At 41.5% G+C, this 71,896-nt stretch overlaps 2 protein-coding genes, 1 long non-coding RNA gene and 1 pseudogene across 3 annotated transcripts in view; 2 read left to right on the top strand and 2 right to left on the bottom strand.

The window, feature by feature from the left end:
• LOC141417467 (uncharacterized) overlaps positions 1–4,416 on the top strand; it is a 4,737-nt gene extending 321 nt beyond the window's left edge. The window contains exons 2-3 of the long non-coding RNA XR_012442031.1: positions 777–917; positions 4,050–4,416. This is a non-coding gene — a long non-coding RNA (uncharacterized lncRNA). The remainder of the gene's footprint in view (positions 1–776; positions 918–4,049) is intronic.
• A 17,909-nt stretch (positions 4,417–22,325) lies between these two features.
• On the top strand, positions 22,326–44,498 carry LOC109681309 (mediator of RNA polymerase II transcription subunit 17-like). The gene is given in 13 exon segments (XM_020156002.2): positions 22,326–22,704; positions 24,689–24,854; positions 26,564–26,783; positions 29,176–29,312; positions 30,511–30,595; positions 31,351–31,503; positions 32,461–32,591; positions 33,895–34,073; positions 35,902–36,039; positions 40,681–40,798; positions 42,716–42,875; positions 44,288–44,362; positions 44,365–44,498. Coding segments are annotated over 13 exon segments (1,971 nt in total). The 5' UTR covers positions 22,326–22,429.
• A 4,278-nt stretch (positions 44,499–48,776) lies between these two features.
• On the bottom strand, positions 48,777–53,580 carry LOC141417256 (V-set and transmembrane domain-containing protein 5-like). Its single transcript, XM_074055408.1, has 4 exons — positions 53,575–53,580; positions 52,727–52,862; positions 52,489–52,629; positions 48,777–52,169 (listed from the first exon to the last, which is right to left on the bottom strand). Exons 1-4 carry the CDS (start codon positions 53,578–53,580, stop codon positions 52,126–52,128), a joined length of 327 nt encoding a protein of 108 aa, XP_073911509.1. The 3' UTR covers positions 48,777–52,125.
• Positions 52,907–64,592, bottom strand: LOC141417471 (ubiquitin-conjugating enzyme E2 B pseudogene; annotated as a pseudogene).
• Between the last annotated feature and the right edge of the window lie 7,304 nt (positions 64,593–71,896).

Raw genomic sequence — 71,896 nt, 5'->3', positions numbered from 1 at the left:
AATTGGTCACCTTAACAGAGGTTTCTTTTTTATCTAAGCATCCCCAGATGAGGAGAAACTCTAGTGGGAGGGGTGTCACACTCTCCCTTGCTCCTTCCACTGCCACTCATGGGTAGAGTCATGGAGGATTTACAGATAGATATCTCAGTTGCACCCACCCCCCTGAGATGATCTTTATTTTTTATTTATTTTATTTTTTTATTATTCATATGTGCATACAATGCTTGGTTCATTTCTCCCCCCTGCCCCACCCCCTCCCTTACCACCCACTCTGCCCCCTCCCTCTCCCCCCCACCCCCTCAATACCCAGCAGAAACTATTTTGCCCTTATCTCTAATTTTTTTGTTGTTTTTTTGGTTTTTTCTCCCCCCTGCCCCCACCTTATCTCTAATTTTTTGAAGACAGAGTATAAGCAATAATAGGAAGGAACAAGGGCTGTGACCAATCTCTCATCTATTTTGACTTGCCTGTTTGCCCTGCAATCCAGGTAGGCATAGTTCTCCTATACCAGCTGAACACTTGTAATTAAAAATAACTCTATCAAAGTAACCAAGAGGGCTTGCATGGCCAGAAGGAGGACCCCTTTAGAAGCATGGATGGGGACTCCTGATGAAGTAGAGTTGTGTTCCCCTATATATCCTGTGCAGCATATATGCTTTCCATGAAAGGATAGAGAGAGAGAGCATCTGGAGGCTTCTGCTCCAGTAAGGGGCAAAAACGGAGACCTGAGGTTCTTGCCTTTTAACTGTTTTTTTTTTTTCTTTCCCTGAGGGCAGGCTGTGGAACCTGTTTAACCAGTTAATCTGATGCTTGACAAAGATAGTTAAGGATAAATTTGAGACTATCACTTTCTGGTGCCTGTAGAGATTTTTCCCAAACTCCCTGAAGAAAGAAGCTCAGTGCTATTTACAGCAAAGGTGAGGAGGGGGACACTCATCCCAAACTGCCTGGGAAAGGGGAAGGAGAGGCTGAGGGTTGGGGGAAAAGAGAGTTACCAGTCTCAACACATGAGGGATCATTGATCATCCCTGCTGTCCAGGTCAATCCTGCCCAAAGGCAGTACTGGAGCACTGGAAGCAAGAGGTGACCTCCACTCTCGGGCCACGGAAACCCATGAAGGAAGCATAGGAGATCTGATTGTCTGTTTGCCATGGACATGGCTGGAGGGGTCTGAGACTTAGCCACCTTTGGGGCCTCATGGTTGGTCAGGAAGTTGTGTCTCCAGCCTTTGGGTGACACCAGGGAGTACCCCGTCCAGAACACCTTTTGTGGCTGTAAGACAAACTTTTCTTTCCACTGGCTGTTTTTGGACCTTCTCTTAAGCTGGTCAGATCTTGAAAGAGAGTGTTAGTGTTTAAGGAAAGGAAAAAAGAATAAGCTTTGGTGCATTGAAGTCGAGTTCTGCCCACGTAACATTGGCAGTGCAGTATAAACCCCTGCCTGGCCTCTGAGTTTCCTCAGATTGCCTGCCGTACAGCTGTAGTGGGCTCGGACCTTTTCCTCAGCTTCCCAAGGAAGAAACCCTCCTTAACAAGACAGAGAGAGAGGGAGAAAAGGTCAATCTGAGAGTTCCACCATAGCTAGGCTGTGGTGGTGGGGTCTCTCCTGGAAAACAGAATCCATTGGAGTGCTGGATGCTCACAGTCACATTCCTAGGCAGTCTTTTCCAATTTGGCACAACCTATACTGACCTCAGGTGATGGCTGGTCCCTTTGTGTGTCACCAAATATGATGCACGGATGACATGCACAGGAATTTCAGGTGCTCAGGGTTCTTGAGCCTGCTCTGAGGATGAAAGCACAGGTGGACTCCAACAGCAGAGGTTGGAAGGATTTTATTTGTAGAGAAGAGAAGAGAAAGACTGCATATTGGAGAATGCTGGGGGACCCAGAAACAGGTGATCCCATGGGTCAGGGTGGGGAGTGGGTTTTATAGCCTATTTTTGCATTGCCTGAGGGTGGAGATGCCTTTCAGATGCAAACAGGCATTTCCTAGGGAGGAGAAATGTCTCCTTGACCACTTTTCCTGCAGTCTGTCCTTCAGTCATTCATAGTAGTCTTGCATTTATAATTGTTCTGGAATTCCAGGTCATCTATGCACACTTAAATTGACATTTATGGCATGCCTAATTTAAAACTGTTTTTGTATATGTGTGTGTTTAAAGAACTTTAAAATGATTCTTATTATAAAGTTAATATAAAGGAATTACTGATTCTATTCTCTTCTCTCCCTCACTTCTCATGCTACTACTTTTTAGAAAAACCAGGTTTTCAAGGTTTAATTTCAACCAGATCTAACTAAAATCCAAGCATTATTTTATGGGCAGTAATCTTGACCTCTTTCATCCCGTCTTACATTCAACTCTTTCATAATTGTATGTGTCTTTAAGTTACTTGTATAGACAAACAGTTTAAAATTGCCTTTGTTCATGGGTCTATAAAGTAAAAATAAAACTAATTGAAAACACAAATTAAAAATTCTTGTAAAAGTTATCTTATAAGTTACAAAATCAACAAGTAGAAAGAATATAAAAAGGTATTGAGTGTGTGTTTGGAAAAAAGTTAAAGGGAGAAAGAGTGCTTTTGGATGAGAAGAAATTTTGTATAGAAAGGTTTGACCTAAAGATCATTCCAAATAAAGAGGGATAAGGTCAAACCATCGGAAGGTTTAGAATGTCATATAAAGGTCCTGAGTAAGTCTTAAAAGTATATGATAGATATAAAAGTGTATGATAGAGTTTATAAAAGTTTATGTGTGTAATTAAGTTGACTGTAATTTAATCATTATCTAATGGATTTCCTAAAGTAAAAGTATTGCTTATAGAACTCATCATGGTTTTCACTCTTTAGGAAACCAGGTCCTAATAGTCTTTTCAGTGATTTTAATACATTTATCATGTTAAAAATGTGTGAGCTGTATGTCTAAATTTCATTTAAATGCCATGCAAAGTTTATGGGGTTAAAGTTATAAAGTTTAAAGTGACCAACAATTGGTCAATAAAAAAAAAAAAAAACCAAAACACTAATTCTATCTGGGGGCACTAACACTGTCTCCTTTAGCTTAAAAGAGGTCTACACTCTTTGCTAAATCTTACTCTAAAGTTAAAAATTTAAATTAACAACCCTAGCAAGGAAAAAGCAATGCAGCCTATTGCTTCCTATGGGGAAGCAAATGTAACTTATTTTAGGGTAAAAGGCATTCAAGGCTGTGAGGCATCCTCATCCCCCAAGGCCTATAAGTTTATGCTAGCTGTAAGAAAAAGTATTTTTAAAAGCCATAGTTCAAAAACCATCATTTGCTCACAATAAAGTTTCTTTATATTTAATCAGGAGGCTAGTACTGTAACTTTTTGGAATATAACCTTTGCATATGGATCAGTTTCTCTGAAATTATGAGCTCAGTGTTTTTCAACTCTATCATCCCCATCAGGGTCTGCTGGCCCAGACTCCACCACTTGAATTTCCAGTGCATTCACACTAGGGGATTGCATCCTGATCTAGACTTGGAGTGGAAAGAAACTTGAGCCATCCTGGGAGGGACCTTTTCAGGTGGTTCTCACTACCAAGACTGTAGTATGTACTGTTGAGAAGAGATGGACTCACTACACCTGAATTAAATGAGTTCCTCTGGAGGAAAAATGGACTGTGTCTTCAGAGTCTGGCAATACCAAAGTAATTTTTTAAAAGACTATAGTGCTACCATTTTCCCTATTTCACTTGGGAAACTATGTATTTACCATTGATGTCACCCAAACTTCTTCTCTGTTAAGTTTGATGCATGCCTTGTACTCCCCTGTGGTAATTCCCAGGGACCACATCAACTCCAGGCTAAGACTATATATATGTGCTTATACCCTGGCCCTTGAGAGGACTTTCATGATGATTTTCATGATGATGGATGGTCAGATGTGGGGTGGACTACAGAGTATAAGCCTCATCAGCCTATGGGAAGGAAAAGTGGAAACAATTACAAAGTAAGATCCAAATTAGTAGAGCTCCCTCTCCCTAATTGCCAACTCTACCAATGCAATCCCCTTTTTTTGGTCATAGATGACTCACATACCATGACCATAGAGCCTTCCATCTTGAGGCAGTATGGATTGGGAGCCAATGTCTCTGGAAGAGATCCTGTAAGTACATTCATTTTCAGATTAATTAAAAATATTACAATTACATCATCTCCTGACAATAGGCCCCTATCTCCAATGTCACCCTTCAAACCCAACAGTGACCAAGCCAAGGTAACTGTAGTGGAAGTTAAAGATTTAAAAACAGACCATTGCTACTAAAACTGGTTATGGGGAAACTAACACCAGGTTAAAATGGATTAAATATTCTATATGCACTTTAAATACAAGCAAAGTTACATGTGTGTGACAGGAAGTCCAGAGCCTCAAGTTTCCCTTTGGAATGGACATCAGACTCTGCTAAAATGAAATATATAATAACACTATTCCAAAAAGGGAAGAGATTCATTGCCTGGGGCAATAAATCTTGTATAATCTTGTCACTACTGTTTCCTGTTGTCAAAGATTGTGGGGAGGGGGTGGGAGCAAAAGTCATCCCAGTTGATTAGACCCCCATCCTAAAACTCTAACTATGCCTCATGACTCTGAAGGTTGGGGAAGGAATTAGAGTGCCTGAGAAATGCATCTAGGTGAAATGAAAGTTGATTCTGAAGAGATAAGCAATAAGTCTGCTCTAACCATTGTCAGGACAGATGTCTGGTAGTATTGTGGTGGCCCTTTACTTGAGACTGTTCTGGTCAAATGGAGTGGGACTTACATTCTAGTCCACTTGGATATCCCTTTCACCCTGGCATTTGGAAATCCAAACCCTCCTTAACTTAGGAAAGACAGAAACAAGATCTTGTTTCCCCTGGAGGGTCGTTTGTCTCCCATGTCTACATAGATGCCATTGGGGTCCTACAAGGAGTCCTTGATGAATTCAAAGGAAGGAGCCAGATAGTAGCAAGATTCAAATCAGCACTATTCTGGTGGTCCACTATTCATAAAAATGTGGACTGGATTAACTATATTTATTATAACCAGCAGAGATTTGTCAACTATACTAGGGATGTAGTGAGAGGACTTGCAAAACAACTGGGCCCCACCAGTAAGATGGCATGGGAAAACTGAATGTCTCTAAACATGATTTTGGCAGACAAAAGGTGGGAGGGGGAGGGTAATGTGTCCTGATTGGGGGCAAATGCTGTACATTCATCTCCAAAAACACAGCTCCAGATAGAACTATAACCAAGGCTCTCCAAGGCCTGACAGCCCTGTCAAACAAACTGGCCAGAACTCAGGGTAAATGAGCCCCTTACTAACTGACTAGACCAATGGTTTGGAAAATGGAAGGGGGTAATAACCTCAATCTTCATATCCCTCCTTATTGTATTTGGGGCAATGGCTCTAATTGTGTGTTGTCTTATACGCCATATATGGGGAGTAATTCTTAGACTCATAGAAACTGCCCTAACTAAACAAACTCCCATATCATACCAATTATTGTTGCGTACGGATAAAATACAGAGTCAGATAATTTTAAATGAGTGAAGAAAAGAACAAAAAACAAAAAGAGGGAGGAACTGTGAGGAAAACAGTGTTTTCTATCAAAGTGTGTCACCATCTTAGCTGCTAGCAGTTCTGGGTTCTTGTTTACTGAGCTCTGTTTTCATGCTGAAATTACTACCTACCCTACCCCCAAATTCCAAATGCAGCATTGGCCAATCATGAGCAGATTGTGCACCTGAACCCTATTAATCTGAGTAAAGGGGGCAGGGCCCCACCACATCAGGGATAAAATGCAGACCTATAGTCTACTCTGTGTGCTTGCTTATACCTTCCAGATGCTGGGATTACAGGTGCCCACTTTTTTCATGATTAAAATTTGTGTTAGCATATATGGTACAAAAATAATGGGTCTCATTATAACATTTTCCATATATAATGTACTTTGATTAAGTTCAACCCAAATTTCCCTCTATTAAGGCTTTTTTTTTTTTTTTTGCTGTACTAAGATATGAACTTGGCCTCATGCTTACTAGGAAGGTGCTCTACCACTTAGATACATCACCAGGATACCTTTTCTGGTTTAGTTTTTTTTTTTTTTTTTTCCAGGTTCTGTCTTTTAGTCTTGCCCAGGGCTGGCCTCAGATCTCAGCCCTCCTCTCCATGGGCCTTCTGCATAGCTGGGACCACAGGCATATGGTATCAAACCCAATTTATTTGTTGAGATGGAGCCTTGCTAAATTTTTTCCCTGGCTGGCCCCAATCCATGATCCTCCTGTCTCTGCCTCTAAGTAGCTGGGATTACAGGCATCAACTACTAGGCCTGGCTTGTGTCTTGCCCTGAAATTCAATTATATATTCCTCAGAGAAAATTTCTTTTGTGGGACTAGGGTTTGACCTCACAGCTTTGTGCTTGCAAAGTAGGCACTCTACTGCTAGAGCCACACCTTCAGTCTATTTTTGCTCTGGTTATTTTGGAGATGGGGTCTTAAGAACTCTTTGCCTGATTGGCTTGGTCCTTCTGATCTCTTATTCCTGAGTAGCTAGGATTACAGGTGTGAGCCACTTGTTCCCAGCTCCCATTTTTTTTCACTTCTTAATGTTATTTATTTATTTATTTATTTTTTAATGCAGTTCAAGGTTTTTCTTTATTTACTATACTAGATCCAAAGGCAGTAGATCAATGTCCCAGCTCAAGCAATCAGGAAGAAGGAATAAATTTTCCCCTCTGATTTTTGTGTTATTCATGCCCAATTTTGTTCTTTCTCAGGGTGATTTTGACTACTCTGGGTATCTTGCATTTCTGTAAGAATTTTAGGATCAGCTTATCCATTTATACAAGATAAAGGCAGATGACATTTTGATAGAGACTGCATTGAATCTGTAGATCACTGGGGAATATTGCCATCTTAATCTTAAATTTTCCAAACCATGTACATGGGACGATGGCATTCATTTGTTTTGTGTTACTAGAACAAAATACCTGCAGTTGGGTACTTTTTGTGTACATGGTGCTAAGGAATCCAAGCTTCATGGATGCTTGCAAGTGCTCCACCTCTGAGCTACACACTTAACCTCCTGAAGCTGTGTACTTTAGGAGGAAAAGAAGTTTATTGACTCATGATTCTGCTGTCAAAAGGGTCCAAAAAGCATGGTGGCAGCATCCTGGCAAGGGCCCCTTGGCTGCATCACAGCATGGTGGAGAAGCAGAAATGGAAGCAGTCACATGTACAAGGGGCTAAGCACATGAGATGGCCTGATTTTATAATAACCCACTCTTGCACATTCTAGTGAACTGACCTCTTGAGACCAATGTTCATCTCAAGAGTCTCCATGACCTAATCACCTGCCACTAGGTCCCACCTCTTAAAGCCTCTAGAACTGCAATCTGGCCACACTGGGGACCAAGCTCCTAGCACATGCAAACTATAGCAATGACTTTCTAGTTACGTCTTCTTTAACTTCTTTAAGCAGGTTCTGTGGTTTCCAGTGTAAAAGTTGGAAACTTTTAAATTAGATTCCAAAGTATTTTATTCTTTTTGATGCTATTGTACATGGAATTGCTTTCTCAATTTTATTTTCAAATTATTGCCACAACTAATTTTTGTATTGTGATCTTGTGTCCTGCAATCTTGTTGAGTGTATTAGTTCTCAGTTTTTTTCATGTAAATTCTTTAGAGCTTTCTCTATATGATTGTGTCATCTGTGAATATAGTTTATTTTTCTTTTTCTTGCCAAATGCATTTCCATTATCTTCTGTAGTTATGATTTCTAGCAATTCCAAGTTTCCTAGATCACTGTTTCCTCTTCTATTTATTTATTTAAAAAAAAAACTTTTCAGGTCTAAATCCTACCACTAGCAGTTTAAAGCCATGGTCTGCTTTTATATCAATTGTTTCCAGCCATAATGTTCTTCATGAATTATATAACAGACTGCCAAGTCAAAGAAATATTAAAGAAAAAAAAAAGGACTGTTAAGATGTACTTGGTTAACCAAGGCCATGTATTCCTGAGTTGCTCTATTACCCAGAGTTGGTCCATGGTCTTACTCCCCTAATTCTTCATTAGTCTTCTGGGTACTGAATACTTTTTCTCTACATGCTTTGTGGAAAAAATAACCAACCATGAGGATTCAATTGTTCTATGAGTCCAAATAGTGAGATTAGTCACATATATCAAACCAACACATGGTGCCCCAGAAACATATACAGTTTTTATGTCAACAAATAAAATTTATTGTACAGCCTCATAAATAACACTCAGCAACTTAGATAAACAAGGACAAGCCAAATCTAAGGTTAGTAGGTAGAAATAAATAATAATCTGATGAAATGGAGACTAAAAAAATAACACAGAATCAGTGAAATGAAAGGTGGTTTTTTGAAAAGATAAACAAGAGTGACAAACCCTTAACCAAAGTAACTAAAGAAAGATGAAAAAGATCCAAATTAATAAAATTAGAGATGAAGAGGGAGAAACTGAGCAGAGAGAGCTGGAGGAAGAGATGGGTAAAGACCTTTGAGCAGATGGCATCTCCAGGACACAATGACACTTCCTTGAAGAGTGGAGACCAGGAGGAAGAGAAGGGGAGGGAACAGGTCTGCTGGGGAAAAACCTTAAAGAGTTGAAGTGCATGGGTTGTTCTTGGGTTAGAGAGATAAGTATTGGGAGGGACACTGATGTACTCACGGAGGATCAGAAGGCCCCATTGTAACTTTGGTATAGTCCTCGTTTGGTCCTGGAAAAGAACCCAAGGAGAATGGCTGATTGGACCAAGACCCACTCTGAGTGGAGAGGAGTACCTTGGAGGTGTGGGAACCACAGTACCTAGGAAGCAGGAGACCAGGACTGGATCCAGCTGGGTGGTGGTCATACACTGTACTGAAATCAGGGACCCTCAGGAAGGTAGGTGGTAGTGGAAAAGGGACTGTGTGGAGGACTGGATGGGGGATACCCTGGATGTGATTTCTAAAACATGGAATTATGGGACAGCTGTGAGGAGTCAGGAAAGGGACTGTAAAGTGATGCACTGTCACCTGCTGACCATTGTTTCCCACCTCCTGAGGCTTGAGGTCTGAGGCCCCCAGGTCAGGGGTTTGCAGTGTAGGAGGTCCAAGGAGTGGCAAGAGAGATGCCTCTTAGGTGCTCCAGGAAACAGAACTCTGTGAAGGATTCCAGGAGCCATTGCCTTTAAAGCTGTGCATAGGCACCCAGGGAGACCTGGCGCCACCCTCATCTTTAGTGAGTAGGTGGGGTTGGGGGAGGGGCTGCACCTGCTCTCATTGTGACCCTACCCATCCCTCACAAATCTTTTCTCCATCTTACTCACCCACCAATGGGGTGGGATGACTTAGGATATGCCCACTTTACACATTGCATGCTGCCTAGCATCCCCCTGTGTCTGCTTCTTCCAGCTTACACTGCTGCAAGATGTTTGAGTAGGAGGACACAGTGCTGGCTAGAGATTGAGGAACGTGGCGTGCTGAGTGTTTCATAATGATTGTGGTGTGGGGGGGAGGAAGATTGTTTCTGTGTGTTGGATTAAGATTGTGGTGTGTGTTGGAGGAAGACCATTGTGTTGGAGAAAGATCATGGTAAGTGTCAGAGGAAGATCATTGTGATGTTGGAGAAAGATTGTGGTGTCAGAGGAGGATCATCATGAGTGCTGGGGAAAGTTTGTAATTAGTGTTGGAGGAAGATGGTCAGGAGTGTTGGTGAAAGATCATCATGAGAGTTGAAGTTTTGGAGAAAGATTGTAGTGTGTGTTGGGCTACACACTACAAGATCTTGGTGAGTGTTTGAGAAGGAGCTCAGTTGATTATGGGGTCATGTGGACTCCCCACCTTCCTCTGAGCCCTGCTATGTCTAAGGGAATCAGCCATAAGAAATTGGTTGTAGTCAAGAAAATGCTAAATGCATTTCAGCATAGGAACAGCCCTGGTGTTCCTGTAGGAGTGGGCCAGCTGCAAGAAAACCTAGATGACCTGAAGGCTTTTGTGGAGGTGAATAGCCAGGAGGCTCCTGGCTTGCAGGAGGAGCCAGACCAGTGCCTGTCCCACCAGCAGGAGGACATAGTGGCCCATCAAGAGCACATGGATACCAATCAGGAGCCAACCTGCAAGACAGAGGCACCAAAAGGTCACCAGATTATGAAGACCCAGCCCCTGGAAGCAGAGAGCCAAGAATCCATGGTGACTGGGGAATAGCAGCCACAGCCACAGGGGCAGCCATCCCTGACCCACACTAAGGTAGAAAAGGAGGCCCTGTGCTTCAAGAGTGGGAACAGCAGTGTGTCTGGGGAGGGCTGCTTCCTGGATGTCATGGCAGAAGATCTGGAGCCTGAAGAAGGTGTACAACAGCTCTCCAGGAAGACGGGTGCTATTGAAGGATGCGTTGCTCTCAATGAAACCCAGAGGGCAGGGTTGAAGGAGGTTGAAGATGAGAAGGTGGAGACCATCTGCAGGCTGGTCAGAGACAAGATGGAAATAACGTGGGATATTCAGAATCTGAAGTTCCAGCTTGAGGACCAGTACAAAATGTGGCAAGGCAAGTTCTGGCAGTCACCCACAGCTATGCTGCTGAGCCCATCACAGGGCCCCAGGGTCCCCAAAGGGCAATGATTTTTTCTTTTTAAAATTGTACCATTCTTTTTTTAACCATATTATTGGTGTACTGGGTGTTGTGACATTTACAAAAGTTCTTACAGTATATCATAGTTAAATCAATCCTTTCCATAATTATCCTTTATCTCTCCTCCTGGAACAGTTTCAACAGGTCTCATTTTTTCACTTTCATACATGAGTATATAGTTCTACTATATTCACTCTCTTACACCCTTTCCTTATATCCTCCCCCCTTCCACTGGTACCAGTCCCCTTCCTGTTCTGTTTTTGAAAAAAAGACATTTTTGTTTGTTTAATAGCACCTCTATTTTTCTCTTTCTACCTTAATCATCTTCTTATGGTGGTTTCAAAAGGTTTAAAAATTCTATATTCATTTTTGTATAGAAAATACATCAACCATATTTACCTCCTTAACTTCCATTACTCTCCCTCTCCCATTAGTGACTTCTCCTTAACATGACCTGTTTTTCATAATATTGCTTGTATTTGTATTGGGTCTGTATTCCCATATGAGAGAAAACATTTGGACTTTGGCTTTCTGAACCTGGCTAATTTCACTTAAGATGATGTTCTCCATTCCTTGGGGTGAACATAAAGTTGCATGCGATGAAGGGGAGTTTGAAGATGTCAGCCTCATGATGATATGCATTGTGAGGAACCAGTGGAACAGCTTCACCCCTCCAAATGCAGCAGAACCTGCACCTGTGGGGGGACATCCCAAACCAGCAAGAGTGTGTAGAATTGGAGAATGAACTCTACCTCCCTTTTTTTTACAGGGGTGACAAAAATGGTCAAGTGACCCTTACATGTATTTAATGTGGGGCCAGGGCTCTGTCCTACCCGTTTCCCTGCCATCCTGTTCCTGCCACTCTTTCCCAATCACCCTTTCATCTTTAGTCAGATTAAACACATCTTAAAAAGGGACCACAAAAATGTGCAAAGACTTTGGTGTCTTTGTAAGTTGAGAAAATAGAACAAAATGTAATAAATAGCAATATTTTATTAAAGCTGAAAACATGATAAAAATTGATATACTCTTTTCTTTCCACCAATCATCCAAAATGCTAGAGTCCACCACCATGGTGATGAAGGGAGGTATGAGATGTATATATGATATGAATCTATCACCAAGAAAGAATATGTCTGTCAGCAAGACACAAATTAAACTACTACATGCAGGATGCCTACACTATTCATCACTCACCAAGCTTCTTTTTTACATAAACTGCAAGTATTATTGACTAATACAAATTGAAAATTTCTTCCTAACAATATTTGAGAGGAAAGCCAAAGGTGTAGAAGAGATATTAATAGATTAGAGTTTTAGATATATCTGACTTTCTATGCCTGAAAGGTAGCTTTGATGTGCAATACCCTGGGTTCAGTACCACAAAACCAAAACCAAAGGAAGAAAGGCCAGGACTGAACCCTGCAGCTAGATATGGTCTAGTGTCTCAGGCTGTCTTTGAAAATCCCAGTAGGTGTATCTGTCAGTGAATTCTTTTCAGTGCTCCCACACTCAACTGTGTCATTCAACTTCCTTGAAGGCTGAGGGGGCTGCTTCTGAGCTGAAATTCCTTAGCCTTTTAGCTTTTTAATTTAAAAGCTGAGAAATGGCTTTTAGGCTGATTGGGAATCAAGTCAGGCTTTTTCAATCTTTCTTTTTTCTAGTCTACTGAATGAAAATAAATGATCTGGTTCCTCCACCCCAGCCTTAGGAACCCTAAGTATTCTCAATGATACTCATTTGTAGCGGATATTTTTGGTGGAGGTGGGCTAAAGTATCCTATAATAATTTTAAACAGTATCCACCAGTTTGAGTTTGGGTGAGTTCTGATTTAGGCAAAATAAAAACGTGCATTTGTGTCAGCCCTTCTGCTACCCCCAAATAGGTTAGAACAGATATACACAGTAATTTTTCAGTAAGTTGTACTTTGCTCTCTCTAGAATATGTAACCAGGGTCTCACACTTAGAAGACATCTTCTAATGATGCTTTTAAGTTGGGAAGAATATAGGGCACAGGCATATAAAATGTCACAAAATTTTATTTAAATTTTAAAGATATCTTTCTTTTGATTTATATGGTTACTGTAAGCATTTATATATGTTCTAGTTTCTGAAAAAATTAGTTCCAAAAGTTGTTTCTGGATTTTTAGAGGAGCTTGGAGATGCCTATTACACCACTTTGTTAGTGTCACTTTAGAAAATATTTGCCAAACATAATAAAGGAGGCAGCAATGGAGGAAAATAATAAGCGAAATGACACAAGACCTATAGAAATCAAATAGCAAATAGGCATAATTCTAACATCATTAATGCATTATATATAAAGCTTTTACATTCCAATTAAAAGAAAGATTAGCAAAGAGATCTAAAGCCTTGTCCTATTACATGATTACTAAAAGAGAGATGTTATATTCAATGACACAAGCAGACTGCAAATATTAAAGCTAAGACATAACATCAAAAAGATAAATAAAAGAGAGTTGAAAGGGCTAAGTTAATTTTGGAAAAAATGTACTTACAACACAAGGAGACAGAGAAACAAAAGTCATTTTATCATGGTTATGGTGCTAGCCCATCAAGAATACATAACAAGGGCTGGCAGAGTGGCTCAAGTGGTAGAGTGCCTGCTTAGCAAATATGAGGCCTTAAGTTCAAACTCCAGTATTGCCTTAAAAAAAAAAAGAATACATAACAAATATAAACATATATGCACCCCAAACCCAGCCCCAGATATATTTAAGAAAACTAACAGATCTGAAGGGAGAAAGACATATTTAGCAATAAAATGTTGTGACAAAATATTTCTCTTCCAATAACAGATAGAAAATGATACAGAAGACTTAGGAAATAGAATAAAGACGGATGGAAAAATGAGTAGATTCATTCATCTATAATACAATCTACTAAACATTCATCAACAGAACTGGCATTCTTCTCAAGTGTTCATGGAATATGTTTCAGGAGAAACTTTCAGTTTAGCCATAAAATGAGTACCAATAAATTTAATAAGAATTAAGACTACATAAAATATCTTCTCTGCCCACAATGAGGTGTAATTGGAAATAAAGAACTTAAAAATATGAAAATATGTGGTAATAAATCATGATACTTCTAAATACTCAAAGAGTCAAAGAAGAAATCCCCAGTAAAATTAGAAAGCAATATAAAATAAATTGAACTAAAAAATGTCACTGTAGCTAAAGTGATGGTTAGGGAGAGATTTCTGTAGTAAAATGTGTACTTAAAAGTATAAAGTTTAGATCAATAACCTAAAATCTACCTTAAAACTTGACAAATAACAACAAAGCTAGATTGAACACAATCAGAAAGCAAGATATGATAAATATTAAATTTAAATAAGAGAAATTGAAAAGTGAACAGTATGTCATTTAAACCAAAATACTTTGAGAGAAAACAAATCTCTAGCTAGTTCAACTAATAAAAAGAGAAGACTCAAATTACTATAATGATGAAAGAAAGAAGGTCTTCACTGCTAATGTTACAAAAAATGAAAGGGATTATAAAGGAACTCAATTAACAATTGTATACCAACATATAAAATGGCCTAAATGAGACAACAAATACAACCTACAAAAATACAAACTAATTAGAGGAAATATAAATGCAAATGAACCTATAACAAATAAAAAGAACTAGTCAGGTGATGGTGGCTCATGCCTGTAATTCTAATTACTCAGGAGGCAGAGATCAGGAAGACTGTGGTTCAAAGCCAGGCTGGGGAAATAGTTTGCAAGATGTTATCTTGAAAATACCCATCACAAAAAAGGACTGGCAAAGTGGCTCAAGGTGAAGGCCCTAAGTTCAAGCCCCAGTACTGCAAAAAAAAAAAAAAAAAAAAAAAGAAAAAGCAAACTAATAAAAATATCAGATAGAGAAAACATATAAACAGATATCTTCTTTCAAATGTTTAAAGAATTAATGACAATCTTTCACAAAATCTTCCAAAAAAAAGAAAGAAAAAAACACTTCACAGCTCATTCTATGAGGTTAGTATTATCTGAATTTCAAAACCAAAGAAAACACATTAAAATAAAACTACAAATCAGTATTCTTTGTGAATATAGATGCAAATATATTCAACACAACACTGGAACAGCAACATACAAAAGTTATACACCATGACAAGTAGGATTTATCCTAATAATGCAAGTTAGGCTCAACATATGAAAATCCATCAGTAAAACATGTTATTAGTAAAATAAGATGATAAAGCATGATAACCACACACACAAATATTTATCAAAATGCAATTATTATTAATCATAAACACACTCAGAGAAGGGAACTGCCGCACGTGATAAAGGGCACTTGTGAAAACCTCACAGGTGGCATCACACTTCATGGTTAAAAATTAATGCTTTCCTCCTGAGATCCAGAAGAAAAATAGGGTACCTAGTCTCACCTTTTTAAAGTCTCATTGCACTTAAAAAAAAAAGCCATTTAGATTGCAAAGCAAGGGCTAACTCTGCTTCTATTTGCAGGCAATTGTGTGAGGATTCATACATTCCAGTTTAAAAGTTTAAAATTAAGATTATAATGGCACAAAGATAGACATGTAATTCAATGGAATGGAATTTCAATGCTAGGTATAAATATACACAGCTCTGGACAAATGATTTCCAAAAATCTCTCAAGATCATTCAATAGGGAAATCAGAGTCTTTCCAACAATGGTTTGGGGACAAAAGATTATCCATATACAACAAAGTTAATTTGTTCTTCTACCTCACAACATATGCAAAAATTAAGTCAAAACAGATTAAAGATTTAAGGAAGCCTATAAAACTTGTAGAGGAAAATGTAGGTATCAATCCTCATGAATATGGATTAGACAATGGCTTCTTAGACAAGACACCAAAATCACAAAACAAAACAAAAGTTTGGATTTCTACAAGATGTAAAACAAAGCAGACATCCCAGCTAGTGACAAGGTTGGCCCACAGAATGGGAGAAAACATGTGCTCCTGCCTAACAAAGTTTAAAAGTAAGACCTGAAAGAAACAACGTGTTTCTAGGAAATTTAACTGTGTTCCATAAAAACCCAAGGAATATTTATAGGAATGCAAAAGATGTCTAGCACACAATAATCACATTGTCTGATGTACAATAAAATAAGATGGCACGCAAAGAGGAAAGAAAATAAGATCCACATTGAAGACAAAAATCAAACAAAACCCAATCTCTTGAAACTGACCCAGAAATAATATAGGTGAATGTATTAGCAAACATTAGTACAGTTTTTATAATTGTATTTGATATGTTCAAGAACCTAGAAGAAAGATGGAATATGCTACGTAAAGGCATAGGTGATATTAAAGAGACCCCATTAACTTTTACAAATAGAAACTATCATGTATGAGATGAAAAGTAACATTGATAGGATTAGGAATTAATAGGAACTTATCCTAACTGAATAAGATTGGATAGCAGAATGGATACCACATAGTGAACTTGAAGACACAGCAATAGAAACATCCAAAATGAAACACAGAAAAAAAGAGCAATAAACTAGTGTGTGGGGGGGGCGGGGGAGGGCAGGTGGAGTCTCTTCAAGTTAGAAAGGATTCCTCCTGCTTGATTCCCTGTGTGCTGGGATATTGACTTTTCCCTGTCATCAGTCTGAAACTGAAACACCATTTCTTTCTGGGTCTTAAGCCTGTGGCCTTCAGACTGGGATCACATCACCTCCTCTCTTGGATCACTTGCTTGCTTTCACACCCTGCAGATCTTGGGGACTTGCTGTCCCGCCATAGCCATGTAAGCCAATTCCTTATTGCAAATGTATTTATATTTATATTTCTACCCCTACCTCTCTGGATCTCCTGCATGGTTCTGTTTCTCTGAAACAGAAATATTTATGGTATCTATTTATGTCCATTTATGTTTCAATAATATTTAGTAGTTTCAATGTACCTTTTCTATTTTAACTTTTTGTCCAATTATAAATAGCATTTTATGCCAAAGTTTGATTTCTAATAGAAACATAAGTATACAAATATACAATATAAAATAATATAAGGAAATTTAAAATACATATAAAAACACAATTTTTATACTGATCTTAGGTTCTGAAACATTGGTAAGCACATGTATCAAATTTCTTATCTTTTTAAATTCTCCCCAGGAATACACCTTGTCAAAGTTTTGATATTTTTTATTCCATGAGACCCATTTCAGACTTCTGACCTCAAGAGATGTAAGATAATAAATTTGTTAGACCTTAGTCCAGGATATATGTGGAACTGTCAATAATTAGTAAAAATGCAGGCACTCCAATAAAAAAATGGGCAAAATATTTGTACAGATACTTCAGCAACAAAGGGAAAACGTGGAGGAATAACCACATAAGATGGTCCCCACTGTTATTAGGGAAATGCAAATAAAAATCATAGTAAGACACCACAACATGCCCGTTAGAATGTCTAAAATTAAAAAGAAACAACTGTGTCAAAGCTGGTGAGAATGCAGATCAACTGCAATTCTCATTTGCTGCTGGTGGGATTACAAAATGGTACTAGTTCTGAAAATGGTTGGGCAGTTTTGTAAAAAGGTGAATATACACCTATCGCACAACCCAGCTTTTCCATTCCTACACATGTATTCAAGAGAATTAAAAGTATATGCTCATACAAGGTCTGAAAATTAATAGAAACTTTAGAAACAGTCCTATTGTCCCTCATCAAGCCACTGGACAAACCAACCATGGAAATCCGTATGCTATGGTTCAGGTGTGGTTTGAGTGGCCCCCAAGCATCCACTGTTATCACAGGTTTGACACATAGGGTGGTGGTATTTGGGGGGTGATGGAAATTTTGAGACTTGGGGCATGGTGGGATTTGGGTTATTGAGTGTGCCCTCAGAAGGGATTGTGGGACTCGTCTCTCTCTGAATTCCTGTTTGGTGATGTGACTCTTCCACACACATAAACTCTGCCATGCGCTCTGCCTGCTGATGCAGGCACCATCAGTCCTGAACCTCCATCTTATGAAATTGTAGAAAATGCAAATGTAGCTACAATGGCAACAGGTTAGTGACTGCCTGGTGATAGGAGGATATGGCGAGATACATTACAAATGGTCATGAGAAACTTGAGGATAAGGGATAGATTGTCTTGATTGAACATGTGTGTACTTGAAAATTATCAAATTGTTCAATTTAAATATATGCAGTTTATTTTGCAACAATTCTATCTTAATAGTTAAAATATAAAGATACAGAAAGGTTTCAAAAATGATGGAATAAGCTGTGCAGTGCACCAGTATTCAAGGACAAAGGTGACTTTAGAAAGCAAGTAGGAAACTGTTGAAGATAAAGGAGTATATTCATCAGGAAGATAAAAGCATTCTATACTTGTTCACTTACAGTCTTGAAGTATAGAAAAATTTAAAGAACTGTAAGGAAGAAAGGCAGTCATAACATTATGTGATACCTTGATACAGGTTCTTGCTATTGTAGCCCAACCTGGCATGGAACTTATGATGTGGGCCAGGTTGACCTCAAACTCTGATCCTTCTGACTCCACTTTTCAAGTGCTGGTATCATAGACATGAGCCACCATGCCCCACTTACATGTGGTGCTTTTGACAGAGTCCAGATGGTAATTGATAACACAGGTCATTAAGTTTATGGAAGATTCTTTTGAAGTCCTGGGGATTGAGTCCAGATCTTGTACACATGAGGCAAGTGCTCTACACTAAGTTATATCCCCAGCCATTTCTTTATTTTGAGACAGGGTCTTGCTAAGTTGCCCAGGCTGGCCAGGAACTTGAAATCTTCCTGCTTCAGCCTCCTGAGTAGCTGAGATTACAACTGTGTGCTGTCATACCTGGCTAAATTTTTGGAAGATCTGAACATAATTTGCAAACTTGACATAAAGGTCATATCTGTATCTATCATATGTATCAACAAGGGCAGAATGAAAATTTATTGGAAGTTCTCACAGATCATTTACCATTGAGTATGTTTTCTGACCACTTACAGTGGAATTAAGCTAGGAATCAATAAAAAAAATTAGAAAGGTATTAGATTAGTTCTGGGGGTAAATGTTGCTCAGTGGTGGAGTGCTTATCTATCGTGTTCCTGGCCCTGGGTTCCATCCCCAGAATTGCAAAACAATAACCACCAAAACCTCAAAAAGCCAAAAGAAAGAAAGAAAATGGTTAGATTAGAAATTAGATAATATGTGTGTACATAGCTTAGAGCTAATGAAAATGTCACAATGGAAACCGAAAATATTTTGATTGAATGATAATGAAAATGCTACATAGTAAAATATTTGGGATGCAGCAGAAACAATACTTATGAGTTAAATGTACAGACTCAAATACATTCATAAGAAATTTAGAGAAACTGAAAGTTAGTCATCTTAAAATCCATCTCAAGTACTTAACAATGAAAAGTAAAATCTATCGCAAGGAAAGTAGAAAGGAAAAAATAAGAACGATGAAAGAAGAAATAATGAATAGAAAACATATTTACTAGAGAACCAGGAACTCCAAAGTTTCACTCTTTGATAAAATTTCTAAAGTTGGCAAATCCCTATCATTTTTATCAAGGAAAAAAAAAGAGAAGGACAAACAATATCAGGGACAAAAAAAAGTGAAATTCTAACACTAAAAACATAGAATCTTTGAGTATGTGAACTTTAAAGGATTTTAGACTAGTTTACTCTTTCCTTCAAGAGTCGTGCATTTATTCATTCATTCACTAAATATGAATGCTTGGGAAACAGAAATGAATTTGCCATAGCGCCTGCCCTTAAGAAGCTTATGGCAAAAAAGGGAGATACACATGAACACAAATATGTAAGTGAGTAAGTGTAATGATGTGCCAAAATTACTAGGATAGAAAATATTCAAGGTTCAGTGGGCAACAAACTTGTGAGTGTTAAGCTCGGAAGGAGGGATAGGGATGAGAGAACTCTTCATGGACGAGGTGGCTCAAGCTGAATATTAAGAAGTAAGTATCAATAGAATTTTTAAACCTGTTGAAGCCAACATAAGAAGGGAACTAAGGTAGAAAGAAGAAACAGAGATGAACCAATTTGGGTTGTAATACATATATACATGAAAATGTCCCAAGTTGTGTAGTTGTCTTAAACAAACAAAAATGTCATTTTCTTGCTTTTACAAAATCAGAGAACAGGAGGGCAGAATAGGTCCTGCCTGCGGGGGTTGGCACCAGTGGGAGGGGGGGTAGTAGATGCGGAAATGGTGGAGGAGGGTGAGTATGGAGCAAATACTGTGTACACATGAATGTAAATGGAAAAACGATACCTGATGAAACTGTTCCATGAATGGGGGGGAGATAAAGGAGAATGGTGGAGGGGTGAATTCAAGTATGATATATTTGATTTATTGTAAAGGCCACAATGTACTCCCACCTAGCACAACAAAGAAATTTAAATATAAAAAATAAAAAATTTGTAAGAAACGAGTATCAAAAGGTGGGAATACAAAGAGGTGGCTGACTGAAGCATACGAGAGCAGAGCCCACTAGCTGTTTATCAAAACTTCTCATCCTCTTCAGGCACCCTTGGGATTACTTTTCTCAGTCTCCCTTGCAGTCAAGCATGGCTGTGTGAACAAGGTCTCTGTATTGAATGTCGTGTATACCACCCCGAGGTCTGGCCACACATCCTCCCACACATCTTACTTCACTCTCACGCCCCTCTCCCACCAGCTGCATGCACAACGAGACTCTTGAGGAGGGCACAGCCACAGGCAGGAAAAAGCCTGGGTCCCCAAGAACTACAAGGAGGAAAGTTGCCCACCACACTCAACTCCTGCTGAGAAATCCAAAGAAAGATCATTGTTATTAGAGAGCAGTAGTTTATAAACACGGAGAAGTTATAGGTTGTTTGGGGGATTGTGTTTGTTTGTTTGAGATAGGGTGCCGATATGTAGCCCAGGCTGGCTTTGAATTCCTGGTTCTCCTACTTCAGCCTCCTCAGTGCTGGAATTACAGCTGTGCACTACCACATCTGGCACACACTGTTCCTTTTTGTGGTACTGGGGTTTGAACTCAAGGCCTTCACCATGAGCCACTCCACTAACCCTATTTTTCTGAAGGGTTTTCAAGATAAGGTCTTGCAAACTGTTTTCCCAGGCTGGCTTCAAACCACGATCCTCCTGATCTTGGCCTCCTGAGTAGCTAGGATTACAGGTGTGAGCCATTAGCGCTTGGCACTCTTCCTCTTTTAAAGGCAGTCAGAGGGTGAATATATACATGTTCCACTTTCTACTTAACTCCTAGATATAAAGTTAAGAACATCCTTTTTGGAAATATGTTCTTTTGGACTTAATTTCTCATGCATTTTCTTAAAAAAATCTCTTATTTTTTTCTTCCTTTTGGGGAGCTGTAACTGGATTAAAATCCGTATGTAATGGATTGTTGGCCCTGCTTTTCTCTACATACACACCCCTTTGACTACAACTTACTGAATGCTGGGATAACAGGTGTGCATCACTACTGGTTCAATATGAAGTTGGGTTTTTTGTTTTATTTTTTGTGGTGCCAGGGACTGAACTGAGGACCTTGCATATGCTAGGCAGGTGCTCAACTATTGAGCTACATTCCCCAGTTCTGTGACTACAGGTTCTACAAGTAAAAAGGTTCATTGTATCCCCTTTCCCACCCTTTAGAGCATGATCATGCTTGTGGATAGTACAGGCTTAATACAGGCAAGGTTATCCTCTTGTACCAGAGACTGTCATCTTGGGAACACACCTTCATCAGCTGGATGGTATAAGAATGTATGAGGTAGAGTCATCTGAATGACCTGTAGACATACCTTAGAACCAACCAGCCTAATCTCATAGACCTGACCCGCAATCTACCCAGTGTGAGTCAGCACAGTTGAGATGAATTAGTGTATTTCGTTTTTCTCCTGAAAATCTGCCCTCTCTTTCTGTCAGTAGGGAATGACTCCAAGTCAACCTCATATTCTGAAACATCTGAAAGCTGTTGATCAGAACAAGACTTGGCAAAGGTTCATAACTGATATGCATAATTCCTTAAATTAAGCAGTTTTGCAATTAAAAAAACCCATGTTTCCCTGTAGAATCATTACTAATGAAATATTTTCTTGTGGACTCAGGGACTGAAGTTACATCATTGCTTCTTAATACTGTAAATATAACTTAATCTCACTAGGAAATGAAATAAATATTATTAATTACACGTTACATGCCAGAATCTTTGGTTTGTTGGAGACATTCGCTGTCGCGGAGTTTACAACTAACGGCAAACTAGATAATGAACTGAAGTACGTAGTGTAATTTTAAGCGCTGTAAATTTAAGCACTTAAAACTGCGCCTTAACTTGTAACTCTTTGTAACTCAGACACGTTTCCACTGTAGGTGTGAGCCCGCAAACCTCAGTCCTCTCCGCGGCATTCTCATTGCCCAGAACCGGCGCCCCACTCATTTCCTCTTCCCGGACCCTCAAACAAGTAACAGGTACATCGCAGACCGACACCAGCACGCGTGTCTCCACAACCCACAACCGGATCGGGCCCACCCTTCGGCAGTCTGCCAGCCCCTCACAGGCCAGATGCTTTCCGGACCAGCAGTCGGATGCACCGGAAGCGCTCCCAGCCGGAGCTCCCGCGCCTGCCCAGTTTTGTTCCGAGAGAGATTTGCGGGGCGGGAACCTCGCAGTGCCTTCTGGGAACGCGCTGCGCCTTGGGCTTTGTTTCCGCGCGGAGAGCGGGGTTTGGTTTCCCAGCGTTGAGGGCTTCCGCTGGGGGGCCTCCGCCGCAGGCAGCATGTCGGGGGTCCGCGCTGTGCGGATCAGCATCGAGTCGGCCTGCGAGAAGCACGTGCAGGAAGTGGGCCTGGATGGCACTGAGACCTACCTGCAGCCGCTGTCCATGTCCCAGAACCTGGCGCGCCTGGCCCAGCGGATCGACTTCAGCCAGGGTTCGGGCTCCGAGGAGGAGAAGGAGGCGGCGGGGGCCGAGGGCGACGCGCAGGACTGGGCGGGCGCCGGGTCCAGCGCGGACCAGGACGACGAGGAAGGTAGGAAGGTAGCTGCTTGGCCGTGCAGCAAAGATGTGCGCTTGGAAGCCGCCCCGTCGCGTCTCCATTGCAGCGGGACTTTCAGGACACGGCCTAACTCCTGATGCTCCTGTCCTGCGGGTCTCTGAGTGGCAGCGTTTGAGTCACTGTCACCGGTAACGTCTGACACTGTTTTAAACGGAGCGCCTGTAGTGTGGCACACTTAGTGGTTGAGAGCTCAGCGGCTGTGTGACCTCGGCATTTACTTTGCTTCTCTGCAGCGTGCAGGATGGATAGGAGCACCTGCCATTAAGAGGTTCTGTGTCAGGCTGGGTGGAGTGGCTCAAGTGGTCGAGCGCCTGCCAGCAAGCGTGAAGCCCTGAATTCAAATCCCAGTGCCGGCCCCCGCCCCGCAAAAAAGAGGTCTGTGGCGACTGGAATGTGAGATCAAGTTTAAGGTAGGCTGGGGGCGTGACTCAAGTGGTGGAGCACCTGCCTCGCATGCCTGAGGCCCAGAGTTTAAGCCCCAGTGCCACCAAAAAAAAAAAAAAAAAAAAAAAGTCTAAGATAGGGAGAGGTCGGATCTTGTAGACCCTAGTAGATCAGGATAAGCATTTGGCTTCTATCAGAAGAACAGCCTAAAACTTTTAGAGGATTTTAAGTAGACACGGTGATTTGCTTGTTTATAAGATCACACTGGATGCTTTGCAGTAAATGAGTTACAGGAAAAAACAAAACTGGAAGGGAGGAGGCTACATAGTAGGAAATTGCAGAAGCAGCATGAGTGGGTTTTGTATTCTTATTGTCATTGTCAAACTGTTTTTTTTTTAAATCACAATTCTTGATTTAGTTATACAACAGACCCAGTGTAAGTGGGAATTTAAAGATGCCCGTTTCAATATTGAGTGTGGTGGTACATGCTTGTAATCCCGGCCTGTAACTCCAGCGCTTGGGAAGCTGAGGCAGAAGGATCACAGGTCTATGCCAATCTAGGCTAAATAGTGAGAAGCTGTCTCAAAAAGAAGAGGGAAAAGATTGTCATGTATAAAATTGACAGAAATTAAAAAACTAAAAATATTGTTAATATCCTGTGTTGGGAATGTGACTTGGTAGAGCTTTTCTTGGAAGGCAGTTTAGAAGTTTAATATGTGCCGGAATTTTAAATGTGCATCTCTTTTGGTCCACTAATATCACACCTAAATATTTAGCCTACAAAAAAACTTGTACATTTACACAAGTATGTGTTTGAGATGCTTACACTATCAGCATTGTTGGAAGCACTCCATGTCTGTTGAATAGGAATGGTTAAAGTTATTGTACATCCATGTTCCAGAATATTATACAAGGAAGTGGACCCATGAATATGTGCTGATGTGGAAGTGTCTTTAGATCTTATTAAGTGTGTGTGTGTCGGGGGGGGGAAGCAAGTAACAGAAAAATGGGAATATATGTATGTAAATGTATAGGAAAGCCTTTGAAAGGATGCACTCCAGCTATTGCTAGTGGTTATCTCAGAAGAGAATCAAGGATGAGAACAAAGGAAAACTTTCACTTTTTACTCAAATAGTTTGTCATCTGAACACTAAACAGTGAGCATGTATCAAATAAAAGACACTTGCAAGGAAGTGTAAGTATGCTAGTGTAGCTAATACCAGGGCTGGCAGTACAGGCCAGCTTTGGCTTCAAACTTTTCTGTTTCAATTCTCTGTCATTACTTGAATTCAAGTTCTAAAAGCTGGAAGTAAGCAGGACATTAAAAGGCTTGCATAAATTTAAAAGTGTCTAGCTGTAATATTGTATTGAGAGAGTTAACTTCTGGAATTGAGACATTTGTCATATCAAGAATGCTGTATTAAGTCTTAACAAAGATTCAAGAAAGGTTGGAGGGAATAGGATAAAAGGCAGACTGTCTGAAAGAACTTTATTTCTCCTTTTAGTACTGTAAGCCTTCCAAATGAGCTTTTCTGTCTTCTGTTCAATGTAACTTATACTTCTGTATTTCTTGTTCTTTTTTTTCTCTTTTCAAGATTGGTGAAGTTTCAACCTTCCTTATGGCCTTGGGACTCAGTGAAGAACAATATGAGAAGTGCCCTGACAGAAATGTGTGTTCTTTATGATGTTCTCAGTAATTTTAGGGATAAAAAGTTTATGACTCTCGATCCTGTCTCTCAGGATGCACTTCCTCCAAAACAGGTATTTGTAGGCTTTAATTGAAACTTTTTATTAAGTCCCTGAACCATTTTTTGGTTGTATGCCTATTGTCCAGATGAAGATTTGGACTTTCTGGTCCAAAGCAAAAGCATAAAACTGCTTTGTATCTGTATCTGTATTTTTTTTTTTTATGTTTGTGTGACTCTTGGAGGTGTTGAGATTTGTTAATGTAATGCTTTAAAGTTTCCCAAATCTTAGGAAATTCTTACCGCCTGGGTCTTTAGTCCGTGGTATATTTCACACAAAATGTGATAATAGAATGGCTTTAGACTTAAACAGACTCAGTTCTGCCTCTACCCTCACTAGTTGTGTAGCCTTAAATGTCAGTTCTTTCCCCTTCCTTTTGTTTAAGAGATTGGTTAGAAAACTAAGGCCAAATTATGGAGCATATGAATTGTTGGTATTAGATAAAGACTATATTCGGTATTTGAACATTTGAAGATGAAAGAGAGGTAGCAGAATGATGGATTAGTGAATGAAGCGACAGAAACCAAGGAGACTGCTAGGAAAGTCCTTAGGAAAACAGGCATCAGGAGTGTGGTAAGAGTGTGTCATGGAGAGGAGGTAAGGATTGTTAGAACCCATGTGCAAATAAAATTAATTAAATATAATTGCTCATTTAGTATATACTTCCTTCATTTTAAAGAGAGAAAAGTAAGGTCTAGAGGATTTGTAGTATGTCAGGTTTCAGTCAAGCTTGTAGTTTGGGAACCAAAACTAGAACTCGCACATCTTACTCGTGGCACATTGCTTTTTTCACTCCATGTAAACAGTCTCTAGGAGCGTAACGTCTTCAAGAAATTTGAGTTAGATTGTCTAATGTGAATTTTGACTATTATACAACCAGAAAACTTTCTTTTATTAAACTTGTACTTTTGGAAGTATATCTAGGTAATAAAATACACAAATTGGTTATGATTGTGGATATATATATATAGATAGATAGATTTACTGAGCTCAGTTTTCAGAAGTGAAGTACATTTAATATTAATTCTGTGTAATAATTCCAAAAGCCCTTTGCCTCAAGAGGTAGAACATCTCCTAGCAGGCACATGGAGGCCCTGGGTTCAAACTCAAGTACCACCAAAAGTACTTTGATAGGTTGTAGTAATATAATTTTATATTCATTCTCACTGAACTCATTCATTAAATCAGGTATTTCAAGCATTGTTGTAGTGTCAGTGTCTGTATAATGGTTTCTGCTGTCACCTAAGTTACATTCCAGCAGGGATTATAGACTTTAGTGTATGAGTACCACAGAAGGGTATATATGTGGGTAGCAGTTGAGATAGCAGTATACAAGAAGGAGTATTTCTAGTCCATTGTGGTACTTTTGGTTTAACAGAGGTCTTTATGTTAGTTGACTAAAAAAATACGTTCAGGTTATTTTTTATTATTATTTTAAAAAACATTGTAAGGTGGCAGAGTGGCTCAAGTGGTAGAGTACCTGCCTAGCAAGTGTGAAGCCCTAAGTTCAAACCCCAGTACCACAAAAAAAAAAAAAAAAAAAATTTTTTTGGAGTGCCAGGAGATATAAAGCAGTTCATTGTCCCTCTTTGCTTTTCCTTAATTTCTAAATTTTCTCTTGAAAAGGTATCTTGTTATTGAGAAAATGTGTAATTTTAAAGTCATCTGAAAATAATACAGAACTGCAGTTTTGGATAGAAAACTTGATAGATTATTTTTGATAGAATCCTCAGACGTTGCAGCTGATATCTAAAAAGAAGTCACTTGCTGGAGCAGCACAAATCCTATTGAAGGGAGCAGAAAGACTGACTAAGTCAGTTACGGAAAACCAAGAAAACAAGCTACAAAGAGACTTCAACTCTGAGCTCTTGAGATTAAGGCAACACTGGAAGCCTAGAAAAATTGGAGATAAAATTCTTGGTGATCTGAGCTACAGAAGTGCAGGTATGGATAATTGTTAAAAACTGTTCTTTTTGTGTACATATATAGGGTTGACTGTAATGTTACACATCCTTCAATAATACATTGCTTGTCAGCTACATGTTAAAATTTTGAAAATTTAATTTCTTTACACTTCAGCCAAAACCGTTTTTCTCATAGCCCTATAATAAATAACCTAGCTTCAATTTGAAAACCTGTTAGGCTCATTAAACAGAGATTTGAAGATGTTGTATATAAGGTTCACAGGTCAATGGGGTAAAAACTTTGAATGCTGAGAGATGAGGCAAGGAGTCCTGGTTGGGGTACTTGAGAAAACAATATTAGAATGAGGTCTTAAATGGAATCACATGGCTCACACCTGTAATCCTAGCTACTTGGGAGGCAGAGATCAGCAAGATCGGGGTTAGAAGCCAGCCCAGGCAAATAGTTCAAGAGATCCTATCTTGAAAATAACCCAGCACTATAACAGGGCTGGTGGGGTGGCTCAGGTTGTAGAGTGCCTACCTAACAAGCATGAGGCCCTGAGTTCAAACCTCAATACCACCAAAGGAAAAATAAAACCCAATGGATTCATGTGCTAGTGCAAGCCATCGTTATCCTAAAATTAAAATTAAAGGAAGGGCTGATAAAAGGAAATGCACATTAAAACCATGCTAAGATTCCACCTCACTCCTGTTAGAATAGCCATCATCAAAAACACCACTGACAACAGGTGTTGGTGAGGATGCAGGGAAAAAGGAACCCTCATACACTGTTGGTGGGAATGCAAGCTAGTGCAACCACTCTGGGAAAAAATTTGGAGACTTCTTAAAAAACTGAACATAGATCTGCCATATGATCCAGCAATCCCACTCCTAGGGATACACCCAAAGGAATGCACCATAGATTACTCCAGAGGCACCTGCATACCATGTTTACTACAGCACTATTGACAATAGCCAAGTTATGGAAACAACCAAGATGCCCCACTACTGACAAACGGATTAAGAAAATGTGGTACTTCTACACAATGAAATTTTACTCAGCCATGAAGAAGATTGAAATCTTATCATTCGCAAATAAATGGATGGAACTGGAGACCATCATTCTGAGTGAGCTACTCAGGAGGCAGAGATCAGGAGGATCGTGGTTCAAAGCCATCCTGGGCAAATAGTTCAAGAGACCCTATCTCGAAAAAACCCATCACAAAAAAGGGCTGGTGGAGTGGCTCAAGAAGATACAGACCCTGAGTTTAAACTCCAGTACTGCAAAAAAATAAAGGAAGGTAAGTCACGGTGATTAAGTTAAATACTAGAAGACCTAAATACTTCACTGATGCAAATTTGAGAATTTTGACCTCTGAAGGTAAAAAAATCCCACTAAAAAGCTGATAAATCCATTTTTTACATGGTCTGTAGAAGTAGTACTTTATGGTTTTAGACATTGTAAGTTCTTTCTCACAAATAATTATGTGCAGATACTTAATTTCTCTTTGGGATGATCATTTATGATTATGAAAAGATTGAATTACATTGTTTTTAATGGCAAGAAGATCTAGAATATCTTCCCTTGTTATAAGACAGGAGTTGCACTTAATCATCCACTCATATAATTTAACTGCACAAAAATACATCCCATAAGAATATGGGAATTGGCTGGAAAAGGATCCTGTGTGCAGTGTTCTTTTGTCTTTCTGTTGCTGGATTCAGAATACTTCAACTGCAACCAGATTACAGAGGTTGAGCTCCGGAAATATATTATCCCTGAGGCTTAAATTTGAGAAATTTAGAAGCACACTTATTTTTAAAGTAAAACCCCACTGGAATACACAATTTGTGTGGCCTATGGAGTTCACATTATAATGATACCCTTACTACCCTTAAGACCTGTTTGTTTTGCTTTGCTTTTGTGGTTTTGGGGATCAAATCCAGGGCCTCTAGCATGCTAGTGCTCTTCCACACAGCCGTACCCTAGCCCAGGAGTGTTGTCCAATTTTTATTTTTTGATGGGAGTGAAGTTTGAACTCTGGGCTTTGCGCTTGTAAAGCAGGTGCTCTACTGCTTGAGCCACACCTCCAGTTCATTTTGTTCTGGGGATTTTGGAGATGAGATCTAGCCAACTACTTGTCCTGATTGGCCTCAAACCATAATCTTCCTGATCTTAGCCTCCCAAGTAATTAGGATTACAGAAGTGAGCTACCTAGCTGCTTTTTTTTTTTTTAAGATAAATAATATCTTTTCCCTGCTTCCTTTCTTCCCTTTGCTCACCATTCCTTCTCTTTTCCCACCAAAAAGACCCACATTTTTAGGGGGAGCTTGGTTTACGGTTCAGTGATGTGGATATGAAGTATTACATGTTTAGTATGTATGTTGACTTAATGTGCTTTCTGTTCATTTTCCTATCTTAACTCTGTTAGGATCTCTTTTTCCCCATCATGCTACATTTGAAGTAATAAAGAACACAGATATTGATCTGGATAAGAAGATACCTGAAGGTTACTGTCCCCTTGATGTCCAAATTCCTAGTGATTGAGAGGGTTCTGCATATATCAAGGTATTGATCAAAGTATTTTGTCAAAGCTGGGCTCTGGAGGCTCACACCTGGAATCCTAGCAGAGATCAGGAGGCTCTCTGTTCAAAGCCAGCCCAGGCAAATAGTTTGTGAGACCCTATCTTGAAAATACCCAAAACAAAATGGCTGGTGAAGTGGCTCAAGCATAAAGCACCTGCCTAGCAAGCGTGAGGCCTTAAGTTCAAGCCCCAGTACTGCTCCTCCCACCTCCCCACCCCGCAAAAAAAGAGTATTTTTAAAGTAATTTCTTTTTTTTTGCAGTACTGGGGCTGGAACTCAGGGCCTACACTTTGAGCCATTCTGCCAGCCATTTTTTGTGATGGTTTTTTCAAGATAGGTTCCCACAAACTATTTGCCTGTGCTGGCTTCTACCTGTGATCCTCCTGATCTCTGCCTCCTGAGTAAATGGGATTACAGACGTGAGCCACCTGTGCGGGCTCTTTTGTTTTGTTTTGTTTTTCTTTTTCTTTTTTGTTAAAACTTTATTTGTGCTTCCAAGTGTAGGCCCAAGGCAGCGACTTTCAAGAAGTCTACTCTGAGAAACGCTTTAGGTTCTAGTCTATGCATGTTTCCCGTAGTCTCCCCGAACATGTTGCACACATGTTGCTTAATTTCAGTTCACAATCACTGCAGTCCAACCTGCACATAATGTTAGGCTCACTCCACCTACACTAGAGTTGTGAGTATTCTCCCTCACTCTAGTTTTGCTTATTATCAGGTTTTTTGGGATGATCTTAGTCACTTAGTTTCTTGGCTACTTTTGAATATGAAACCTAAAGAATTCTTAAGTGACTGTGTTTGGGGGAGGTTGTTTTATAGGCATTAGCAGTAGAAGCAGGACTGTAACTAATCCTGTCTGGCATTGCTAACCATTTCGGCTAACTCACAGGGCCTGTGCCCCAGAGCCATCAACAAGGGCCGGAACTTCAGCAGGGCAGCTTTGTTTTGAGGTTTGGAGGGATGATGCACTAGGCTGGGTCTCAGCAGGGCACACAGCATCCTGTCAGGTCCTCTCAGCTTGATCCCTTATAGAGCCTGAAAAGTTTTGGGAGTATGGGTCACACTCCTCAGCCTCAGAATAGGTTATTTTCCCTCAGTCGAGATTTTCAGACTCAAGTAATGTCTTATTACCCTGAAGCTAATTTGCTAACATTTTTTCTCTGTTCTTATTGTTCTACAGGTGTCCATTCAAAAACAGGCTCCAGACATTGGTGATCTTGGCACAGTTAATCCCTTCAAGCGATCTTTGCCCAAATCCAAACCAGGTGTGGTTATGTTCAACTCTCTAACTTCTTGACTTAACTTACATAAACCAAACATAGATATAGCAAGGGGAAATAGATGCTTTGGAGTATGACAGTATAGAACTGTTTTTTTTTGGGGGGGTGGGAGGGGCTGGCCTTGAACCATGATCCTTCTGATCTCAGCCTCCCCTAAGTAGCTAGGATTACAGGTGTGCATTACTGGTGCCTGGCTTTTTTTTAGACAGGGTCTTACTATGTAGCCCAGGTTAGCCTTGAACTTGCAGTCCTCCAACCTAAGCCTTCCAAATGCTGGGATTACAAGCGTGTGCCACCATGCCCAGCTCTGGAAATATACTTTTTATAATTTGTAAATCAATGAATAGCTATACTTTTTTTTTGGTCCTGGGGCTTGAACTCAGGACCTACACCTTCAGCCACTCTACCAGCCCTTTGTATAATGGGTGTTTTTGAGATAGGGTCTCTCAGACTTTTTCCTTGGGCTGCTTCAAACCACAATCCTTCTGATCTCAGCCTCCTGAGTAGGTAGGATTACAGGCGTGAGTCACCAGCACTCAGTCTTTTTTATTTTTTAGATTGAATTTATTTACTAGTATTCTCTGGTTAAAGGAAGTGGGATTTTTATTTTTGGCGAAAAATACGTTGTACTAGGGGTTAGCATTTTCTGAACTTATATATTCAGGTCATCATTGAGGCTAGTTAATACATAGGTAGTATGGTCAGAGAGTTGAAATATGCCCATATCTCTTGTCTTTCAGGTTCCCCACATTGGCAGGCAAAATTAGAGGCAGCACAGAATGTTCTCTTGTGTAAAGAAATTTTTGCGCAGCTCTCTCGGGAAGCTGTTCAAATTAAATCACAGATTCCTCACATTGTAATGAAAAACCAGATTATCTCTCAACCCTTTCCAAGTAAGAACAGCCAGCCTTTTTTGAGACTTAAATGGTACTTTGTATTTTGGGGAACAAGATAGCTACTTGGGTGTGTTGGGAGAATAATAACAGCAAAGAGGAGACTGATAACACAAAAGTGTGCTGTCCATGATGGCGGCCAGGAAAGCACGTAACACAGTGCCAGTTTTATTGAGTGTCCTAAGGAGTGTAACTCTTGGATTTTAAAAGCATATAATAAAAATTGTACTCACATGGCTACTGTTAGCATCAGTTGTTTCCAAGTGAGGTTTTTCACCGATACTGCTTTGACTAAAGAAAATGTCAGTTTAAAAAATTTACTCATAATATTCCTACATTTGTAGAAGCTAGATTTTTATTCAAATACAATTAGACTTATTCTAGAAATCATTTTTTTCATTAACTTTGAACTTACTCTTTTAGTATAAATTCTTATAACTGTATATTAAGACTTAAATTTTTAACACTGTGCCTTGTCAAGGGAATAGGTTATAGAAGTGAAAAATTCCATCTCAGTTCTCATTGGAGCAGAGAAGAGTATCTATTTTCTACTGGATAAGAATCAGATACTAATTCTGTGTTAAAGAACAATAAAAAAACCTTGGTTTAAATTTTTTTTTTTTAATTTTAAAGGGAGGAAGAAAAAATATATAGCTTGTTCACCAGTCTTTAGCCACAGCTCAAAGTCAGCAACCATATTATATAGAATTGACATGAACAATTCAATTGTTCAACAGAATTTGAATTGTTAAAATGCACAGGAGTCTGTTATATTCATGAGTGGTCATTTTGGTGAGGGCTGATCTTCAAGTTTAGAATGTGTAATTTTTGAGGATGTGTTGTTATTGTACCTTATGAGGGAAGACATTTTGAGAATGGGCTGTGATGATACTTCATGAAGATAATTTGTACCTGTCCACATTGTAGGTTATTTGCATCTGTCCTTTTTATAAATAGGTTTGCAGTTACCTATTTCTTTGTGCCATTCCTCAAATGATAAGAAATCCCAGAAATCTGCTATTGAGAAGCAAAGTCCACAAGATCATCTCTATGTTCTGGAGCATAATTTGCACCTACTGATTAGAGAGGTAATAAAATAAATGTTTTCTTTGCATTGTGGTGAGCACATCCAGGGCAGTGAATATGTACAAACCTCCCCTCCGCTGAGTTTCAGTTATGCACATAGCAACAGCATTCACTACCTGATGAGGAGGATCCTTCTGTGTGCTGGAGGTTCTGAAATAATCAGAATAAAGTCCTTGTTTGCAAACATAGTGGTAGGAATATTTATACAACAAGGTTTTTTGTTTTGTTTTGTTTTGTTTGTGGTACTGGGTTTTAAACTCGGGGCCTACACCTTGAGCCACTCCAACAGCCCTTTTTTTTGTGATGAGTTTTTCGAGATAGGGTTTTGTGAACTATTTGCCCAGGCTGGCTTTGAACCACAATCCCACTGATCTCTGCCTCCTGAGTAGCTAGGATTATAGGCATGGGCCACTGGTGCATAGCTACAATGAGTTTTATAGTAGGACTATAGAAAATACATACTGAAGGGTGCAGAGGGAAGGCCAATTCTGATGGGGACGGGGCAGAGAGAGATGGAAAAAGTTATGCTGTGGTCTGTGACTGGAAATGGAAGTCATCTACAGCTATGTTTCCAAAGTGCTAGTTCACAGTACAGACTCATTTCAAAGGGAGCTCCTGAGATACTTCACAGAAGTATGTATTCTAGCCTCCCTACCCTGCTCCAAGATCTGGTGCAGTTGATTGTGATGGTGTGAAAGCTGTTGTTTTTAAAAATCTCCTCAGGTTGCTCATAAGCAGCCAAATGTGGGGATCTCTGAGTCTAAGACATAGAGGAATAAATATCTACTGATGGCATATATTTTCTCGACGAGACTAAGTGAAGTACAGTTGTTTTATATTTTAAATAAAAATTATAGCTCAGTGGCTACATCTGTAATCCTAGCTACTTGGGAGGTTAAGATCCAGAGGATCTCCGTTTCAGGCCAGGCCAACCCAGGCAAATAGTTTGAGATACACCATCTCCAAAGTAACCACACCGAAATGGACTGGAGCTGTGGCTCGAGTGGTACAGCACCTGCTTTGCAAATGCGAAACCCAGAGTTTAAACCCCATTCCCACAAAAAATAAATAAATAAATAAATACAAATAAAAAATTATAATCTCGAAGGGGTCCTTCTCTTTACAGACTTGTATTGTGCATGATCTGGTAGATGCTAGCATGTATCTTCTCTGCCACAATTGCTTTCATGTGTAGTTCAAGCCTATTGCTTTCAGTGTTTCCAAGGTGTGAGCCCTGCTTTGATTAAATATTGTGTTGTATTTACTTCGTGGGCATTGGTCATTTCAAATGGCTGTTTTTGTCAGTTTCATAAACAGACCTTGAGTTCCATCATGATGCCTCACCCAGCAAGTGCACCTTTTGGCCACAAGAGAATGAGACTTTCGGGTCCTCAAGCTTTTGATAAAAATGAAATTAATTCTTTAGTGAAGGACTTCTGGAAAAAAATAATTAAATAAGCAAAGCATATTTTTCTAAGGATCAGGTAAGGATGAAGAAAGCAACTTTTTCTGTGAAATTGAGGTCCTTTTTCCTGTATTGCTTCATGTAATTAATTTTTGGAGCTTTAACCTTTTTTCCCCCCAGGAAGAAGGTGGCTGTAGTGTAAGAGTTTATGAAGATAGGCAAGGTCCTGACATGTATGGGGAAGGGTTAGATGCATGGCCAATATAACTTAATGTAGTGTTTCTAACACTGCACTAAAATTTTGCAGACAAGTGACTAGACATGTGCATTAGGAAACTAGACTTTTTTTATTTTACTAAATCTAGGTTCATAAAATTTTATATCCTACCTTCTCCTAATACTGTATTGCAAATTTTTCTTCTTTCACCAAGTTCTTAAAGATACTTTTTTTTTTTTTTTTTTGTGATCTGGGGATTGAACTCAGGGCCTATACCTTGAGCCACTCCAGCAGCCCTTTTTTTTTTCCCATGATGGTGTTTTTTGAGATAGGGTTTGGAGAACTTTTTGTCCAGTCTGGCTTTGAACCTCGATCCTCCTTGCTAGCTAGGATTACAGGCATGAGCCACCAATGCCCGGCATTCAAAGATACTTTAATAGCTGAGTCATATACTCTTAAGTGAGTATTCTGTAATTTCTTTCCAAATTCTCAGTCACTAGGTATTTTTTTATGCCCAGTTTGTTGATAGATGCAGAGCAGAACATTCTTGCATCCGTGTCTGTCTGTTGTAGGAATTTTGATTCACTGTCAGGGAAGCAAACTATGGAAAGGGAAAGTTAAGAGCAGATTAGAAATTACCACTACTGGAGCAGCAGGGGAAAAGAGCAAATCCTTGTTGTTTATGTGAAAGTCCCTTTCCACCATAGCTGTTGTCATTTCTTCCCATTTTCTCTAAGCTGTTTGTCTTTCCAATAAATTGCTAGAGTTAGACAATTAGAAAGTAAGGGCATCCAGTAGTTTGATCAATTTACATAATTTATGTTTTGGATCTAAGCAGTGTGTCTAAGATACAAAGGAAAGAGTACTTGCTTTGCAGTTGACTCCCAGGTTTTATACCCCAGCTTACAGCTATGTGACCTTGGCAAATTGCTTAACAATGCTAACCTTTTTTCTCTTTTGAAAAATGGAGAAAATAGTTCCTACCCAGCATATAGAGTTGTAAGATTAAGCAATACAATTAATGAAAGCACTTAATTGTAATATTTGGTATATAATGAACACTTAATGTTATTTCTCATTTTTTTTTATCATATTTTTCTTTCTTGGTGTGTAAGATTTTGATTGTGCTTAAGGTCTCTAGCTTCTCTTGAATTTGATTTTAATTCTATTATAATAATCTAAGTACGGGTGTCTCCTATGTCATTTGTTACCAGGGATCAAGTATTGACACTTGCGAATGATTTGTTTCAGATTAGTTAGGGCCTGAGAAGTATCTTTCTTACTTGTGGCCTGATAAGCTTTCCTGAATGGGACAAAACAAATGGAGTTGAAAGAGCATAAGCCTGTCATGAATTGTGATAATCACGAATGTGTGATTGATATGAGTTGTGAGATGAAGCTAAGACCAGCACATCAGTGCAGTGTGCAGAGGTTCTCAGAACTACCTCTACCTTTGTTTAAAATCTTTGCTTTTCAGGCTGGGGGTATGGCTCAGTGGTAGATGACCTGCCTAGCAAGTAGAAGGCCATGAGTTCAAACCTCAACAAGGAGGGGTAAGGGGGGGGCTTTGCTTTTCAAATGGTGGTATTTTCAAAAAGTAGTCATTTGATTTCCATGTTTTCATATAATCAGTTTAAATCCTTTCATTTTATATGGTGACTTTTTAAGAACTTTAACTTTTCTTTTAAAGAACTGCTGCAACCATTGACAGCTTAGCAAGCCGCATTGAGGATCCTCGGATACAGGCCCATTGGTCAAATATCAATGATGTTTATGAGTCTAGTGTGAAAGTATTGATCACCTCACAAGGTTATGAGCAAATATGCAAGTAAGTGTCAAGATAAAAGTCGTGTGTTCAGGATGTTAAGTTGCTTGTTAGGCACTGGTGTTTGCTAAGGGATTCTATTAAACTTTTTTTTGTTTGCTAGGGTGCAATAACATTTCAGTAATAATATCAACTGTCATGTTTGTAAGAATGTAAAGTAAGAATGTCTAAAATAATATCTATTAGGTAAATGTCACACATTTGAGCTACAGAAAAAGTGAACCCAGCCTTTCAGCTCTAGTGGCCCCATCTCCTTAGACACAGGCCACACTGCTTCAGTTATTGCCTCTAGGCTATGACATGCCTAGTGCACTTGAGACAGGACAGCCATTTATACTAGAGCCTGTACTCTGCGTGTTGTGCCTAGAACGGCCCAGGATTTGAAGTTCTTTCTTGGCCTGGCATTGATCCTGGGTCTAATCCAGTTCATGATTATGCCTTTTAAACCAGTTGATAGTTGTGTGTCTGTGAAGTGGCAAAATGATTTTTGTCCCAGCATTCTTTGACATGCTGTCTGCTTGATTTTACATTCACAATTCATAAGTTAATACAGTTGTCTAGGAACCACAAACACATGTTTTGGGTCTCCATTTGAACCTCTTCGAAATTTAACAACTGATAAGGCACAGCTGAGGCCCTTTCCCAAGTTAGTCTGCGAAAGCCTCGAGGAAACATTTGTCAGGGTCTGTGAGTACTTTTTATTTATTTTTCAAGGGGCAGGTTTTATTTCAGACAGACCTAACTAGTTATGGTGAACAAAACATGTTGAGACACAAAATCACTGACCTTTAAAGTAGGAACAGAAAATGCATTTATATTACTTTTTGGTTTTGTCTTTGTTTTTTTTGTTTGTTTGTTTCTTTGCAGTACTCAGGAGTGAACTCAGAGCCTTGTGTTTGCTAGGCAGGGGCTTTACCACTTTTGCCACTCCACCACCACTATAATACTACTTTTTAATGGGGCAGTTTTAATTCACTATTTTTTAGTGAAAAATGGTAAGCATAAGCTCATACAAGATAAAAGAATATACAATGTAAAGGAAATTAATTCGTTTTGAAACTTACATGAAAAAAGATGGAATGAAACTGAACCATAATTTTCTCCTCTATCTAAAGAAATAAAATAATTGGGTGGTTTTGGGATGTGATGGAAAGAATGGGTGTTGAATATAGGGAAACAAATTTGGAATGCGTTTCTACCTTTTAAGACTGGGTAATGGGATCAGAGGTTATGATTATACTACAGTCCACTTCTGGTTGTGTTTAAATTTTTCCATAATAAAAAATGTTGAGAGAATGAGTGCAAAAAAAAGAAAGGAGACAATTATTGGCATTCAGTAGTTCATGTCCAATCCAAAGACCAAAACAACCTTGTGATTCTGGTTACAATATTCAATGTGAATTCTGTAAAGAAAATTTGATGATAGATCCTTGACAGAATCAGGAAGAGAGAGTTGAGTGTTGTGGAGCACAACTGTAATCCCAGCATTCAGGAGGCTGAGGCAAGAGGTTTTGAGTTTGAGGCTAGCCTGGGCAATATAGCAAGAATTTGTCTCAACCAAAAAAAGAAAAGGACAAAAGAAAAGGGGATCACGAGAGATCCTCATCTTTTAGAGACTACTTAGAATTGAAAGCAATTTTCAGAACATCATTCTAGGAAAGTCTTTGCGTTCTCAAGTATGTAGATCCCACCTGCACCTTACTTCTTTTGTGCAGCTTTCTAAAAAAAATTAAAAATTTTAATTCCCTGTGTTGTGTAATCATCATAGTTATCTAGTAGTTCAGAATTTCTCCATCATCCCAAAAAGAAACTCTGCATATTAGCGGTCATTTACGATCTGTACTCTTTTTTTCCTCCACCTTGATGAGATAGTCTCACTATATAGCGTAGGGTGGTCTTGAACTCATGCTCCTCCTGCCTCCACCTCCCAAGTGCTGGGATGGAAGGCCTGCACCATCATTCCTAGTTTGTGTGCTTCTTTTTACTTAGTAGCAAATTAGTGAATTGACATTCCTTATATGGATCTGCCTCATTCTTTTCTTATGCATATAATGTGTTCCATTATATGTATCAAGTGAGTTTTGTTGTTGTTGTTATTTTAAGCTGGATGCTGCTGGCTCACGCCTCTAAACCTAGCTACCTGGGAAGCTGAGTTGGGGAGGATCACAGTTCGAGCCAGCCCAGGCAAATACTTTGTGAGACCCCCCCATCTCCAAAATAACCAGAGCAAAATGGACTGGAGGTGTAGCTCAGGTGGTAAGCCCTGAGTTCAAACTCCAGTCCCACAAAAAAAAAATTTTAATTTTCCCTAGGTGGAGATTTTTGTTGGATGTCAGCAAAATAACTTGTGTATGCTCAAATATGTGTGTGTGTATTTACGTACATGTATGTATTATATATGTATACATATATAATACGTGTATATATATATATATATTTTTTTTTTTTCTGGCAGTACTGGGGTTTAAACTCAGGATCTCACAAGGTAGGCACTCTGAGCCACACCTCCAGCTCCTGTAAATATATCTGTAGGATTAAGTCCTTATAAATGTAACTGCTGGGTTGAAAGTGAGGACATATAAATTTTTGACTAATACTTTCAAGTTCTTCAAAGTGGTTGCTATAAGTATACCTCATCAATAGTGAGTGATAAGAATTCCTGTCCCTTCACACTCTTGTTTAATTTTCTTTTTGTTTTTTTGGGGGGGAGGGGAGAACTCAAGTTTGAACTCAGGGCTTCAAGCAGGCGCACCACCTCTTGAGTCACACCTATCTACCTGGGCTGACCTCGAAACACAATACTCCCGGTCTCATCCTCCCAGGTAGCTAAGGTTACAGGCATGAGCCACCAGCACTGGCTTGTTTAAATTTATTTATTTTTTAATTTGCTTAAGTCTGTGTCTTTTCCTTTAAGCCTTCTGAGCTTTGTTTTACTTTGAAAAAATAATGTAAGCTTTAATTTATCAAAATTACAATTTAGAGCCAGCACCAGTGACTCATGACTATAATCCTAGCTACTCAGGAGACGAACAGATCAGGAGGATCGAGGTTGAAAGCTAGCCCTGGGCAAGTAGATACACTCTGTTTCCAAAAAACCCATCCCAATAAAAGGGTGGGATGGTTCAAATGGTAAGAGCGCCTGCCTAGCAGGCACGAGACCCTGAGTTCAAACCCCAGTTCCACACTCCCCACCCACCCCAAAAAAATTTACAGTTTTAGAGCTGGAGGCGTGGGTCAACTGATGGAGCACCTACCTAGTAAGTGCAAAGCCCTGAGTTCAAACTCCTGTCCCACCAGGATAAACAAAAAACAAAACCAAAATGCTTTATTCCCAAATATGTCCTGTAAGATAAAGTTAAAAACAAGAGGTTCTAGTATCTAACATATATATTTGTTAGATATATATGTATGTTAGACTCAGATTGATCGATCTGTCTGCTTGCTAGCAGACACTGCTTGAGCCACGTTGCTAGCCTCTTTTTTTGTGATAGTTTTTCTTTTTACAAGATAGGGTGTCCCAAACTGTTTGCCTTGGGCAAACTTTGAACTGCTATCCTCCAGCTCTCTGCCTCCTGAGAAGGTAGAATTACAGGTTTGAGCCACAGGCACCTGGCTGTAAGTTGTTTGGAAGAGTACTGTGGTCTGAATGGTATGTATTAAAAACTTTATGACTTTTTTGTTTGACCTATGTCAAGTTAATAGAGTGCATATTCTGATTTCTTTGCTGATTATTTCAGGATAAACTTTTTATAGTTAGCAAAACTTTTTCCCTTTCTGTGTGAGGTTTTTGTTTTGTTTTGGTTTTTTGCAGTACTGGGATTGCAAAGCAGGCTGTACTGCTTGAGCTACCCCTCTACTCCATTTTTCTGTGGTTATTTTGGAGAATCTTCTGTATTCCCTGGGCTGGCCTCAAACCAGGATCCTGCCAATCCCTTACAGGCATGAGCCACTGGTGTCCAGACACACCTAGTTTTTGTTGGTTGAGATGGGGGTCTGTTAAACTTTTTGCCTAAACTTACTTCAAACTGAGATCCTCCCAGTCGGCTTCCAGAGTAGCTAGGATTACAGGCATGAGTCACCATGCCAGTGTCTATGTAAGAGTTTGACCTTTGGTTAACTCTGGGAAGATGTTGTCTATATTACTAGGCTAAATTACTTCTGGCAAAAATGGTCCCAAACTAATGAGATACATCTAGTTTGGGAACAATTTTATATAATGACAGGTGCCTTTGGACTTCCTGAATTGTGTGACTTTTAAAACAGGGCTTCTCTTAATGGGGACCTTGGATACCATGCCTATGGAGATACTACAAGAGCTTGTAGCTCTAGTGGGGGATGTCAGGGCAGGTCCATATATGCCCAGTATGAATCTCGTCACAAGGAGGTATGTGCTGCTGTGTAGACAGCTGCGTGTCCTGCTGTGAACTGCCAGAGAAGAGCATATGCTGTTGGCCTACTGAGTAGACTGGTGCTCTGTGTGGTCTGATTGTTTAGTGGAACCTAGGAAGACCACCCCACTCCTCCGTAAATGTTAGTGTAGATTGTTAAAACTGATTTTTTTCCATGGTAATATAATTGAATGTTTGTGGCATTGTGTAAGATTATTTTGAATGTTCCTGATTTTTAGCGTGTGTATCTGTAAAGGTCCATTCAGCTGCAGTTGAACATTGGAGTTGAGCAGGTCCGAGTCGCTCACAGAGACGGAAGAGTGATTACGCTAGCTCATCAGGAGCCCGAGCTACAGGATTTTCTTTTGTCTCAGGTAGTGGTTGCAAACAAATCCTTAATCCCTTTTTCTCATAACTGCTTGAAGAACAAGCTAAGAAGTAATTAAAATGTAGCCAATTATAAAAGGAGGACCCCCCCCCACACACACACACCCTTTATTGCCTTTTATTCTTTGGTTGTACTGAAGGGCTGAACTTAGGGACTCACGCTTTCTAGGAGGGCACTCTAGCCCTTCAGCCACACCTTCAGCCTGGATTTCATGTAATTTCTAATGACATTTGCAATCTGCTGGTTAATTCAAAATGTTAATGAACTGCTGTAGATTTGTTTCCACTCACTTTATTTTTGTTTATTTGGTAGGTTTTTTGAGACAGGGTCTGTGAAGCCCAGACTGACCTTGTGCTCTCTATCTTCCTTCCCTCAGCCTGTTCTTTTTTTTGGTAGTGGTACTATGGATTGAACTCGGCCTCACGCTTGCTAGGGAGTTGTTTTATCACTTGAGCTATACTTCCAGCCCTTCATCTACTTTTGTTTGAGATGAAGGACCAGTTCTGAGACTAGCAAATTTTTGTTTCTTAGGATTTCCAGGACTTACAGCCTCTCCAGGACTAGGAGTTAAGAAGTATTAACCCAAGAAAACTAGAGAAAGGGAGATCAGATGCCAAATAATAATGAACATTATCCATAGTAATAAGTTGAATGTTGTAATCTTACAACAGCAGTATAGAAAGTACTGGAGTTTGGTCACCACTTGACACCCAACTTGCTTTGGGGCACTAGATACATTTCTGGTCCTTTCTTTCCTTATTTGTAAACCAAGAACAGTATTTTTACTGCCTTCTCCCTGAAGTTACCACAGCTAGTCTAGTGAGATACTGAATTATGGGAGAAAGGATAGAGGGTGGATTTTTGAAATGTTAGGGTGAGATCCTGTTTTTTACATAAAAGAAAAAAACATTCCCCATCCCAGAAGCAATAATCTTGTGTTCTGATTTGCGTCTTTGGTGCCAAGTCAATAAAATGTATTTGTGAAGGATGGTAGCTCTTAGCCGATTAGATACTAAATGGCTTTGACCATGTATGCTTAAGCATACACGCAAACCTGTTGACCTGTTACTGCATAGCTTGTAGAATGAGTGGAAAGTCTAGAGACCAAGATTTGCAAATGGATAGAAATCCAAGGAAGCTGGGGGAATGGCACTGCTGCGCTCACTGCTGGGGGCAGAGTCTAAAGAAGAAACAGGCAGCATGTGTGGGAGGGTCTGTCTACAAAGTTGTGGTTGTAGGAGAGCCATTAACGGTAGTCATCAGCCCTAGCCCAAGGTTAACGGGAGGGACAAGTTACACCACAAAAGGAGAGCCACATAGAGTAAGCCACTTGAGAAGACCAGCGGCCTTTTGTCAAGAGATTCCGCCAGCCTAGATAACCTCACAGGGATGGTGCCAAGGGAGAAAATACCCTGACTCACTGTCCTCCTTGCTGTCTTGCTGGCAGCTGTTGGATAGCCCCCATTACTTGGGTGGGTGCCATTACCTGAACCCCACTTGAAGCCAGAGAACCTAAGAGGCTGTTAACAGTTGCGCCTCCGAGGGCAGAGAGTAGGGTAGGGACTAGACTTGAAGAGCGAATGGAGGATATTTAGCATACCTGCTACTTTTAGTGTTGCTTCACATTCAGTGATCCGGGTGGGAGACTCCATTTGGAGTTTAGGTCATGTGCCTGTGCTCAAGCTGCCAGGGGACAGGGAAAGCAAGTACCAGGAATTCAGTCTCCTGCAATGGCAGGAGGGGTCTTGCTTCCTCTTTGTAGTAGTCACACAGAGGAGGGCTCCTAAACATAAGACAGGGTTGCTGTCTAGGCACTGCAAACCCTTAACAGAAGCTTACAAGGATGATGTCAAGTCACTGCAAGTAAAAGTACTGACTGTCATATTTCCTTTTCCTTTCACAGATGTCACAGCATCAGGTGCATGCAGTGCAGCAGCTGGCCAAGGTTATGGGCTGGCAGGTACTCAGCTTCAGCAATCATGTGGGACTTGGGCCCATAGAGAGCATTGGCAATGCCTCCGCCATAACAGTGGCCTCCCCGAGTGGAGACTATGCTATTTCAGGTACTTTCTGCAGCTCTGAATGAGTAGGAACCATTGGGATTTTGACTTTAACATTTTGCTTTAATAGTTAAATATCCATAAAAGTAATTTATCTCTGGTGAGTTGATTTTTTTTTTTTTACAGTGATGTTTATCTGATCATATCTGTTACTCAGAACAAAAGACTATTACTTCTCTTTCTAGTACTTAAAACCATATAGCTTGTGGGCTGGACTGTAGCTAAGGAGTACAGCACTTGCCTAGCATGCATGGGGTCATGGGTTTGATCCCCAGTATCACAAAAAAAAAAAAAATTTCTTATCTTAGCAGCACATTAGACCTTGGTAGATCCTCTAAACAGTCAGCATTGTTATTCCTGCAGTCTCAGGTGTTGAATGGATATGGTGCTATACACATGGACAGAACCACAGAGGTAGAACCAAGAGGAGGTGCTTAATAAAACACCTACTTTGAGGAGACTCCCTTTTTTTTTTTTTCAGATGGTTGTACTAGGATTTGAACTTGGCCTTGAGCTTGCTAGGCAAGCACTACCATTTGAGCCATACACCAACCCTTTTTTGCGTTAGGTATTTTTCAGTTAGGGTATCGTGTGTTTGTATGGCCTCCGGCCATAGTCCTCCTACCTATGTCTCTTGGATAGCTAGGATTACAGGTGTGTCCTACTACACATGGCTTGTTTTTTGAGGTGGGGGTCTTGCTAACTTTTTGTCCATGGTGGCTTCAAATATCGATCCCTCCGGTCTCTGTCTGAGTAACTGAGATTACAGATGCGTACCACTGTGCCCAGCTCATCTTACATGATTTTTGTAGTGCACACAGTTTAGAGATATTTACAGTAGCTTGGTGCGTGTGTGTGTGTGTGTGTGTGTGTGTGTGCACATAAATTAGTTTTTAAAAGTTAGTATTTTGGGTGGCTCGAGCCTGTACTCTCAGCTGCTCTCTCCGCTATTCAGAAGAGAGAGACCAGGAAGACTGTGGCTCAGGGCCAGCCCAGGGTGACAGTGAGGCCCTGAGTTCAAGCCCCAGCACCGCTCCCCGCCAAAAAGCATCATTTAACAAGATTGTTTAAGTTGTTGAACAGATAGGTTTTTATACTCAATAGAATGAAGTGGGATTTATTTCCCCTTTTTTTTTTTTTCCCTTATGGTAGTACTGGGGTTTGAACTCAGGGCTTTGAACTTGCAAAGCAGGCACTCTGCTACTTGAGCCACATGTCCAGTCTGTTTGCTCTGGTTATTTTGGGGATGGAGTTCTCTCGACCTGTTTCCCTGGGCCGGCCTTGAACTGTGCTTCTCCCAATCTCAACCTCCTAAGTAGCTAGGATTATAGGTATAAGCCACCAGCGCCCAGCTATCCTTGGAATTTCCTTGTTTACAAAATGAGTTAATTGATATTTTGTTTTTTCCTCCATAGTTCGTAATGGACCTGAAAGTGGCAGCAAAATTATGGTTCAGTTTCCTCGTAACCAGTGTAAAGATCTTCCAAAAAGTATGTTTTACAAGATAACAAATGGAGTCACCTTTGTGGACCCTTCAAAGAAGTCCAGTGGAATAAGATGGAAGGTTGGAACTTTGTTTATAAGATGGAGCTGCTTATGTCTGTGCTTAGTCCTTGTCTACTGTGATCTTTTCCAGGACAGCTTCCAGAAACCTTGACTTGAGATGTTTGCAGATAAGTTATAAGCACAAGGAAGGGAAATCTTCCAAAGGTGTATTTTTTTTTTTTTTACGAAAATAATAAATGTTTAACTAGCAGTTTGAAACCTTTCACTTTACAGGTAGCAAGTACTTTGAAATGCAGACGTTTAAATACAGTTGTAGGTATATAGTAGGGGAAGATGTAAGATAATATTTTTATACAGTTAACCTGAAAAATGTTATTAATTTGCTTTTTAAAATGGCCCTTTGATGTTAACATCAAATAAAGTGTGTGTTTCAAATCAACTATTCATTCTGCTGTTTATTTTTGTTGTTGTTTGTTTTCTTTGGCAGTATTGAGGGTTTAAACTCAGGGCCTCAGGGGGCTGTATAACTTGAGCCACACCCACAGCCCTCTTACCATTTCTTAAAAAGATCACATAATGTTGAAGAAGCACTCTTACGACTTAGCTTTCAGAGATTCACTTACACTGAGCAGACCCAGCTCTTTCCCAGCAGAAGGACGTTCTATTTCTAGAACTCTTAAGCTGTGTATGTTAGAAAGCCGAGTCCCTCCTCCAGCTGTCTTCTTTACATGCCCAAGTCATAAACATAAGCAGTTTAACAACTTCCTCAGAAGGGGCACAAGGCAGATTGTACCTTCAGGGCTTCCTCCTGTCCTGTTGATCTGTTTTCCCATTTGAGTGACCTGTGTCCACTTGATACTCTTAGCATACTCATACCCAGCTGTCCCCTTGCCTCCCTTCTAGTCTCCTCAACTGACCTGGGTTGCTTTCTCCAATTTGTTCTTCCATTAGATCTCTGCTTTCTCTAGGGAAAAAAAGAACTAATGGACCCATGGGTTGGTTTTTCTAAGTAACATGTTTATGTTTCTTGAAAATAGTGCTCCACTCCTAAAGTGTGTGTGAAGAATTCACATTATAAGAGATGCAGACTTGGGCTGGCAGAGTGGCTCAAATGGTAGAGCACCTTCCTAGCGAGTGTGAGGTCCTGAGTTCAAACCCCACAAAAAAAATTTAGGCTTATGGACCTTTTGGTACCACCAAAACAATACATAGTAAAGTATCCTTTGAAGTAAAACTTTGAATTTTTTTCTTTTCCTTTTGTCTTTTTTTTTAGGGGGGCAGTATGGGGTTTTGAACTCAGGGCCTTATGCTTGCTAGGCAGGCACTGTACCACTTGAGCTACTCTGCCAGCTAAAACTGAATTTTTAAAACTTGTTTGGACGGAGTTGTGGCTCAAGCAGTAGAGCATTTGTTTTGCAAACTCAAAAGCCCTGAGTTCAAACCCCAGTTCCAATGAATCAATCAATAAAATCTTCTGTTTTAATAATTTCTAAGATAATGGCAGTAACCCATCATCTTCCTCCATCTTATTTTGTTTTTAAAGAAAAATGGAGCGTATGGGCTGTGATGCAACTTCTTTGTGCTTTTGTTTGCTTTTTGCCTCTTCGGACCAAGATTCTGCATCTTGGCTGAGGGTGTAGCTCAGTGGTAGAGTGCTTAGCTGCGTGCCTGAACCCCGAAGTTCAAACTCCATACCGAGAAAAAAAGAGAGCCCCGCATCTTTCCATGGAAAATTTAAAAATTGGTCAGAATTTGCAGTTACTTATTAAAAGTCTTTAGTGCTTCAGAAATTCTGGTGGCTCACAAAATTTGCCTTGGCTAGCAGGCTAAACTGTACAAGTCTCACGTGTGATTTTTGGAGGCTTACACCAGAACAGTGACACATCAAGTTCTTACTGAAAGATCAGGTTTTGGTTTTTTAAGTTTCCCTTAATTGCAGATGGATACTTTGGTAAGCTAAAAAATGAATTACTCATATAAATTTTTAAAAAGATAAAAGCTCTTTTTATTTGATTCTCATAGACATAGAATTGCTGTCAAATATAAAAGTCCTGAACAGCTTACCGACCAGGACCACACTGAGTAGAACAGATGAGAACCCATACGTAGGAGTGGAAAACTGATAGCTGTTAAGATCTTATGTCTTCCTTTCCCCATTCAGTTAAGTCTCTGTTAGTGAACAGCCATTACTCACCTACAGAACGGTAGAAACTGAAGCAGCTGAGTTGCTGAACCAGCCTCACTCTGCCTTGTGTCTACATTCCCAGCTTGTTTCAACCTGAATTATGTGGATCTGAGGGGGTATGGGCAGAGGAACTTGGGAGGTGATAGGGGAAAACCAATTAGTCCCAAGTGTTCAACAGGTTGGCAAAAGAGCTGTATTTGGATATTGGCTCTGCTATTCACTATCTGTATGAGCCTGACAATGTTAACCTTTGAACTTGTTTTCTTACAAAGAAGTAGGTATAAAGAAATCCCTTTGCTAACCTCACAGCTATCAATAAGGTTGGTAATGGATGTTAAGTTCTAAAGGTGCCATGCAAATAGAAAGCAGTAAGCAGCTGTAATTCTAAGAGTCAAGCTGTAAGAGGTGCTTAAAGCCCTTTTGCTGAAAGGCACAGACTCCTTACTTAGTCCCACAAATTAACTAAAAACAGGAAAAAACCTTGGCCTTTCTGTCTCCATTTTCTACTTGTCCTTTGCTCTAAGCCATTCTCTCCTGTAGCCAGCTGTAGGCTGAGATCAGGAGGCTCACAGTTTGAGGCCAGCCTGAGCAAATACTGTTTGAGACCTCCATCTCCAAAATAACCACAACAAAATGGATTGGAGAAATGGCTCAAGTGGTAGAACTCCTGCTTTGCAAGCTCAAAGCCCTGAGTTCAAACCCCAGTCTCCCCCTTGCCCAACACAAAAGCATTTAGAAGTTTTAGAAACCAGATATATAACCTAGAGAGAGTGTTTCACATGTCCTATAATCCTACTTTAAATATTTTGGATGTGGAAGAAAATTTGGGGGTTTTCCAGGTAATTTTTAAAGCCATGCTCTGTGTTTTACCTCTCCTGAGACTCCCTACCTTTGTCTTTAATATGTTCATTCTCATTTCCCCAGTCTTGCTTTTTGTTGATGCTTGACATACTTGGGAGTAAAATAAAGTCTCTCTCATCTCATTTTAGGATGGTAACTATTTCCCAGGCTGAGAAACCCTGTGACACAGTACCATGGTGCAAGTTCTCTGAAGTCAATAGCCATAGCTGACATTGTTCACTATCTCCAACCACATGTTCACATCTAGAAATGTATCTTATGAAATACCTCACAAAGCACAGATTCATAAGAGATCATGGTGTAAGGATTATCAAGTGGTCTGTAAAAGTGAAGAATTAAAAGACAGCTCTAAATGTCCTTGCATAAATGAAAAGCAAGTAAACGATACCAGAGGAGCCCCACATTCAGGTGCTCATTTATTACTTTTCTAAAAGCACAGCTAGATACTGTAGGAGTTTTCTGGCTCCCTTATCTAAGAACCAGGAACACTTCCATTTTTCACTGTTTTCATTTCCCTTTTACTGGTTGTGAATGAATCTTGCTTTATAGAAACATTTTTTTTTCTTTTTTTGTGGGACGATAGACCTTATTTGACTTGAAATTTGACAGATGAGGACATTTGAGGTAGAAAGGTGACATACAGACTGATAACTTAATGAATATGCCAAGGAGAGGTCAATGGCAGATACTACTGCCAAAATGTATTCATGACTTTTCTTGTAACTTTAAGTGTGCTCAATCTGAGCCCTGTGGGACCCAAAGAAATAGTAATGGAGATCTATAATGTGTTCAGTATCTGAAAAAGCCTACTGGAAATTATACATTAACCCTCTCCAGCTTCACCAGATTGCTTTGCTGTGGCACTGTTAAATCAAATGGTACCCCTGATTATCTCATTTGGTTAGAAATTCTAATTGGCACTTAGGTATTGTCAATGAATAAGAATAGGAAACTGAATTATTTAATAAGTTCACTTTATTTAGTAGGAAAAAGTCCTACTAAAGGTAGGCAAAATTTGAGGTACCCAAGGAAACGTATTTCTACACATAGAACTGCCTGAATAATCACTAGTTTTTTACAACAAAGGGAATTTAACCAAAACCACAGGTTTTTTAAAGCTAAAACTTTTGACTTTTTTTACATTGGCTATTGCTAATGCAAGGCTATTCCCTTTCTCTCATCCCCAAATATTAGTCTCCCATAAGCTTTTACATAAAACCCATTCATATAAAACGTTGACTCTGAATTCCCTGAAAGAGGTAAGAGTTGAGTGCATTCAGTAACGAGGAAACAGTGTTAGGTGAATGCAGCATGATATAAAGTTTGTCCAAGATTTTTCATTTGTATTTAAAAAAAAAAGGTTTTCAGCAAACAATTATATCCATGCTATGGATTGCATTGTGCAGGCACAAAAAAGTGAAATTTAGGAATAGGTACAGACATGAAGTAACGCCCAAGCCACATTAAGGAAGATCAGGCAAGTTGTAGGGTACATACGTACAACAGAATGCAATTTAACTACAAGCAAAAATTGTTGAATATGTTGTAGAATGTAGACTTGCATATGCATAAATGCATAAGGGTTCACACCAAATTTGACTATTGTTCCCTCTGGGAAGTAGAATGGAAGAAGGTAAGAACTTTTATTATGTATCATTTAGCCTTTTGAGAAGGATTTGTATTTAAACTAAATCAGACATACCCACCTGGTTTTTAAAAGACTGGAAAAAGTGATCTCTGCAACCATGCTCTCCTTAAGGATGGGAGATGCTGACATCTGGGCTAGAGGGTTCAGATGTACAGAAAGGCACAAACATTGGTAGCTCACACCACCTGTAAGGGGGAGTTGATTTGTGGATAGTCGTGCTAACAACTACTGAGATTCGCTCTGCTTTCAATAAACTTGAAGTGTCTGACGCTTCCCTGACCTATACTGGATATGTGAAAGGTAATGACTGCAAGAGGCAAGAGTTTCCTCCGTGTCCCCCAGCTTGTCGAGGAGACTGTGCTCAGAGTCATACCCCTGGGGATTTGCCCCATCACTTTTGAGTCCTTGGCTGGTCATGGCACTTGGCACCTCTTCTCTCCCCATGGTTACACTTAACCAGCCATGCTGAGTGGTATCCTCCCCAGACTGTCTGCATTCTTGCACTGGGCAATATCCGATAACAGACCTCTTGTGGCAGTGCTTCAGATCAGAGTAAGTCTCAAGTATCTCAAGTATTTGTTGGCTTATGTGGATTGTGGAGCACATGGGTTCTCTGTTTCAGCTCTTCTGCCAACCAGTAGAGCATGAAATGAGAAAGAACAATATCTTTTTGGGTTCTTAGGTTTTATTGAGAAGATACTGTTGACAAAGCGTGTGTGTTCTATAGGGCAACATATGCAACACTGAATAAGGCAGACCGATCATCATAGTTTAAGCCCTTTCAAGAAGAAGAAAGGACACAATGGAAATACTAATTGGTCTTTTGGCTACAGTAAAGAGAGGGAACATTGGTGCTAATAAGGTGGTGTTTTTCTTAATTGCTAAAAAGTACTTACTGTTAGAACCAATGTGATTAGTTCCATTGTCATTTAAGATATGTGCCTCACCCAGTGCTGTGGTTGGCAATGGCTGGCACAAAGGACAGAAGGACCAAGGCTTTATTTTCACTCATTTTTTAAAACATTTTTTCACAGTTTAAACATAACATTATACTGGACAATCTCCATTATTTAATATTTTCTTCTCTTTAACAACAGTCAAAAACTCACACTCTGGAATTTTTAAATGGGGAAGCTTTAAAAGTGCCCAAATAAATTTCCTTTTCAAAGAACTAGTAAGCATAGAAAATCACCTTTTATTAGTTTCTTCGGGATATGTAATTTACATCTGAGTTTGCCCATGGAGGCCTCCACTGACCATTCTTTTCCGTTACCACCCCTGACCCCTGACAAGCTGAGGGGCTCCAGCAGCATCAGCGCCATCCTGCTGGCAGGCCTTCTGTGACAAAGAAGAGTATGCATCAGATCGTCCTCCATCCCCTCTTTTCTCAAGCACTCCTCATGTCACTTCTCCATTGTCTGTGCGGAACAGTCTTGGCACGGGGCTTGGTTCCCCTGACTGCTGCCTGGGGAAGGAACACAAATGTGTGTATCTCCATGTGTGTCCAGGAGGCAGCCTTAGCTGCCTTCTGTGTGCCAGGTGCTGGAGTGACCTGTCAGTTGTGCAGCACAGTTGCTGTCTTGCCATCTGAGTTAAATGCAGTCCTTTGGAGCCCTTCTCTACAGCACTGTCAGTTCCTTCTGAACCTGTCAAAACATTCCTTCTTATAGCTCTGGATTCATTATTTAGGAAAATGTCACCGAATGACTTCTCCAGATAACTCCTTACCTGCCACACGGGAAGTAGAAAAGATACGGACATTGAGGACGTGAAAGGAAAGGGAAGAAAAGGAATACCTAGCACTTCTTCACCTTTGCATGCATGACTTCAGTTTCCACCCATAGCTATTAATATTGGAGAGGGAAAATTGAGTGTAAAATAAATTTTTGCTTGCTTATAGGGCTTGCCTGATAGAACATGGCATGAAGAAACTTTCAGGTAAACGTTGTCGCTAACAACCTGAGAGGATAAGGGCAAAGGCCAGCTGTGATCCAAATCCCCAGATAGCTGGAGCTCCAGTACTCTAGGACACTTTAATTTTAAATAGACAGTGTAGCACATTCCAGTATAGATTTCCAGATCCTTGAAAAATTCTCATGCTTTTCTTAAATTGCTCAGAGTGCTCTAGGCATCTGTAGGCTTCTCTTGATACCCTGTGAAGTAGCTGAAGGCCACGTGTTTCTCATCCCAGGTTAGGAGAGAGCAAGGGCCTGATCAGACACATGAAGTGTTGGTGACTGAGAAGGATAGATACAAACAAAGCCCCCACAAGTTTTCCAGTTGTATCACCAATTATACAGGCCCAACTTTCACACAGGTGGCCTTAACCTAGCTGACTGGGGATGGGGGGTGCTGCCCATGGTAAAGATGAGCTGTGTTCCCCTCACACTGGCCTAAGTTTGGGTCTTTGGGGAAATCAGTTAATTTTGAAATGAGGGAGAACGAGAAAGAGAAATTTCTCCTTATTCCTAGTATCTGAAGCTGGTCCCTCGGGAGCACATTCCATAAAGCTGCACAGGGTTGCATCCTTGCAACTCACTACAGCACAGCACAGTAGCAGCTCTGAAGCTTCCTACCTCTGCTGAGGCAACAGATTGTGCACAAGCCTCAGGTTTTTTCACATTAGTTCTGCAGCAGTGTTTACGGGATATAAGATAAAGGGTTACAGGGTACAGAAATGTGCACAGAGTTTGCACAGAAAACATTTTCCAATGCTGGCTGCACATTAGTCAATCTGGACACACTCTGGTCCCCAAGACAGGGACTCCTCCAACAGGCTCTCCAGCACAGCAGCAGTTGCAGTCAAGCAGAGCTCCTGATTCAAAGCCTCAGTCATTCTTCTCCATAAACTTGGTGCAAATCCTAGAACTGACTTTGTCCAATCCACAGTCTTCAACTGAAGGCGGTCAATGTTTTTTAACCTTCCTGCTTTTCCATCAGGGATGGTTTGCATGGTAGGACACAAGAGGGTGTAGGGTGCACTGGCTAGGTTTGTTCCTTTCATTGGAAAATGTTTTCCTTTGAGGTAGCAATGTATTTGGGCCCAGCCTTGGCTAGCATTCTACATCTTGCAGTTCAATCTCCTCAGTTGTGCTTTCTGCAAAGCAAAAGGCAAGTCAATGAGCTGAAAATCAGCCACAGAGTGGTTTCTTGGTGTGAATAAGACAGCACATGCTACCTCTGGCCTCAAATGAATGATGCTGGGCACCGGTGGCTCACGCCTATTATCCTAGCCCCTCAAGAGGTTGAGATTAGTGGGTTGCGGTTTGGAGTCAGCCTGGCCAAATAGTTCATGAGACCTATTTCAAAAAAACCCATCACCAAAAAAGGGCAAGGTGTAGCCTTGAGTTCAAACCCCAGTACTGCAAAAAAGAAAAAGAAAAAGAAAACCATGAATTGACAATCCAGAGCATTACCTTTGAGTTTATGTCTCCTCTTCCTCTGGAATTTATATGCACACCTGTTACAAACCCATATGAGGCTGATTAACACTGCAGCCACAGCACCAAGCAAAGCAAGGAAGACAGCAACAAAGTGGAGGTCTTCATAGAGGATTTCTAGGGAAAGGGAAGGGGAGAGGAAGACAATGTCATTTAACATTATGAAGCTGGCCACCCACACTTGCAGTTCAGAAGAGCCCCTGGGATGTCTTACCAGACACGTGCAGCACGATGGTGCCAAACTGACTGCTCCCCAAGCTTTCTGTAGCAGTGATGACATAGTAGCCAGAGTCCCTCTCACCCACACAGAAGAGTTGGATGGAGCCATTGTTGAAGGTGCAGACTCTGTCCTAGTTTCACTCCTCAGTGTGTACACACACACACACACACACACACACACACACACAGAGAAAAAAAGAAAAAGAGCTTTGTATGGACAAGGAACAATGTCTATGATGTCACTAAGTTAAAAAAAATATATAAAACAAGCCAGTCATGGTAGAGTGTACGCCTGTAGTCTCAGTACTGAAGAGGCAGAGGCAGGAGCTCAAGGTCAGCTTGAGCGACCTGGTGAAACCCTGTCTCAGACTAATGACCTCATTAGTATTTGTGTAAATAGGTACTAGTAAGTACATGAATGGATAATAAAAATACAATTTATTATTTTAAATATTTTTAAGATTTCTTCTTAGACAAAGCAATCTGACCAGCAGTTTAAAGGAAAGTTTAAAAGTTTACCATCACATCTTCCCTTGAATTCTATATGAAAAGCAGAGAGGAACTAAACTTTTAGCCATCTTCAGGACAGATGGGGTTACTTCCTTAAAGAACAAACCATGGAAGGAAGTGATGACTTAAGCAGAGCCCTTGAACGGAAGGGCGTCCTGAAAACCTGAGTCCCTGGAGCTGGTGAAGTTCTCTGGGAACTAATCTGAGAGCTATGAAAAGTACTAAAGTACTAGCTGAGTGATATAACAATCGCTGGAATAGAAGCACCTCCCCAGGCTTCCTCAGCAGCAGGACTGGCTTGCTTTGCTAGCCTGGAGAAGAGTATATTGTTACCTCCATTTTACAGGGCAAACTGAAGTTCCCTGAGGTTAGTCATTTACCAATGTCACAGTCAGTGACTGAGAGAGGTTCAAACCTGGGTATTTTCTACTCTAATGAGCCAGGAAGTTTGCAGGAGTCAGAGAAGGGGAAGAACATAATAATAAGGTTTTAAAAGCATGGGAAAAGGAGGAAGACCAATTCTAGCTGAGAGAACAGGGAGGCCCTCAGGGACCCGAGGTTTGAGACTCTGTGAGAAAAGAAGTGCAGACTGCCTCCTGGAGACAGCCAGAAGGAAGTGCGTATGTGTAGGATAGGCTGGCTTAGACCCTGGGATTTTTGCTAGGAGGACTTGTCCTATGCATCTCAGTACTCCGAGGGCCCAGCATACGGACCAGCACTTTGTCAGTGTTCAAATATACTCTATAAATGAACAAAGGATGGAATGCATGCTCTGCCTGAGACTGTTGCCAATTTAGAGGTCAGGAGGAAGGGATCTGTGTTGAGATGAGGGGCACTGGATCTGGCTGAGGGAGGTGCTGGTAGCACCCCTTTCCCAGCACTAAGTCTGCTGAGTCAACATCTAGGAGGGCCAGGTACCAGTGGCTCTCACCTGTAATCCCAGCTACTCAGAGGCAGAGATCAGGAGAATCGTGGTTTGAAGCCAGCCTGGGAAAATAATTCTCAAGACCCTATCTTGAATAAAATCCATCACAAAAAAGGGCTGGTGGTGGAGTGGCTCAAGGTGTAGGCCCTGAGTTCAAATTCAGGTACTGCAAAAGAAACCCACACCATGTTTTAAGCAGCAACTGTAACACTCACATCCCTGGCCAGTTTCTGGCATTTTTGAATCAGGTGAGCCTGGAATTTGGGGAGGCCAGCACAGCAGCCTCAAAAAATGGTCTTTCCCTTTAGCTGCCAAGAACAGTGCTGATGACTGACATGTGCACAATTTATAAGGGTGCCTAGCCCTCCTGTTCGTTCAGGAGGTGAATTTTCCCTCTCAGTGCCTTATTACTCAGAAACCAAAGTTCAGCCCATCCTGGAGAGGCCTCTCCATGATCCTATGACCTGAGAAGTTACCCAAATGTTGGCCAAATCCAAACAACGTAGCCAAAGGCAGGTTTAAGTGGAGGCCGCCAAGCTGTTCCTTTCCATCAGGTTTCCAAATTTTTACCCTAACCAGAAAAATCACTCCAAAAGAGCAAGAGTCACCATTTCCTATCAGTAACACCTGTTAGGCACCAAACTAGTATCACAGTCCAAGAAACAAAGGGTTCGGGAGTTGAATGACTTGGTCATTATCAGACGGGTAAAGATGAAGAAGTCTGCCAACATTGTGTAGCAGAAGTTATACTCAAACACGACTGTGATGATTGTAAATGGGTGTAACCTGCCTGGAGGGCAATACAAAAAAATCTATGAAAATATTTAAATTGAATATGACTTTAACCCAGAAACTCCACTTTTAGAAATCTATACTCCAGGCAATGTGGGCACACAGATGCAAAGACACACGTGTAAGTGTTTTTATGAAGCACGGCAGAGGAAAGTGCAGTAACAAAAGATGGAGATAATTCCTGTGTTCCCTGCTAAGGGACGGGCTACATAACATTAATATTCACACATTGGAATACTATAAAGATACTAAAAATGTGAAGCAGATCTATGTGTGTTCATATTAGATGATCTCAAAAAATTTTAACAGCCCAGGGCAATGTAGGGAATGCATCCACTTGAATAAAGTAATTATGTATATAAACACAACTCACCATAAACACTCAGACACATTTCTCCATATGAATACATTGGATACCTCTAGAAGATGCAACCATCTTTGTGATGAAACTGGGTGCTGGATGTCTGAATGGAATGAAGCTTTGCATTTCCCTCTCCACCATTTATTGATTTATTGACTGATTGGTGGGACTGGGGTTTGAACTCAGAGCCTCAAGATTGCTACGCAAGTGCTCTACCACTTGAGCCACCCATCACCTTGTCCTTTGAGACTGGGTTTTGCTACACAGCCCCAGCTGGCCTTGAATTTGTGGTCTTTCTGTCTCAGCCCCCAGAGTGCTGGGACTGTAGATATGCATCACCATACCTGACTACCACTCTCTTCCCTTTCCAACAGCTGGAATATTTTAGAAAGTTTGTGAGTTACTTAACAAATAAAAAACTGTAATCCTAAAAACATAAAATGCACACCAAGTCCGAGCCCTATATGTTTCTCATTTGAAAATGTTATTCATATTTGACAAAGTACTTTGCAAGTGTTGCTTCTACTCTTAACAGTTGACAGGCACCTCAAGATCAGCATCTTCAAGGATGAACACATGCACAATTGTATCAAAAGGCCTTGACCACCTCAGGAAGGATACAGAAGAAACTGGTAATGCCCCTTGGCTCCAGGAAGTAAGAGGAAGACCTACGTGGTTGGAGGACAAGACTTTTAAGTATAAATATTTTGAATTTTGGACTGCGTGCAAATACTACATTAAAACATAAGCAAAATTCAACAGAATTTAATTGATCTAAAACCAAAGCAATAAATGTACAATTTACCCATCTCTCCTAAATCTGGTATTCTCTGACCTTGAAGAAAGGTACTCCCAGCCAAACAGTTCCACAAGACCCCATCACAATACCTCCTTCTTCCTCACCCTACAACTGTCACAGGGTCTTGCGGATTTTACCCATAAGTGTAAGTTGAATCTGACTTGTGTGCGCTCTTTCTTTCCCCATCACTCTAGTTGTGGATGATCGCAATGTTCTTCCCATTAGTCTCACTATGGCTGCTTAGCTTCCTCTAGCCTATAGTCCAGGAAACATCCTGGGTGATGTTTTCAAAACATAAGTTGCATCATGTCTCCTACTTAAAACCCTTGTTGGATTCCCATTGTCCAGCAATAAAGTCAAAGACTCTATCAGTAGCTGACAGGGCAGGTGTGGTCTGGACCCTGCTGGCTACTCAGACCTCAGTGTGACTTAGTCAACTCTGGGCTCCCAGTGGACTGCATTGCAGTCTCTTGATTTATCATCTTGTTTCCCAGCACAGGGTCTGTGCACACGCTGCTCCCTCTGCCTGTCTCATCTTGTGTTTGCCAGTTACATTTATTCATCCTTCAGACCTCCCCATTACCACTTCTGGAAAGCATGGCTCAACCCCAGGCTGGCCCAGCTCTCTCCTCACATGTAATCTGGCATCTTTCCTGTGTAGTACCTATCCCAGTTTGTACGTGTACACTTGTGTGATGATTCAGCATCACTCTCCCTTTAGACTGTATTTCCATGAAGGCATCCTGTTTGGTTTCCCATTGCAGCCCTAGAATGCCACAGAATGCCTGGCTGTGGATGGCAATGACTTCCTCCCTTAGAGTGTTATGCATTTGGCCACAGGGTGTGGGGTGCTAAACCCAGGACTATGTCAAGCTGAGCACAGATCAGAGGTTAGGACCCCATGGCTGGTTCTGGTTTGATCCTTGGAACCCAATTTGCCTCCTTTCCCTGTCTGAAGTATACATATCCTCTTGCTTAAACAGTCCTGTAATACAGACACACAGGCAAGGGACCTGCATGTGCACTCATTCACACAGCCCCACACAGTATCTTACTTTCTGGAAGATGGGAGCCATATGTACAAAGAATCTCAAAGTCTGGGTGCTGGTGTCTCATGCTTGTAATCCTAGCACATAGTGAGCCTAGGAAGTGGTCTTAAACACCCCCACCACCAAAAAGGAATTTTTAGCCAGGCACTGCTGGCAAATGCCTGTAACCTTACCTACGCGGGAAGCAGAGATCAGGAGAATCTAAGTTTGAAGCCAGCCTGGGCAAATAGTTTGAGAGACCCTATCTCAAAAAAAAAAAAAATTCATCGCAAAAAAGGGCTGGTGGAGTGGCTCAAAGTTAGGCCCTGTACTAAACCAGTACCATTAAAAAAAAGAAGAAGAAAGAAAAAAGCAATTTTTAAAACAAAGAAAACATCTGGATGCAGTAGCTCATGTCTGTGACCCTAGCTACTCAGGAGGTAGAAACTAGGAGAATTGCCTTTGGAGGCCAGCCCAGGCAAAAAGTCTGCAATATCCCATCCCAACCAATAAGAAGCTAGGCATGGTGACAGCATCTGTGGGAACCCTAAAAAAGATCTTGGTCCAAGCCAGCCCAGGCCTTAACCCAAGACCCTATCTGAAAAATAACTAAAGCAAAAAGATCTAGGGGTAGCCAGGCACTGGTGGCTCATGTGTGCGATCCTAGCTACTCAGGAGGCAGAGACCAGGAGGATTGAGGTTCAAAACCAGCCCAGGCAAATAGTTCTCCAGACCCTATCTCGGAAAAATCCATCACACACAAAAAAGAGATGGTGGAGTGGCTCAAGATGTAGGCCCTGAGTTCAAGTCCCAGTACCACAAAAAAAAAAGTTGATCTGGGGGCATGGGTCAAGTGGTGGAGCACTTGTCTCCTGAGTTCAAACCCCAATACCTCCAAAAGAAAAAGAAGAAAACCACCAAAACCCAAAGAAAACAAGTAAACCACTTCTCAGCAGGCTGCATAAGAGGTCAGCTCTCCTCTCCTCCTATGCCAAAGGCATACTGGTTTAGGGCAAAAGGTGTTGGGGGCAGGAGTGGAGTGGGTGTGGCAGAGGATGGCAAGATGCTGCTGGGGAAGCCAGGAGAGCACGCAGAGTGGAGCCAGAAGACCTTCATCATAGGATTCAGCTTGGCTATAACCATCTTGCTCAGCAAGAGTCCCGACATGCATTGGAAACTCACAGCATAAACACAGTAGTTAAGCTAGCTAGCCAAGTGCTTCACGCTGGCCAATGACACCCAGATGGTTTAACTAATGATGATACATTCATAGGTTGCTTTTTTTGTTTCTTTTGTTTTGAGGAAGACCATGTACATCCCCATGGGTCTTGGGCCACCTTTGTCTAGCTTAGCATATAAACCCCGTCTTCTTGTCTCCCAGTACAGGGATCTTCCTGTTTTGCTGCCACACACTTACATCTATATGTCTCAATAAATTGCATTCTCATTATCCTGGATTTGTCTGCCTCTGTCTTTATCACTGGGCACCTTCTACCTTTGGCACTCGGTTCTTGTACACTGGGTTTTTCCAGACTACCTGGTTTTATTTTGGCTGCATGTATTCTAGCTGAGCAACTTTTCACAAATCCCCTCAACAATCTAAGCTGATATTATCTCATTTGTAATTGGGGATTTTTGTGGCTTGGCTGTCAAAGGTTCAATCAAAAACAAACACCAAAAGAGCCATGTGCATAAGAGAGCTTGACAGCTAATAACAATTCCTGAGCACGGGGGCTCCTTCCTTTGCTTTTTAACCCAGAGGAAGCCCTGATTCCAGGTAATAACAATTCCAAGCAATCTCAGTCCAATCCTGGGGAGAAACCTGGCTCTTCTGTCCTTGATAGATAAAATTCCTTTATTTACACACGTTCCGTTGGTTGTCTCCTATTCCTTATGAATCACTTAGCTTCTCTGACTCTGTTTCTTCCTCTGAAAAGTGGGCATATTGTAACCCTTACTTTGCATGGTTGTTGAGTCAGTGTCTGACAGGCAGTGAGAGTTCCCTAAGGTGGGCTAACACAACATTTCAGAGTTTTAGTTTGAGGAAGTTGTACAGTGGCAATGTCACAGGCTTGGTAAGGCCGGGGTAGGAGTCACAGGCTACATAGTGAGGGAGCGAATCAAAGTAGGGTATGGATCCACCCAGACTGCTCTCCACCCAAGATCCCCACCAATTTTTTTTTTTTTGGCTCCTTGTTTTGGTTTAAATTGTGTTCCCTCCCCCCTCCAAAAAAATGATATGTTAGCATTCTAGATATATTCAGGATGTGACCTTATTTAGAGATAGGGTCTTTACAGGGGTAATCAAGTTAAAATGTTCTTCAAAAATGGGAAATTTGGACCAGTCACAAAGGTACACAGAGAGAACAGCATGTGAAGATGAAGACAGAGATAAGGTGACTCATCTACAAGCCAAGGAACACAAAAGGTTGCTAGCAACCAGCAAAAGCTAGGAGAGAGCAGAGTCTTCTTCAGTCCTCAGAAGGAAGCTGCCCTGCCTGCCAACACCTTGATCTCAGGCTTCCTTCAGAACAGTCAGGCGGGAAATCTGATGTTGGAGCTACCTCATTGTGGTAATCCTGTGGCGTTTGTTTCCAGGAGTAATGGTGTTCAGGTAGTTAGTTTTCCACCTACCTAGGACTGAGTCAGTAATCAAGTTATCAAGCCGCAATGGAACACTAAACCATCTGGGGAAGCTTTTAGAACACTACCCTGCACTAATGAATTTAGAATCTCGAGGGCATGGCATCAGAGCTTTGTGACTTTGTGACTTTTAAAGCTCACCATGTGAACCCAGTGTGCAGCCAAGATCAACTGCCCTGAGCTAATCTGCACAAAAGGCATTTGTAGCTAAAGCCTATTTGTAACTCCTTCATGGTACACTTTTACAAAGCTTAGAGCCAAAGGGATGTGTGGAAGAGGAGTGTTTGAGACACTTGTGATAGCCATTTTAGGGATACATTTGGGGGAACTGTTTCTGTCTGGCCCTATTTCAGGGGAGGGGCAGTGCTGGGAATCAAACCAAGGGTCCCACGCATCCTAGGGCCCCACACATCCTAGTCAAGCACTCTACCACTGAGCTACATCCCCAGCCCAGTGCCTAGTACTATTTCTAGTGATGCTTTGGGTAGACAGGCTAAGTAATTCCATTTGCTCCTCCATCCTCTCCAGTTCTGCAATGCAGTGGTTCTCAGTGTGTAGCCGCATCAGAATACCCCGGAGGCTTGTTAAAACACAGATTGCTGAGCCCCATCCCCATCTTTTGGTCCCGGTCACCTTCTCGTTCAGTAGGTCTGATGTGAGGCCTGAGAGCTGAATTTCTAACAAGTCCCTAGGCGATGCTGACACTGGTTCCTGGACCACACTTTCAGAATTTATGCAGTAATGATTCTACAACACCATGGAGTACCCAACATGCTCTCCAAATCCCAGCAGCTCTGACTCCTCCTCTCCTCCAACACTGTTAACACCACTTCTATCAGACCTCCTGTGGTGCAGAACAACTCATCCTGGAGAAGGGAAGACTTGGGATACCCAATCCTTGCCAGAAAGAGGACCAATAGGTAAAGATCGAAAGAAGCAGACTTGAGGCAGTGTGTGTATTAATGGATTCTGGAGTCAGGCAGACTGTGGTCAAGATTAAGTTCTGCCAGTGCCAACTGTGTAAACTGGGATAAATAAGTTAATTTCTTTCAGCTTCAGTTACAGTGCCTCTGCAATAAGGACACCGTAACAGTACTAGGACCACCTTCTGCAGCAGAATGAAGTTTAAACAGGCAACACCACAATTTCTAACACTGGGTAATCACTCAATAAATAGTAGCTACTATTAGAGTGAATTCTTTGAAGATTCACAGAGCTGTATTCTGAGACAGTGAGCTCCCATCCTCAGGGATGTGTGAAGAGAATCTTGAAGCAGTACATGTGACACTGGGAACTGGCGTGTTGGCTGGAAGAGGCTGGTTCTTCAGTATGAACCACAGTAGGTGTGGAACTGGAGTAATTATTTGCTGTCATGTAAATGTTGGTGTACCCCACCAAATTCACATGTAGCAACCTAATGCCCCATGTGACAGTTTTAAGAGGTGGGGACACTGATGGCTCAACCTGTGACCCTAGCTACTCTGAGAGGCAGAGATGAGGAGGATCATGGCTCAAAGCCAACCTGGGAAAATAGTTCTTGAGACCCTATCTTGAAAATACCCAACACCAAAAATGGTTGGCAGGGTGGCTCAAGTGGTAGAGCACCTACCTAGCAAGTAAGTGTGAGGCTCTGACTTCAAACCTCAGTCCTGCAAAAAAAAAAAGGTAGGCAGCTGGGAAGTGATTAAGTCATGAAGGCTCCACTAGCACCCTTGTAACAGGCACTCTAGCAAAGTCCTGTAAGGACACAGAAGATGCAATCTCTATTGAACAGTTCCTCCACAGATCCTGAGTCTGCTGGCACCTTGACTTGGACTTCCCAGTCACAGAACTATTAGCAATAAATCCCTGGGTTTTGCTTTTTGTTTGTTTGTTTCTATGTTACACAGATGTTTTCAAACTCTTGGGTTCAAGTGATAATCTGGACTCAGCCTCCCACATAGCTGGGATTATAGACATGCGCCTCTCTGCAACTGGCAATTTATGTTGTTTATTTTATTATGGCAGCCTGAAAAGACTAAGACAGCAATTACAGACCTGTGATTCTCTTCTGGAAGTGTGGCAAGAGATTGGGCAACCTGAATTTCCAACCTGTAAAATTCCTTCTGGAATATTTCTGTCATAACTTTTCCAGGTATGAATAAGGGCCAGGCCATCCTTGTTGGAAAATGACTCTTTTCTGAAAGATCATGACTATAGTAAGGTCACTGTCATACTTCTAATCAGATACCATGGAAACCAGCTGTGATGGTGGTGACTGTCTAGCTCTGTACAACCCTGGGAAGTGAGGAGCTGGCTTGGTGTGCCCTTTGCAAAACTAGGCTGCAGGCCACAGGGTCAGGCCTGGTCCACTAGCCAGTCTGGGAAATCAGAAAGGGGTCTCACATAGACAGGTCTGTAGGAAATATGTATTGAACAGGAAGACACATGAAGAAATGAGGTGGCAAGGTCTCCTAACAATTCTTTTTTTTTTCAACAGAATTTACTTGTGTATTTTCCATTTTCTATACTATTTGAAGGCATAGGATAGCTTTGTATTAGCTTTCTACAATACTGTGTTTTAACTCAGATGCGGTACAACTTTTATACAACTTAGGAGATAAAAAAAATCTCCACAAGAGAAAGCAACTCAGCAGGCCCTGGTGTGAAAATATTTCCCCAGAATAAACAGATATGAAAATGCATTAAAAAGTGGTCCTCAAATTCTTAAATTACACCAAGATTCCTTCCAATATCTGCCTTGCTTAAACCAATGCAACCAATTCATTGCTAACACTGAGGCATGAATTTCTGATAAATGTTTATGGTTTTACTTTCATCACTAATCAAAAGCCTTTTAAAGTGTTACCAGCAGTAGAATCAAATTATGTCAGTTCTCTGCTCATGGTAGATGTGCCAATTGTGAAACTGCAAAGGTACAGTTTAAGAGTGAGTAATGCATGAATAAGCTGTAACAAGTGGCCTAAATACAGAGTTGGACAGAATCAAAGCAGAATCAAAGTCTACAATTACTCAACTGGAACTAATACAGGTACATTCAAAATGAAGTTAAAATATCAGAATTGGTGTTTAGAATCAAATTTAAAGACTTTCTTCATAAAATAGAAATATGTTCTTTTGAAGTTGAAAATGAAACTGTCAATTGATGGAGAGCCAGAGACTTATTACCCTCTGACACAGACAAGGAAATAAGGGACAAAGTCTCTTGCACTGAAGTTATGTATTTTAACAGCTTTACATGTAGTATTCATATAAAAAACTTTAAGTGCTTTTCTCCAATTTAAAAATCTAAAGAATTGAAAGATAAGACATTCAATATTTGAAAAAAGTACAGATTTATACAATGTGTATATTCTGTCATGAAAACTCCACACCAACATTGTACACTTGGAAAAAAATAGAAACAGGATATATTACAAATTTGTGCAGCAATAACTTAGTTCACACGCCATGCAATAAAAAGTACATTAATCGAGATACACAAGCTTTTGTAGGTTCTAAACTGAAGGACTTTTTTCTTTTTTTTTCTGCACAATCCTTAAAACCCATGGCACTTAAAATTTGTTAGCCTTTCTACTAGGAGGCAAATTATACACAACAATGATGAAAATATGAACAGACCACTTGTCTATTATGAATCATTCCAGCTTTGTTCAACAATGGCCGAAACTCTTTTCTCATATTCTCGTTTGTTTTCCTGATAAAGCTGTGCTGCCTGGCTATTGGCTGGACTGTTTGGATTCGGTTCGTCCAACAGGGACTGAATTGATGTTAAGATAGAGGACACACCATATGTTGGCTCCATCGATTCTGAAGGATATCTAAACATATGCTACCATCAGCATACACATTTGGATGAAACATTTTGGATAAAAACCTAACAGCTGGCGGTTTATTTGGATATTCTTCAGAAAATTCTATTACTAATTTAAAAGTACCATCCTCAAAGGGTGTCCCTTCTGGTCCAACTATAACTGCATTCTGCTGCATGATGTTGTTTTCAGATGGTGCGCCACTGACCCCCACAGGTGGGTCTTCTTGCAATCGCTTGAAATCCCGCATGAGCCTCCTCCAGGCCGGGGTCGACATGCTCCCCTGCTGCCCCGCGGTCAGTCTGAAAGAAAAGAGTCCCGCGCAGCGCCGCCCCCCCCCCCATCACCTAACAATGCTTTTAGGAGGAGTTACGGGATGCTTGAAGGCTCTTGGAAGACAGGTGTAGAGTGACCAAAAGATAATCTAGGCACACGCGTTACTGGATACCCCAGACTAGACTGCAATGCTCCTCCAGAGAAATGAACGGGGCTAGGGATGTGGCTCAAGTGGTAGAGCGCCTACCTGCAAGTGTGAGGCCCTGAGTTCAAACCCCAGTGCCGCAAAAACCAAAACCAAAACAAAGAAAATGAGTGGTCTAGTTCCTCTTTGTCCATTAGGTCTCAGTTTAATCATTTCTTCTTCCAGGAAGCCTTCCCCAGTCCCTCAGTACCAAGCTAGGGTTCCAGTTCTGCATTTCAATTGCTCTTGTTCCTCTGTGTCCACACACTTAATCCACGCTACCACTCTGCTGTTATTCCAATTCATTAATGGGCTCATCCTCCCAGATCAACTGTTGCCTCTCAGAGAACACAGAGGCTGGTCCATGTTGGTCACAACTGAATCCCCAGAGTCTACACAGTGCTCAAGCTTTCCATGAACACTTCCTGACTGAATGAATGTCTTGAGGCAAGCCCCTCAACACTCAGTTTCCTCATAAAATGGGCATGCATAGCATGTCTTCGCAGGATTACTGTGAAGAAGAGTTAAAAGCAGCTATGGCACCAAATAAATGTTCAATAAATCAGTTATTGTTCTCTTGGAATTGTTATTAATGGTTATACAAACATAGGAGATACTGGTTGTTCTTCCCCTATGCTGTCTGGAAGCTATTATTAGTGAGCTTCCTGAACCACACAGCTGTGTCTCAATTAATCTAGCCCCAACTTCCTTTTTCATCCCCATCTCCCAGGATTCCTCCTCAACCCCCATTCCAGTTGCACTAAATTATGGATCAGTCTCCAATAAGTCTTTATCTCCTGAACCTCATCTCAGATCACTCCCTTCCCTGCTTCAGATTTCTGCTCACTCTTCAAGGCCTGTCATAATTGTCATCTGGCATGCCCCACATGGCTCCTGCAGCAGGGTTCCCAGACTGCCTTGCACTCCTGTGAGATGAGTGACTGTGCTTAGGTCTCCATCACCAGCACACAGCAGTTTGTGACATGGGGGACGTAGGCAAGTAATTTTCTCCCATAATTGATTTGCTGGGCTTGAAAGGTACCAGTTAGCTCTGTGGGCAAAGGGAAAATGACACACCGGACCATAAAATCCTGTTCAACTAAAGAATGATCACCCAGTTTACTGGTACACAGAAAAGAGGCTCTTCATGATTTCTGCAGTTCAGATCTTTCTGTCCCTGCTCACCTGACCACCTCCTACTTTTTTTCCAAGGTTTCCTCTTCAAAAAACTCCTTTGACTCTAAAGGAGCCCCAACATTTCCCAGTGTCCCAGGGCATCTGGTGTCAAGTTATCTACAAGGAATCTGACTCCCCCTGGAGCTGTGTAGTCCCTCAGGGCAGGGACCTGCTGCATGGCCCCAGCTACTGGCATGATGTCCAGTGCACAGTAAATGCTTAGAACTATTAAGACAAATGAAGCAAAGCAGCCTTCTGTCTTCCCCTAAGCTTGGTGGGGAAGTCTTTATAGGTTTGTCCGGATAAAACCACAAATAAGTCATAAGTGAGACTCTATGACATAATGGTAGGTGTTCTGAGAACAGAAGGTAGGAAGACATGTGTGTACTTCTTGACAAGCTATTCCCCTAGCACCAGACTAATGGAGGGAACTGAAAAATCTTCTAGGCCACACATTAGAATCACTCATACATTAGAATCATTCCTAAAAGGAAAACAACCCAGAGCCCAGGTCCTGTCTGCAGAGATGCTTACTTAACTGGTCTGGGGTAGGGTGGCACCTGTCATTCTTACAAGCTCTCCATGTTCTAATGTGTTACCTTGGTTAAGAACCATTAAGCTCTCTCACTCTCCTTGCACTATGTACTCAGAAGAGGGTGATGTCACATACAGGGCTTGCAGATAGCACTGGGACTGGGACCAGTCCCCTAAGCCCTTTCCTTCTGTCAGCTGGGGAGTCTCTGCAGCAGGCCTCCTTTAGGGTCAGCATGGTGCAGGCCTGAGCTGCCCCTGAGGGTGTGCCTCAGCAGGGAGAAAGACCAGCATGCCTTCTTAACTGGCTGGACATGTGGACAAGGAATGTCCTGTGCTCCCTTTATGATCTAGTTTGTCATTTCCCCTTTGCTCACGAGACTTACCTACCAGGTCTAGCAGAATAAGTTATGGGAAGTGTCATTTTCAAACTCAACTTCCAATCCTCTTTCTCTCTGACTCCATTTTAGCTGGCTAAGCAAACATATATCACATAACTACAGCCTGCATATGTGGCGGTGGTCCCATAGGATTATATCCCTTGGTGATATCACAGCCATTTCAGTTTGTGTAAGCATACACAGTGATGTTCCTACAACAACAAAATTGACTAATGACACATTTTCAGAATGTATGGCCATCTTAAGCGTTGCATGACTATACTTTGCCATCCTAATCCCATTTTCCAGGGAAAACCAAGGTGTGGGGTCCTGAATGCTCAGGCTTTGGGTGACTGTGTCAGTGTGGTCAGTCACACATCAGCTATGTTCCCAGTGGTATTGCTAGAGCCAAACTTACTTCCTCTTCTGCTTAGCACATTCGGACTCTGCCAGGACCCCAGAAATACAGTGTACCTATTTTTTGAGTACCTTCTGTACAGTTGCAATTCTCTTCTTCACACTGTCCTGCTTCACACACTTCCTCGCCTTTCAAGACTCAACCTCCACTCCTCTTTGAAGCCTTTATGGCCCCCCAGGTTGGATGCCTCCAGTAACACTGCCTCTGCAAGAATTCAACTTCAATCCAGGCCAACAGCCACTGTAGTGAAGTTATTGATTTGTAACAAGCATTCTGACTTTAGATATATTAAAATGTTTTAAAAGAGGGGGAAAATAGAGGATGAAGAATATAGCTTTCCTTAGGTCGTGGGGGATAATGGAGAACAGTGGTCCTCTGGTCCCAGTCCCCCTCCCAGAACAGCAAAGAGTATACTTGGAAGACTCTGGAGATCAGGAATAAAGAAATTTGGGAGACTTTCTCCCTCAATAGCTTCATTTAGTCTCCGAGGCTGATTTTGAGTACTAACCATGTGGAAGGGAGGTGTGTGTGCAGGCGGTGCCTCTCAACCAGGGAGCTGGCACCTCTTCCATACAACGTGCCAATCACTAGCATTGTCCATGGCACTCTACACTGAGTATTTGTCTCTACCCTCATTGCAAACTAAAAGCTGAAAGCTTAAATACCGTCAGGAGAGGCCTGGCTAGGTGAAAAGTAGCATATTTATCTGACAACATATGTACAGCATTTGAAAGGGATGCACAAGACCTCTGTTTACTAACATGGATAGAGCTGGAGAAAGTTGGTGTAAGAACTAAGCCAGTGAATAACAAGTACAGCATGATTGAATCTTTTCTTTATTGGCAGTGTTGGGATTTGAACTTAGGGCTTCATGCTTGCTAAGCAGATGACTGCATTTTTTTAAAGGCCATTGAAAAATCATTTTTACCCAATGGGTATGTTTGTATGTATGCAAAACCATTTTCTATAAATTTGAAAGAACAATGCAGAGTGAGACCAAGCCTCATTTGTCTCTCTTTCATCAGAGGCCAACCTAAAGCCTCATGCAGCATCATAGGTGCTTGCTTAGTGAATGAGTTCTGTGTGGGAATCAGTATCAGCACGTAATGAAGCCTGATTCTGAAGTGATGGACCCAGGAGTCTCCCAAGGGTCTCGCTCCTATGCCATTTCACCCTCCTCTTTCTCTGTATGCTCAGTGAAGCCCAGAGCCCACAGCTCCATTCTAGTTATGGCAACCATGGGTCTGTCCACTCCAGGTCCAGAGCCAGACTCCATTCCAACCCTGCTGCTCCTGGAGACTGGGCCATGAGTAACTTGGTGGGGCTGCCTCCTTCAGCCCTGGTCCCACCGTGTTAAAGGATGCTCATGCATGTGTGTGTGTGTGTGTGTGTGTGTGTGCTGAGGAGTGGATTGCTTCTTAAAAATTAGGGTTGGTGCAAAAGAAAAAGTTAACCAGGTCCCAGACTTGGATCATCTGTTTTCAAATGATAGGGAGCATTGGGTACTCACAGGCCTGATACCAGGTTGAGGATTGGGAAAAGAAATAAACAAGGGTTTTAGAAAGGCACTCCATGCTGGCCTACCAGCTTTCTGAGGGTACAAACCTTTAAGACCCTTTCTTAGTTGGGAATGCTGTAATATATACCCAGATCCAGTGGCTTACAAAATGGGCATTTATTTCTCATAATTCTGGAGGCCAGAAAGTCCAATATCTAGGTGCTGGCAGATTTGCATCTTAATGAGGTGAGGGCTCTCTTCCTGGCCTGCAAACTGTTATCTTCTTGCTGCGTCCTCACAAACTCTGGTCTCTCCCTCCACCCCAGTACTGGGGATTGAACTCAGTCCTTGCTATGTCATGCTGTACCATTTGAGCTCTTGAGCTAACTTTGGCTGGACTGTCTTTGAACTGAGATCTTCCTCCCTCCACCTCCTGAGTAGCCGGGGTCACAGGCGTGCACCACACCTGGGCATCTTTTTTCTCTTTCTTATGAGGACACTAGTGCCATCAGGGAACTTCCCCCTCAGTATCCCATCTAATCACCTCCCAAAGGTCCTACAATAGAGGTAGGGTTTCGATCTATGAATTCTGTGAGGACACATTTAGTCCACAACCTTCTGTCTCTGATCTCCCCAAATTCATATCCTTCTTTCATGAAAAATATATTCATTTCATACCAATAGGCCCCAAAGTTTTAACTCAATTTAGTATTAACTCTTAAATCTAATGTCTAATTTAAATAACATCTAAGTCAAATATGGGTGAGAGTCTGAGACAATTACCTCTTCAGTTATGAACCTGTGAAACTACAGCTATGTGCTTCCCAAATACAATGGTGGGACAGGCAGAGGATACAGACTCTCATCCAAGAGGGAGAAACTGGAAGGAGGAAAGGGGTGATGGGTTCCAAGCAAGTCCAAAATGTAGCAAGGCAAGTGCCATTGAACTGAGGAATCAGCCCTGATGATCTCTGAATCACTTTTGGTTATTCCTCTTCTGTCTGGAGGAACAGTACATGTTTACAGCTGCATAGCAATATGGTTCAGTCCTGTAGGATTTAAGATGTTCACATTCTTCCCTCCTTCTGTTGTGTGTCCCTTCCCTTCAGTTCAAACTGGCAGTGTTGCTGCTGGGGAGACCAATTGCTGCCTAAGGTCACACCCACAGTAATCTTATCAACTGGCTGTTTACAGGCTGGGTGCGGTGGCTCATGCCTGTCATCCTAACTTCGCAGGAAGCATACATAGAAGGACCGTGGTCCAGGCCAGGTTGGGCATAAACGTGAGATCCTATTTAAAAAATAACTAAAGCAAAAATGCGTGGAGGTGTGGCTCAAGTGCTAGAGCACCTGCTTAGCAAACAGGACACTCTGAGTTCAAACTCCACTACCGCTCCGCCCCCCCCCCCAAATCATATGGCTATTTACCACACCCTTGCTGTTCTTTTCCAAATATACTTTTTTATTTTTTGCAATATGGACAGGCTGAGTTTTCCAAATCTTTTCCTTTTTGTTTACTAATTCTTCAAATCTCCGCCCCCCCTTTCTACTATAAGCAGTCAGCCTTTCCTTCAATACTTTGCTTAGAAATTTCCTCAGCTAAATATCCAAATGCATCAGTTGCAAATTGTTCCATCCACAAAACACTAGAACATAAACACAATTCAGCCTGACTCTTTGCCATCTTATAAGAAGAATTCTCTTTTCTCTTTTCTCCACCGCCCAATAACGTACTCCTCATTTCTCTGAGACCTCACCAGAACAGTCCTTAACATCCATACTTCCATTGTGTACCTCAGAAGTCCTCCAGTCTCTACCCATCACTCAGTTCCAAAACACTTTCACAATTGTAGGTAGTCATTACAGCAGTAACTCACTTCTGGGTACCAATTTCTGTCTAGTCAGCTTGGGCTACTATAAAAAAATACCATACATTGGATGACTTAAACTAGTCATTTCCTTCTCATAGTTTTGAAGGTTGGAGAGTGCAAAATCAAGGTCTAGTAGGCTGTTTTTAGTGAGGGTTCTCTTCTTGGCTTTTTATATTGTGCTTGCTATGTTTTCACAGGGTAGAGTGGAGAGAGAGACCAGAGCTCTCCTTTCTTTCCCTCTTCCTATAAGGACACCAATCCCACCTTAGGGGTTCCAACTTCATGAATTCATCTAAGTCTAATTACTTTCCAAAGGCCTCACCTCCAAATAACATCACACTAGAGGTTAAAGGTTCAACCTGTAAATTTTGGGGGAACACAAACATTTAGTTTATAACAGCACAATTTACAGAGGAAAGGCTTTAAAGACAGGGCATTTGTTGGCATACCTTTAACACAGACTTTCTGGATTGAAGCTCCTTTTTTTCAGGGCTGGGAATCGAACCCAGGGCTTGTGCATGCTAGATAAATGCTGTCACTGAACTGCATCCTCAGCTCTGGACTGAAGCTCTTGATCCATGTCAACGAGGCAACAGTCATTAGGGCTGGTTTAACTCACAGGCCTCATTCAGGCAGGTACACGTTCCTTCATCATCTTTTAACGGGTAGTTCTGGACTAGCACTGGGCAAGTGCTAGGGACTCTGAGCCGAAAGACAGCTTGCCTCCAGGGAGCTTAAAGCTGTGCAGTTACAAACATTTGCCTGTTAGCTGGGTTTTTCTTGTGCTATCTTGTCTGGGAAACCCTGCATTCCCTCTGTCCAGTTCCCCTGGCTGCTGGTAGGTGTGGCTCCCTTTGGAAGGTTTCTTCGCGTTCCTCTAGTCTGAGTCCTGAGCCTCTAGTGCCGCCGAATGTGACACCTACTGCCTTTGCAGGCTAGTCCCTCCGAGGCTGGCGCTCTTGTCTGCTTGTCTGTCCCCCTCTCCCCCATGAGAGGTGGGCTCGGTGCGGAGAGGTCCACCTTCTCCAACCCGAGGAACTGAGGCCCCAGCGCTCATCTCCAAACCCCTACAATCACTTCTCCTTAGGATTAGGCTGTTGTGGGTTCGTCTGAATAAGCGGGGAGGCCCGAAGAACGCTCGGGAAATGTGGAGGGGTCCCTGTAGGAGCGGGCGGGGTTCGTGCGCCCTTGGGAGCGGCAGTCTGGTTATTCCAGGAAAAAGAAAGAAATGTTGCAGAGGAGGCGGCCACCCGGCGGGGATCGGTTGTCACCCGGCGGGGATCGGTTGTCACCCGGCCGGCTTCCGGCTCTGAGAACTGCGGGCCGGGTTCCCCGGGCGCCCCAAAACGGCCCAGGTTCCCCTGCGCCTCCGGCCGCACCCAGCCAGCCCCGCGAGCGAGCGGCGCGGTGCGGGGCAGTGAGGCTCGCAGCGCCCGACAGTCCGCACCGCGATCCCGCGCCGCCCCGCTCCGGTCTCCCCCCTCCCCCGCCCCCACGCCCCCGCGCTTACTCTGCAGACAGCGGACCGCGGCCAGGCAGAGCGCGAAGAGCCCCAGGGAGATGGCGCAGGTCTTACTGCTCCCGCACCACACAGGCCTCATGAGCGCGCGGGTCGGAGGGCTAGGCGTGGGCCGCCCGGTGAGGGCTTGCGCCCGCCGCCGCTCCCGCTCCACCTCCCGCAGGTTCTCCAGGGCAGGCGCAGAGCGCAGAGGAGCTGCTTGCACTTTTGCTGCACAAGTTCCCGACGGGGGACCGGTGGGGGGAGGGGGGGCTGGGGGGGCGGGGGGAGAAGACAGGAGAGGGAGGGGAAGAGAGAGAGAAGGGAGAGGGAGAGTGCAGAGGGAGGGGAGGGGGAGGAGGGGAAGAGAGAGAGAGGAGAGAGGATTGGATAGGAGAGAGAAAGAGAAGAGAAGAGGAGAGGAGAGAGAGGACAGAAGAGGAGAGAGAGAGAGAGAGAGAGAG

This window comes from Castor canadensis, chromosome 15 (genome assembly GCF_047511655.1).
Source record: "Castor canadensis chromosome 15, mCasCan1.hap1v2, whole genome shotgun sequence".
NCBI lineage: Eukaryota > Metazoa > Chordata > Mammalia > Rodentia > Castoridae > Castor > Castor canadensis.
Note: the sequence above shows the minus strand (reverse complement) of the source record. Positions and strands in the feature narration are given on the sequence as shown.

Excerpts from the sequence above, each read along its gene's own strand:
- LOC141417256 (XM_074055408.1), bottom strand. Across the intron at positions 52,630-52,726 it reads CATCGTGCTGCACGTGTCTG|AAATCCTCTATGAAGACCTC; the intron begins GTAAGACATCCC and ends CCCTTTCCCTAG. Across the intron at positions 52,170-52,488 it reads GAGGAGACATAAACTCAAAG|AAAGCACAACTGAGGAGATT; the intron begins GTAATGCTCTGG and ends TTTGCTTTGCAG.